General features: G+C 44.1%; 1 protein-coding gene across 4 annotated transcripts; it reads right to left on the minus strand.

Moving 5' to 3' along the window:
* Nucleotides 1–18,995: 18,995 nt before the first annotated feature.
* Nucleotides 18,996–36,390, minus strand: LOC123180731 (pseudo histidine-containing phosphotransfer protein 2). 4 transcript variants are annotated; one of them, XM_044592852.1, is made up of 7 exons: nucleotides 36,037–36,390; nucleotides 35,151–35,246; nucleotides 20,133–20,263; nucleotides 19,922–19,990; nucleotides 19,627–19,698; nucleotides 19,463–19,535; nucleotides 18,996–19,373 (listed from the first exon to the last, which is right to left on the minus strand). In XM_044592852.1, the coding sequence occupies exons 2-7, from the start codon at nucleotides 35,163–35,165 to the stop codon at nucleotides 19,323–19,325; spliced, it is 411 nt and encodes a 136-aa protein (XP_044448787.1). In that variant the 5' UTR covers nucleotides 35,166–35,246; nucleotides 36,037–36,390; the 3' UTR covers nucleotides 18,996–19,322. The 4 variants fall into 4 exon arrangements, with proteins under 4 accessions (XP_044448787.1, XP_044448786.1, XP_044448785.1 ...); XM_044592851.1 differs by having other exon boundaries at nucleotides 35,151–35,249; XM_044592850.1 differs by having other exon boundaries at nucleotides 36,020–36,390.
* Nucleotides 36,391–72,089: the final 35,699 nt, after the last annotated feature.

The following is a 72,089-nucleotide window of genomic DNA, read 5'->3' on the forward strand; positions in this document are numbered from 1 at the left end:
CGACCGCTATCCAGCATGCATCTAGAGTATTAAGTTCATAAGAACAGAGTAACGCATTAAGCAAGATGACATGATGTAGAGGGATAAACTCAAGCAATATGATATAAACCCCATATTTTTATCCTCGATGGCAACAATACAATACGTGCCTTGCTGCCCCTACTGTCACTGGGAAAAGACACCGCAAGATTGAACCCAAAGCTAAGCACTTCTCCCATTGCAAGAAAGATCAATCTAGTAGGCCAAACTAAACCGATAATTCGAAGAGACTTGCAAAGATATCAAATCATGCATATAAGAATTCAGAGAAGAACCAAATAATATTCATAGATAATCTTGTTCATAAACCCACAATTCATCGGATCTCGGCAAACACACCGCAAAAAGTATTACATCGAATAGATCTCCAAGAACATCGAGGAGAACTTTGTATTGAGAATCAAAGAGAGAGAATAAGCCATCTAGCTAATAACTATGGACCCGAAGGTCTGTGGTAAACTACTCATGCTTCATCGGAGAGGCTATGGTGTTGATGTAGAAGCCCTCCATGATCGATTCCCCCTCCGGCAGATCGCCGGAAAAGGCCCCAAGATGGGATCTCACGGGTACAGAAGGTTGCGGCGGTGGAAAAGTGGTTTCGTGGCCCCCCTGATGTTTTTAGGGTATAAGAGTATATATAGGTGGAAGAAGTACGTCGATGGAGCTACAAGGGGCCCACAAGGGTGGGGGCGCGCCTACCCCCTGGGCGCGCCCTCCTGCCTCGTGGCCGCCTCATTGCGTCTCCGACTTCATCTCCAAGACTTCTGGTTTGCTTTTGGTCCAAGAAATATCATCGCGAAGGTTTCAATCCGTTTGGATTCCGTTTGATATTCCTTTTCTGCGAAACACTAAAATAGGCAAAAAAAATAGAATCTGGCACTGGGCCTCCGGTTAATAGGTTAGTCCCAAAAATAATATAAAAGAGCATATTAAAGCCCATTAAACATCCAAAATAGATAATATAATAGCATGGAACAATCAAAAATTATAGATACGTTGGAGACGTATCAAGCATCCCCAAGCTTAATTCCTGATCGTCCTCGAGTAGGTAAATGATAAAAACAGAATTTTTGATGTGGAATGCTACCTATCATAATTATCAATGTAATTCTCTTTATTGTGGCATGAATGTTCAGATCCATAAGATTCAAAACAAAAGTTTAATATTGACATAAAAATAATAATACTTCAAGCATACTAATAAAGCAATCATGTCTTCTCAAAATAACATGAACAAAGAAAGCTATCCCTACAAAATCATATAGTCTGGCTATGCTCTATCTTCATCACACAAAATAGTTAAATCATGCACAACCCCGATGACAAGCCAAGCAATTGTTTCATATTTTTAATATTCTCAAACTTTTTCAATCTTCACGCAATACATGAGTGTGAGCCATGGACATAGCACTATAGGTGGAATAGAATGGTGGTTGTGGAGAAGACAAAAAGGAGAAGATAGTCTCACATCAACTAGGCATATCAACGGGCTATGGAGATGCCCATCAATAGATATCAATGTGAGTGAGTAGGGATTGCCATGCAACCGATGCACTAGAGCTGTAAGTATATGAAAGCTCAACAAAAGAAACTAAGTGGGTGTGCATCCAACTTGCTTGCTCACGAAGATCTAGGGCAATTTGAGGAAGCCCATCATTGGAATATACAAGCCAAGTTCTATAATGAAAAATTTCCCACTAGTATATGAAAGTGACAACATAGGAGACTCTCTATCATGAAGATCATAGTGCTACTTTGAAGCACAAGTGTGGAAAAAAGGATAGTAGCATTGTCCCTTCTCTCTTTTTCTCTCATTTTTTTATTTGGGCCTTTCTCTTTTTTTATGGCCTCTTTTTTTCGTCCGGAGTCTCATCCTGACTTGTGGGGGAATCATAGTCTCCATCATCCTTTCCTCACTGGGACAATGCTCTAATAAAGATCATCACACTTTTATTTACTTACAACCCAAGAATTACAACTCAGTACTTAGAACAAAAATATGACTCTATGTGAATGCCTCCGGCGGTGTACCGGGATGTGCAATGAATCAAGAGTGACATGTATGAAAAATTATGAACGGTGGCTTTGCCACAAATACGATGTCAACTACATGATCATGCAAAGCAATATGGCAATGATGAAGCGTGTCATAATAAACGGAACGGTGGATAGTTGCATGGCAATATATCTCAGAATGGCCATGGAAATGCCATAATAGGTAGGTATGGTGGCTATTTTGAGGAAGGTATGTGGTGGGTGTATGATACTGGCGAAAGTTGCGCGGTATTAGAGAGGCTAGCAATGGTGGAAGGGTGAGAGTGTGTATAATCCATGGGCTCAACATTATTCATAAAGAACTCACATACTTATTGCAAAAATCTATTAGTTATCAAAACGAAGTACTACGCGCATGCTTCTAGGGGGATAGATTGGTAGGAAAAGACCATCGCTCGTCCCCGACCGCCACTCATAAGGAAGACAATCAATAAATAAATCATGCTCGAACTTCATCACATAACGGTTCACCATACGTGCATGATACGGGAATCACAAACTTTAACACAACTATCTCTCAAATTCACAACTACTCAACTAGCAGACTCTAATATCACCATCTTCATATCTCAAAACAATCATAAAGAATCAAACTTCTCATAGTATTCAATGCACTTTTTATGAAAGTTTTTATTATACCCATCTTGGATGCTCATCATATTAGGACTAAACTCATAACCAAAGCAAATTACCATGTTGTTCTAAAAGACTCTCAAAATAATATAAGTGAAGCATGAGAGATCAATAATTTCTATAAAATAAAACAACCACCGTGCTCTAAAAAGATATAAGTGAAGCACTAGAGCAAAATTATCTAGCTCAAAAGATATAAGTGAAGCACATAGAGTATTCTAATAAATTCCGATTCATGCGTGTATCTCCAAAAGGTGTGTACACAAGGATGATTGTGGTAAACTAAAAATCAAAGACTCAAATCATACAAGACGCTCCATGCAAAACACATATCATCTGGTGAATAAAAATATAGCCTCAGGTAAAGTTATCGATAGACGAAGACGAAAGAGGGGATGCCTACCTTGGGGTGCCTTGGGCATCCCCAAGCTTAGGCTCTTGCCACTCCTTATTCCAAAATCCATCAAATCTTTACTCAAAACTTGAAAACTTCACAACAGAAAACTTAAACAGAAAATCTCATGAGCTCCGTTAGTATAATAAAATGATACGACCGCATGTAATTTAAATACCAATATTGTTGTTTCGCCTGAAGTTGGTGTTGTCCGAAAATACACTGCATATACACTGGAGCAACCACGCCTAAGTTCCGAAGATGAACAACCACTTGTAGAAGTTAAGTTAATGCACGATGATGTGTTGCAGTGCATAGGAAAAGAAGAGAGACATGTTCAAATTGAGATGATAATTGCTATTGGGATGGACGTGCATGCATCTGACGGAAATCGGGAAAAAGAATATTATAATTATTTTGGTAAGCCACGTTTTGAAGGGGGGTTCAAGGAGTCTAGGTTTGATCTTGTGTGTTTGCTTGCCAAGGTTACTTGCTCCGTTAGGATTATTAAAACAAGAAGATTATTGATGTTTCTTTTCCTGCCCAGCAAGGAAAAGATCAACGTGAGGATTCTGTTTAGGAAACGATTCAGCTTGAAGGATGTTGGGTGGGGCCCACCGGCACTAGTGCAACGCATGCCTCAAACTGGCAGTTTTTGTTTTCCTATAGATAGATCTAGTCGGTTTATCTTATGCCTAGGTGTTACCTTTTATTTAAAGTACGTACCAAGTGCTTGCTTTCCAAGCTAGTTATGATGTGTGGCTATTATATAAAGCAAATTGAGTCATTTGTAAGGTGGAGGTTATTTTTTTATGAAATAGACACGATGTGTTTTTCAAGGTAGACACCCGTATCAAGTTTTGGAGGGATCTTTAGAAAACCTCTGTGTTGCAATTTCTCTTTGTGGAAATTGTTTTGCGCGTGGGTACCTTTGTCGAGATTGGTTTTCTCGTGCTGGAAATCTCTGTGTTGCGATTTCTCTTCGTGGAAATTGTTTTGCGCGTGAGTACCTTTGTCGAGATTGGTTTTCTCATGCTGGGCCGCAAGGTTCAAACCCTCTACTTTGTGTACATCATGTGCGCGGGCGAGAGGTTGCTGCTACTAAAGGTGGAGTGTCGTGAAAGATCGGGCCGCAACAATAGATCGGATCTCACCACGAGGTTCGGTCCACATCAGGAAATAAACCACCACTTTAAGGTACTGTAATGAACTCATTATTTATTTATATTGGTGTTAAACCTACTGTATTCCAACTTCTCTATGGTTCATACCCCCCAATACTACTCATAGATTCATCAAAATAAGCAAACAACACATGAAAAACAGAATCTGTCAAAACAGAACAGTCTGTAGCAATCTGTATCAAACAAATACTTCAGGAACTCCAAAAGTTCTAAAATAAATTGGTGGACGTGAGGAATTTTTCTATTAATCATATGCAAAAAGAATCAACCTAAAAGCTCTCTCCAGTAAAAAAAATGGCATTTAATCTCATGAGCGCAAAAGTTTCTGTTTTTTACAGCAAGATTGCAAAGACTTCACCCATGTCTTCCCAAAGGTTCTACTTGGCACAAACACTAATTAAAACATAAAACCACATCTAAACAGAGGATAGATGAATTATTTATTACTAAACAGGAACAAAAAGCAAAGAACAAAAATAAAATTGGGTTGCCTCCCAAGAAGCGCTATCGTTTAACGCCCCTAGCTACGCATAAAAATTTCGATGATGCTCACATGAAAGACAAGAATTGAAGCGCAAAGAGAGCATCATGTAGCATGTGAAGAACACATCTAAGTCTAACATACTTCCTATGCATAAGCATCTTATAGTCAAACAAATTATCAAGACAAGCAAAAACTAGCATATGCAAGGAAGAAGAAAGAAACAATAGCAATCTCAACATAAAGAGAGGTAATTTAGTAACATGAAAATTTCTACAACCATATTTTCCTCTCTCATAGTAATTACATGTAGGATCATAAGCAAATTCAACAATATAGCTATCACAAAATATATTCTTAACACGATCCGCATGTATGCAAAGTTGACACTCTTCCAAAATAGTGGGATTAACATTAACTAAAGTCATGACCTCTCCAAACCCACTTTTATCAAAAACTTCATAAGATTGAACATTCTCCAAATATGTGGATCTAAAGTTGACACTCTTCCAAACCCACTTTTAATATTATTGTAAACATTATTATCAATCTCATATTCATCATGGGGCTTGAATAAATTTTCAAGATCATAAGAAGAATCACCCCAATCATGATCATTGCAACAAGTAGTAGACATAGCAAAACTAGCATCCCTAAGCTTAGGGTTTTGCATATTATTAGCACAATTTACATCAAGAGAATTTATAGTAAAATCATTGCAATCATGCTTTTTATTCAAGGAGCTATCGTGAATCTCTTCATAAATTTCTTCATCACAATTTTTAGATTCACGAATTTCAAGCAAAACCTCATAAAGATAATCTAGTGCACTCAAATCACTAGAAATTGGTTCATCATAATTGGATCTCTTAAAAAGATTAGCAAGGGGATGAGGATCCATAAACTTTTAGCAAGCGAAGATGCAAGAAAAAACAAGGCACATGGTAACACAAGATCGAACGGAAGGAGGGCGAAGAAAAGGCAAAGGTTTTCGAAAATCATTTTAGAAGTGGGGGAGAGGAAAACGAGAGGCGAATGGAAAATAATGTAATGCGAGGGAGAAGAGTTTATGATGGGTACTTGGTATGTCTTGACTTGGGCGTAGATCTCCCCGGCAATGGCGCCAGAAATCCTTCTTGCTACCTCTTGAGCATGCGTTGGTTTTCCCTTGAAGAGGAAAGGGTGATGCAGCAAAGTAGCGTAAGTATTTCCCTCGGTTTTTGAGAACCACGGTATCAATCCAGTAGGAGACAACGCTCAAGTCACCTAGTACCTGCACAAACAATCAAGAACCTTGCAACCAACGCGATAAAGGGGTTGTCAATCCCTTCACGGCCACTCGCAAAAGTGAGATCTAATAAAGATAGTAAAGTAAATAATTTTGTTATTTTTGTTGTATAGATTGGAAAGTAAAGATTGCAAAATAAAAAGAACGGCAACAGAAATTGGCAAGTTGATGGGAAACTAATATGATGTAAAATAGACCCGGGGGCCATAGGTTTCACTAGTGGCTTCTCTCAAGCTAGCATGTAATACGGTGGGTGAACAAATTACTGCCGAGCAATTGATAGAAAAAAGTGCATAGTTATGAGAATATCTAGGCAATGATCATGAATATAGGCATCACGTCCGTGTCAAGTAGATCGAAACGATTCTGCATCTACTACTATTACTCCACACATCGATCGCTATCCAGCATGCATCTAGAGTATTAAGTTCATAAGAACAGAGTAACGCATTAAGCAAGATGACATGATGTAGAGGGATAAACTCAAGCAATATGATATAAACCCCATCTTTTTATCCTCGATGGCAACAATACAATATGTGCCTTGCTGCCCCTCCTGTCACTGGGAAAGGACACTGCAAGATTGAACCCAAAGCTAAGCACTTCTCCCATTGCAAGAAAGATCAATCTAGTAGGCCAAACTAAACAGATAATTCGAAGAGACTTGCAAAGATATCAAATCATGCATATAAGAATTCAGAGAAGAACCAAATAATATTCATAGATAATCTTGTTCATAAACCCACAATTCATCGGATCTCGGCAAACACACCGCAAAAAGTATTACATCGAATAGATCTCCAAGAACATCGAGGAGAACTTTGTATTGAGAATCAAAGAGAGAGAAGAAGCCATCTAGCTAATAACTATGGACCCAAAGGTCTGTGGTAAACTACTCACGCTTCATCGGAGAGGCTATTGTGTTGATGTAGAAGCCCTCCGTGATCGATTCCCCCTCCGGCAGATCGCCGGAAAAGGCCCCAAGATGGGATCTCACGGGTACAGAAGGTTGCGGCGGTGGAAAAGTGGTTTTGTGGCTCCACCTGATGTTTTTAAGGTATAAGATTATATATAGGTGGAAGAAGTACGTGGGTGGAGCTACGAGGGGCCCACGAGGGTGGGGGCGCGCCTACCCCCCTGGGCGCACCCTCTTGCCTCGTGGCCGCCTTGTTGCGTCTCTGACTTCATCTCCAAGACTTCTGGTTTGCTTTTGGTCCAAGAAAGATCATCGCAAGGTTTCATTCCGTTTGGATTCCGTTTGATATTCCTTTTCTGCGAAACACTAAAATAGGCAAAAAAACAGAAACTGGCACTGGGCCTTCGGTTAATAGGTTAGTCCCAAAAATAATATAGAAGAGCATATTAAAGCCCATTAAACATCCAAAACAGATAATATAATAGCATGGAACAATCAAAAATTATAGATACGTTGGAGACGTATCATTGCCACTCCCGTGAAGAAGCCCAAAGTTGGACCTAAGCCTGAAACTGAGTGCTTCAACTGCAAAGGGAATGGTCACTAGAAGCGGAACTGCCCCAAAAACTTGGCAGATAAGAATGATGGCAAAGAGAATAGAGGTATAATTGCTATACATGTTATTGATGTGTACTTTACTAGTGTTCATAGTGGCCCTGGGTATTTGACACCGGTTCAGTTGCTAAGATTTGTAACTCAAAACAGGAGTTGCAAAATGAACAGATACTAGTTAAGGGCAAAGTGACGATGTGTGTTGGAAGTGATTCCAAGGTTGATGAGATCACCATCGCACACTCCCTTTACCTTTGGGATTAGTGTTGAACCAGAAATAAATGTTATTTGGTGTTTGCGTTGAGCATGATATGATTGGATCATGTTTATTGCAATACGGTTATTCATTTAAGTCAAAGAATAAATGTTGTTCTATTTACATGAATAAAACCTTCTATGGTCATACACTCAATATAAATGGTTTATTGAATGTCGATCGTAGTGATACACATATTCATAATATTGATGCCAAAAGATGCAAAGTTGATAATGATAGTGCAACATACTTGTGGCACTGCCGTTTAGGTCATATTGGTGTAAAGCGCATGAAGAAACTCCATGCAGATGGGCTTTTGGAATCACTTGATTATGAATCATTTGATACTTGCGAACCATGCCTCATGGGCAAGATGACTAAAACTCCGTTCTCCGGAACAATGGAGCGAGCTAATGACTTATTGGAAATAATACATACCGACGTATGCGGTCCGATGAGTGTTGAAGCTCACGGCGGGTATCGTTATTTTCTGACGGTATCGTTATTTTCTGACCTTCATAGATGATTTGAGTAGATATGGGTATATCTACTTGATGAAACACAAGTCCGAAACATTTAAAAAGTTCAAAGAATTTCAGAGTGAAGTGGAGAATCATCGTAACAAGAAAATAAAGCTTCTACGATCTGATCATGAAAGCGAATGTTTGAGTTACGAGTTTGGCCTTCATTTAAAACAATTTGGAATAGTTTCACAACTCACGCCATCTGGAACACCACAGCGTAACGGTGTGTCCGAACGTCGTAACCGTACTTTATTAGATATGGTGCGGTCTATGATGTTTCTTACCGATTTACCACTGTCGTTTTGGGGTTATGCATTAGAGACAGCTGCATTCACGTTAAATAGGGCACCGTCTAAATCCGTTGAGAAGACACCGTATGAACTGTGGTTTGGCAAGAAACCTAAGCTGTCATTTCTTAAAGTTTGGGGTTATGATGCTTATGTGAAAAAGCTTCATCCTGATAAGCTCGAACCCAAATCAGAGAAGTATGTCTTCATAGGATACCCAAAAGAAATTGTTGGGTACACCTTCTACCACAGATCCGAAGGCAAGATCTTTGTTGCTAAGAATGGATCCTTTCTAGAGAAGGAGTTTCTCTCGAAAGAAGTGAGTGGGAGGAAAGTAGAACTTGATGAGGTAATTGTAGCTTCTCTCAAATTGGAAAGTAGCTCATCACAGAAAACCATTCCCGTGATGCCTACACCAACTAGAGAGGAAACTAATGATTATGATCATGGAACTTCATATCAAGTTACTACCGAACCTCGTAGGTCAACCAGAGCACGTTTCGCACCAGAGTGGTACAGTAATCCTGTTCTGGAAGTCATGTTACTAGACCATGACGAACCTACGAACTATGAAGAAGCTATGATGAGCCCAGATTCCGATAAATGGCTTGAGGCCATGAAATCTGAGATAGGATCCATCTATAAGAACAAAGTGTGGACTTTGGTGGACTTGCCCGATGATCGGCAAGCCATTGAGAATAAATGGATCTTCAAGAGGAAGATGGATGCTCATGGTAGTGTTACTATCTATAAAGCTCGAATTGTCGCAAAAGGTTTTCGACAAATTCAAGGTGTTGACTACAATGAGATTTTCTCACTCGTATCGATGCTTAAGTCTGTCCGAATCATGTTAGCAATTGCCACATTTTTATGAAATCTGGCAAATGGATGTCAAATCTGCATTCCTTAATGGATTTATTAAAGAAGAGTTGTATATGATGCAACCAAAAGGTTTTGTCAATCCTAAAGGTGCTAACAAAGTGTGCAAGCTCCAGCGATCCATCCATGGACTGGTGCAAGCATCTCGGAGTTGGAATATATGTTGTGATGAGTTCATCAAAGCATATAGTTTTATACAGACTTGTGGTGAAGCCTGTATTTACAAGAAAGTGAGTGGGAGCACTACAGCATTTCTGATAAGTATATGTGAATGACATATTATTGATCGGAAATGATGTAGAATTTTCTGGAAAGCATAAAGGAGTGTTTGAAAGAGTTTTTCAAAGAAAGACCTCGGTGAAGCTGCTTACATATTAGGCATCAAGATCTATAGAGATAGATCAAGACGCTTTTTAAGACTTTTGATGAGTACATACCTTGATAAGATTTTGAAGGAGTTCAAAATGGATCAGTCAAAGAAGGAGTTCTTGCCTGAGTTGTAAGGTAGGAAGTTGAGTAAGACTCAAAACCCGACCACGCAGAAGATAGAGAGAGAATGAAAGTCATTCCCTATGCCTCAGCCATAGGTTCTATAAAGTATACATGTTGTATACCAGACCTATTGTGTACCTTGCCATGAGTTTGGCAAGGGGGTACAATAGTGATCCAGGAGTAGATCACTAGACAACGGTCAAAATTATCCTTAGAGGACTAAGGAAATGTTTCTCGGTTATGGAGGTGACAAAGAGTTCATTGTAAAGGGTTATGTCGATGCAAGCTTTGACACTGATCCGGATGACTATAAGCCTCAATCTGGATACATATTGAAAGTCGGAGCAATTAGCTAGAGTAGTACCGTGCAGAGCATTGTAGACATAGAAATTTGCAAAATACATACGGACCTGAATGTGGCAGACCCATTGACTAAACCTCTCTCACAAGCAAAACATGATCACACCTTAGTACTCTTTGGGTGTTAATCACATAGCGATGTGAAGTAGATTATTGAATCTAGTAAACCCTTTGGGTGTTGGTCACATGGCGATGTGAACTATTGGTGTTAAATCACATGGCGATGTGAACTAGATTATTGACTCTAGTGCAAGTGGGAGACTGAAGGAAATATGCCCTAGAGGCAATAATAAAGTTGTTATTTTAAATTTCCTTATATCATGATAAATGTTCATTATTCATGCTAGAATTGTATTAACTGGAAACGTATTAACCGGAAACTTGATACATGTGTGGATATATAGACAAAACACCATGTCCCTAGTAAGCCTCTACTAGACTAGCTCGTTAATCAAAGATGGTTAAGTTTCCTAACCATAGACATGTGTTGTCATTTGATGAACGGGATCACATCATTAGGAGAATGAAGTGATGGACAAGACCCATACGTTAGCTTAGCATATTGATCGTTTAGTTTTATTGCTATTGCTTTCTTCATGTCATATACATATTCCTTTGACTACGAGATTATGCAACTCTCGGATACCGGAGGATACCTTGTGTGCTATCAAACGTCACAACGTAACTGGGTGATTATAAAGATGCTCTACAGGTATCTCTGAAGGTGTTTGTTGGGTTGGCATAGATCGAGATTAGGATTTGTCACTCCGAGTATCGGAGAGGTATCTCTGGGCCCTCTCGGTAATGCACATCATAATAAGCCTTGCAAACAATGTGACTAATGAGTTAGTTGCAGGATGATGCATTACGGAATGAGTAAAGAGACTTTCCGGTAATGAGATTGAACTAGGTATGAAGATACCGATGATCGAATCTCGGGCAAGTAACATACCGATGACAAAGGGAATAACGTATGTTGTCATTATGGTTTGACTGACAAAGATCTTCATAGAATATGTAGGAACCAATATGAGCATCCAGGTTCCGCTATTGGTTATTGACCGGAGAGGTGTCTCGGTCATGTCTACATAGTTCTCGAACCCGTAGGGTCCGCACGCTTAACATTCGATGACGATTTTGTATTATACGAGTTATGTGATTTGGTGACCGAATGTTGTTTGAAGTCCCGGATGAGATCATGGACATGACAAGGAGTCTCGAAATGGTCGAGAGGTAAAGATTCATATATAGGATGATAGTATTTGGACACGGAAGTGTTCCGGGCGTACCGGGTACGTATCGGGGCACCGGAAGGGGTTTCGGGCAACCCCCGGCAAACTATATGGGCCTAATGGGCCAAGAGAGGGACAGACCAGCCCCTAAGGGGCTGGTGCGCCCCCTATAGGCCGAAATAAGGGGGAAAGGAAAGGAGGGAAGGGAGAAGGAAAGGGGAGGATTCGGCCTCCCCCTTTCCTTCCCCTCTCCCCTCTCTTTCCTTCCCCCTCCAGCATTTATGGAAGGGGGGAGGCCGACTTGTAGGAGGCGCCCAAGTAGGATTACTCCTACTTGGGGCGCCCCTTGCTGCCCCTCTCCCTCTCCCACCTATATATATGTGGGGGGCACCGCTAGAACACACAACATTTATTCCTAGCCATGTGCGGCGCCCCCCTCCACAGTTTACGCCTCCGGTCATATTGTCGTAGTGCTTAGGCGAAGCCCTGCGCGGATCACTTCACCATCACCGTCACCACACCGTCGTGCTGACAAAACTCTCCCTCGACACTTTGCTGGATCAAGAGTTCAAGGGACGTCATCGAGCTGAATGTGTGCAGAACTCGAAGGTGCCGGAAGTTCGGTGCTTGATCGGTTGGAACGAGAAGAAGTTCGACTACATCAACCGCGTTGTCAAACGCTTCCGCTTTCGGTCTACAAGGGTACGTGGACACACTCTCCCCCTCTTGTTTCTATGCATCTCCTAGATAGATCTTGCGTGAGCGTAGAATTTTTTTTGAAATTGCATGCTATGTTCGCCAACATGATCAAGATCCTTTTGCAATTTAGCAAGGTCAATGTTGTGTGACTCCTCAAAATCCAAACGAAGACCTCACTCTTCCTCAAGAGCAATGGAAAGATCTATTATCTCATCGGCATAGTCACGACTATGGCCCTCCAAATTGGAGTTCGTGTCCTCATGAGAGTCAATGATATCATTGGCTTCACCAAGTTGTTCCAAGAGAGTAACAAAGCGCTTCTTGGTTTCACCCTTGAGCTTGTTCAAGAACTTGTCAAACTCATTATCATCAACTTTCACCAACTCACTATCATCTATACAATCAAGGAAGGAAGGAGTAGTAGTGATGGTGGTTTTGATGTTGGGGGTTACCTTGTTGATACCTTTGGCCATGAGGCGCTTGGCGATGAGGTTCTCATTGGGGGCGCCAAACAGAGACACCTTGGAAGGGGAAGAGGTGGAAATGGCCAAGGTTTCCATTGCCATTCCTTCACCACTTGTATCTTCATCATCATCGGAGGTGTGCTCTTCATGTGTCACCAACCCCTTTTGAGGTATCTTCTTGGTGAAGTTGTTCTTGTTCGGAAAGGACTTGGCTTTGTCTTTGCGAATGAGCTTGCCACCATTGTCCTCTCTTTTATCATAGGGACAATCCACCACAAAGTGACTCACATTGCCGCAATTGTGGCAAGTCCTCACTCATTGCTTGTTCTTTGAACCACTTGAGTTGTTCTTGGTAAAGTTTGGGCCTTGAGTTCCTCTTGTTGCCCCCAAATTGCCTTGACGCAAGAGCCATGTGCTCGTGGTAAGCATATTTGGTGTCTTCGGGGAAACTCTCCTCTTCTTCTTCCATAATGGTCTTGGCCTTCAAGGCAAGGTTGGGTGAGGCTTTCTTTGACCAGACACGAGCTAGAGCATTGTCGGCGGTCTTGTTCATAATGTTCATGGCAATGAACACGTCCAACACTTCACTTGAAGATAAGGTGTGGAAATCTGGCATTTAACAAATCATGGAGGACATGGCCTTGTTGAATGGCATGATGGCCTTGAGAAACTTGCGCTTGATCCAATTTTCATATGTATCCTTGCTCCCATGATCTTGTAGAGCGACCGCAACAGTTGTCACCCTCCGGTAGAGGTCGTGAGGATCCTCATCTTCCATCATCACAAACTCATCGGCCTCATCAAGAACCACTTCAAATTTGGACCGTTGGATGCTAGAGCTCCCCTTGTACAAAGATATGATGTGTTCCCAACAATCCTTTGCACTGGAGAAGGGAAAAAAGTGAGATAGATCTTTGGGAGGCACCGCGGCTTGGAGGATGAACAATGCGGAGTGATTGTATTGATTGTCCACTTCTTCTCTTGGAGTGAGATTGTTTGAATCATGCGGGTAGAAGCCTTGCTCGATGGTTCTCCAAAGATTCATTGAGTTGTGATTCAAATGAGACTTGATTTAAAAAACCCAATTAGCAAAATCACCTTTTACAAGCTTAGGAGGAGGACCAAGGTTGTTAATATGCGGTGTAGGGAGCGGTCCTCCATAGACCGGGGGAGGGGGAACTGAGGCAAAGGTTCTCATCCTATTCTTGTTTTGAGGGGGAGAGGTTTGAGTACCTTTAGTCACTTCCTTGCCGGAATTGGACTTCGACTCTGATGCGGTGGGATTAAACACAAGCAACGGATTGGGAGAAGTTTTCAACCCCTCAAGTAATTCTTTAAACACGGATTTGACCTCGGTCATCATAGACGTCTTAAGTGAAGCCATAGCTTCATTTAATTCATCCCGAGTGATCGAGTTCAACTCCACGGCCTCGGGCACTTCCTCCTCAATGTCAACCATACTCTTAGGGTGGTGAAACCCTTAATAAAAAGACGAGGCTCTGATACCAATTGAAAGGATCGATATGGTTGACTAGAGGGGGTGAATAGGCAACTACCAATTTTTAACTTTTCTTAACAAATTAGGGTTAGCAACAAATAGGTTGTCTAGATATGCAACTAGGTGAGCAATCTATATGATGCTAGCAACACAAGCAAGCAAAGGATACAACACTAGTAAAGCTTGCACAAAGTAAAGGTAAGAGATAACGACAAGTGGAGACGGTTAAGACAAGGATGTGTTACCGAAGTTACTTCCCTTTGAGAGGAAGTACGTCTTCATTGGAGCGATGTGGAGGCACAATGCTCCCTAAGAAGCCACTAGGGCTACCATATTCTCCTCACGCCCTCACACAATGCGAGATGACATGATTCCACTAGTGGTGCCCTTGAAGGCGACAACCGAACCTTTACAAACAAGGTTGAGGCTCTCAACACAACTGAATTGGAGGCTCCCAACACCACCACGGAGCTTCACCACAATGGAATGTGGCTCCGAGGTGACCTTTTCCGTCTAGGGTGCCGAAACACCCAAGAGTAACAAAATCCACACAAGAAAGTATGGGGGAATCAAATTTCCTTTGGTGGAAGTGTAGATCTAGGTCTCCTCCTTAAATCTCTAGCAAATCAACAAGTATGAGTGGCTAGAAAGAGAGATCGGGCAAGAAAAGCTTGGAGGGCATTAATGGAGGAGAGAGGGAGGCAAGAGTTAGAATGGTAGGTGGAAGAACCACTCTTTATATACGTACCCCTAATTTCCAACCGTTACAGCGGTTTTTACACTGCAGCGGTACAACCGCTCATGATCGGTACAACCGGGATTCACGGGTATGCCGCAGAAGCCCTAGCAAGCGGTACAACCGATGGTAAGAGCGGTAGTACCGGTTACAAAGATTAACCGGACCAACCGCTCTACTGCCGCCCAACTACCGCCTCAAACACAAAGGAGTCACCCTATAGCGGTAGTCGAGCTGTAGTTGCACCGGAACTACCGCCTAGCCCGAGTCAAGGAGGCGGCTAAGTCCCTGGTAGTACCGGTTAACATAGTATAACCGGGACAACCGGGCCACCACCTCCCAAGCATCGCCCCATCGCAGAACCTTGTCCGGTGGTTGGGTAGTACCGAGCCGGTACAACCGCCCGTGAAGCTGTCCAAGGATTCCCAGAGCAGAGGCAGTACAACTACCCGAGGGCAGCGGTATAACCGTTGGGCATGAACCTGGGAGCAGCAACCCCAGGGCATCACCCCTAGGGTGGTGGTTGCGCTGGTTGAACTGGACAGGCGGTACAACCGCCCATACAAGCGGTACAGCCGCTTAGAGGGTAAAACCACTGCTTTGGAAGGAAATGAGGACCTCTCTCTCCTCGAATGGAAGATAGCAGTGGGTGGGCAGGAATGTGTACGTGCATTTATTCACCCGATACCTTCTGATGTTGATTCCCTCTTAATAGTGGTTTTACCCTCGACCAAAGAAATAAGCACATAGAGAACACCGTCTTCGATCTTTTCCGTCTGGAGGGAATGCCTAATCGTCTTGTACCCAACATAGAGTAACTGAAGAACTTGGCACACGATTAGACCACAAGGTGAGTTGTCATCATCACCAAAACACAAAGGCGGGAAATGCCCTAACAACCTCCCCAAAATGGAGTGGTAGAAAGAAAAAATTGTCACATCTTGGAGGTGGCTCGATCATTGAGGTACACAATGCATGTGCCAAAATTCTTGTGGAGTGAGGCTATAATGACAACTACATATCTCATCAATTGTATGCCACTAAAAGTGATTGGGATGAAGACTCCATGTGAAATGTTGCTATGTGAGAACAAGTTTTTGGTTCCACCGAAGGTTTTGGATGCACTTGTTTTGTTAGGGATCACAGACCGTCTGTGGGGAAGCTTGATTCAGGTGCAGTGAAATGCATCTTTATTGGATACCCTTCAAGACAAACAGGTTACAAGTGTTGGGGTCCTAGTGAACGGTGCACATTTGTGAGCATGGACGTGACATTCAGGGAATCTGAGTTGTTCTATGGAGAGAAGATGGACCGCAACTTGTTATTTGACTTTGACTCTCCTATCATGAGTGATGCTAGTCGAGAGGGGGAGAGTGAACCTTTGAGGACAAAGGAAGATGAACCATTGAGGATTGTGGTTAGTTCAATTCCATGTCCTATGGGATATGAAAGATGGAGAAAGCCAAACAAGGAAGAAAATTTCAGAGTGTGTACAAGGAGAACCTGTAAGTGACGAGATATGGAGCAAGCCCAATGACGAAGCAAATTTAAGTGAGTATATGAGAAGAAAATTGCAGTACTTGTAAGGGGAGAAACCACATGTTATTGTTGAAGGTGTAGAATCATCTAATGATAATCTAGGTGCTATAGATGATTCACTAGAGTTACCGATTGCCTTGAGGAAGGAAGCTCGAGATAATGTTGGAAAGCCCCCCGAAAGGTATCGATTTGAGAACGATATAAGTAATTATGTTTCCTATAGATCTCAGTCTCCCGCATACAAAGCGTTTGTTGCATCACTACAATCAGTGGCCATCCCAAAGGTCTGGAAGGCGGAAAAGCAGGATTCTAAGTGGTATGAAGCCATGATGGAGGAACTGAATTCTCTTGACAAGAAAAAGACATGGGAACTTGTACACCTTCCAGCAGGAAAGAAGGTTGTGAGTTGCAAGTGGATCTACATGGTAAAGCAAAATCTATAAGGGAAAATTTAGCGATATAAGGCAAGACTTGTTGCTTGGGGATATAGTCAAACATATGGTATTGACTATGATGACACATTTGCACCAGTGGGAAATGAGTACCGTGAGGACTCTAATTTCTTGTGCAAATAACTTTGGATGGCCTCTCCATCAACTTGATGTTAAGAACGCATTCCTGCATGGTGATCTACAAGAGGAGGTATATATGGAAATTCCACCTGGTTTATCCACTCCTAAAACAACAGGAAAATATGTAGGCTGAGGAAGTCTCTTTATGGTCTGAAGAAATCTCCAAGGGCATGGGTTTGATAGGTTCAGGCATGCTTTTTGTCATATGGGATATAGAAAATGCAATGGAGACCACACTTTACTTTATAGACAGTTGGGGGTGTCTACAATCCTTGCAGTATATGTGGATGATATTATAATCACAGGAGATGATGAGGTGGAGATATCACGATTGAAAGGAAGTTTGAGCAAGGAGTTTGAAGTCAAAGATCTGGGCCAGCTTAGGTACTTTCTTGGCATAGAAATTGCGGGGTCTTCCAAGGGGATAGTTCTATCGCAACAAAAGTATACCTTAGATTTGCTAGATAATACAGGTATGCTCGGGTGACGAGCTGCATCCACACCCATTGATCAAAATCACAAGTTATGTGCTCAATCAGGGGGATCAGTGGACAAGGAGAAGTATCAAAAGCTTGTTGGAAGACTCCTCTACCTATGTCATACGAGACTAGATATCTCATATGCAGTGAGTGTAGTGGGCCGATACATGCATGATCCCAGGAGTGGACGTTTGGCTGTTGTATATTGGATCTTCCAATATCTCAAGGGTAGTCCAGGGAAAGGACTATGGTTCAAGAAGAATGGGCATCTGAATGTAAATGGTTGTAGTGATGTGGATTGGGCTAGTTGCCTTTATGACAGAAGATCGACCTCTGGCTACTGTGCTAAATTTGTTGGAGTGAACTTGGGGTCATGGTGAAGCAAAAAGCAGCAGGTAGTGTCAAGGTCGACAGCTGAAGCAGAGTATAGAGCTATGTCACATGGGCTTAGTGAGATGTTGTGGGTGAGAAACCTCTTATCAGAACTGAAGGTGTTAAGAAAGGACCCTCTAAATGTATGCAATGTTAACAAATCAGTGATTAGTGTCACTAACAACCCAATCCAACATGACAGAACCAAACATGTGGAGATAGATTGTTTCTTCATCACGAAGAAGGTGGATAATGGCACAATCAAAACCAGTCATTAAGCTCAAAAGAACAAGTTGTAGATTGTCTTACCAAAGGATTAGGGGTTAGGAAGTGTGATTCAGCATGTAGCAAGATGGGGATGACCGATATCTATCACCCATCTTGAGGGGGAATGTTGGGTTGTGTTTGTGTGTGTGTTATGGCCCAAAGGGCCCATACCTGTAGCATATATCTATATGTATAGCAGCTGAGTAAGAGGATAGAGATTCTAGAGTTTTCTCCAACCTACTGCCTTCAATTTGATTACTAAAAGTTTATAACTGCTAAAAGTTTCTTTTGTTTCTTTATGTGTATTTTGAATCGGATTTGAAAGATATTATAGACACATATCATGTAAACATTGACAATATTTTTGAGAACTTCCGAGTTTGAAATTCGAGAGTTAGTATCACGGTCTGATGTGAGTGTTGGTATCATTGGATGTGTGCTCCACTTAGTGACAATACCAGGGAATCCACTGCCAACTATTTGACGGAAATGAGCTACTTTTGATTCGTCCAGCGAGCGTTTCGTGCTCTCTCTAATGAATTCTGACAGAACAACATGATGCTAGTACAGCGATATTATTACCAAAATCATGAAAGTATGAAACACAGCGACATCAGGTTTAAGAAAATATGGAGTAAAAGGCTTATGATTCCTAGATTAATGGGTTTACTCCTGAGTTTGAAGGCTAACTGCAATGATTTGTAATCTGAACGAACACATGAGAAGAGACTCCAGTATGGCACAACTCATATTAGTATCATTATATTTGGGGCACAGCTACTCGGAGTTAGATTACATAGGGGTGGTACAACACATGATTCGTGAAAGCAAGCTTGGCGTATTCGTAAAAGAAAGGAGTTAGATTACATCATGGCATTCCCCATAGCAAGGCAGGGGCTGTGTATGCATGAGCAAGCTTCACACAACAAAGAACTAGGCCACCCATGAACAACAAAAGGGCCCAGGTTAAAAGCAAGCAAAAATTATGGATGATAAAAGCTCCCAAGGGAGAGAGGTAGCTGGTCCCTTAGTTCCCTTGGAACTGCATTCCATATGCTATCTTCTTACTTCCTTGAGTTCACGGCATGCTCGCGAGGCCCGACTTGCCGCAGTAACTGTATCATCATTGGCATGCATTAAATACAAGATAAGTAAAATGTTGTTTAACCATGAAAGATTTTCAAGGGAAAGGTGTCAAATGTACCTGAAAATATGACTCCAGCTTCTGCTTCAGAGTGGCATGCTCCCTCTTCATCTTCTGCAGTGACCTGCGGCATCTGATGCACAACCATGGACACACTACAACAGGTGAGATGAGCAAATCGCCTGGCGACAAGAGATGAAAGCAAAGCACGAGTGATGCAATACCCTTCCAGATTCCTGTCATTGCAGTGTGCCTTAAACACCGAGCACTCGTTCTTCATCCTCACTGCTCCAATGCTGCGCCAAACACAAGTCAACTTCAGTGAATCAGAACACATAAGGCAGGCAAAAGGTAAAGCTGTCGGTGATAGCATTTCCATTTGCTAATAATATTCGTTCTCTCACATCACTAAGCACTCTTAAATCATGTATATACTGAATGGATGATTCTGTGGTGATGAGACCCGCAATAAGATTATTCACACCGGGTGTTTTCTGAGCATATTCACAGGTCCTGTACCTGGATCCGCTGCCTTTGAGCTGGTGCACAAGAGAATCTAACCGGTAGAAATCCTGAGGGTACTTCCCACTGCATCAAAAGGAACTGGAAAGTGAATGCACTAAATATGATTCCATTTTTGGTAGATATGATATGTCTTGAAACCATTTGTATGGACTGTTCCAGCCAAAAAAAAGACAGTTATGGCCTGACTTACAGACGTATTGCTTACATTGTTTGTTCTATGTTTGACAACAATCTCGGCGAATCTTTCAGAAACAAAGCCACAACTTCCTCAACGAAATTGGGGCTTGATTCGTCCTGCAGTTCTTCCAGCTGATTGAACTGTTCATCAAGGTAACCCTGCAGGAATAGCCCAAAGTAGATTATTAGGCAAATCAAAGAAGCCTGAAATACAACATATAATAAAATACCATTAGTGTGGTCCACGGCAGAAAAAAAGATTCTCGATTACATGGGTAAATCAAAATAATTATTCAAATATCAAACAAAGTCCCAGCAAGTTGTTATAGGCTTCAACCTAGCTAAGTATAACAAGCACCTTAATATTTGTCAAAAATCAAACTGAGTCAGCTACATCAAGGTGGTTTTAGGTGTCAACCTGGCTTAGGTATAAAGAGCACCCTAATATTTGCCTAGAAGATACTAATGTATCATCAAAATGACCTACCTCTATGATTACTCTGTAAAGTTTGAACACCCCAACCTTTTGTATATTCTCAAAGGAATAGAACGAAGGAAATAAAGAGAGTGATTTTCTATTCTTATGGTCTATTACATCATTGCCCATATATCTAATTTTAAACATCATGATGCATTCAGCAGGCGATGCGTTTGTGGAAAAAAAAAGAGTGCCATAACTATTGTGTGGGAAAATAGTATCCAAGTTGGCATTTGCCCCCATATTGTCCCATTAGACCAGATTACAAAGTGAATGAGTTATGCAGTTGCAATTAAGTAAAATTTTGAAACAGAATGAGTGAAGAATCCATTGAGTCCCGCCACCAGAGAGAAACTCCATATATTTGGAAGAAAAAAATGCAGTAGAAAGTTTTCAGAGCCTCAGTGGATATGTCATGTGGAGATGTCCAAAGGTCATCATTCTATCAGAAGAAAATCACTACGAGAGTAATTCGGCTTACAAGTTATCCAGTCAAAACTTGCAGCTCTTGGGAGAAGAGCTTAACATGTGCAACACAGTAATTGATTATAAACCCAGATTTCAAATGAACAAAGGGGGAGCCAATAAACCTGATCAAAGAAACTTTTCTTCATGAAGGTAATTTGGCGACGCAAATTTGAGTAGTCCATAGTTGGCCTTATATGTCAGTACAAGCACACACAGAGAACTGAGGTGGCTGCAATGAGACATGCAAACCGAAGGAGGCCGTATATATAGAGGGAAACAGAATTTTATTTATGCATGCAAAATCTTTATTCCAATTGATAATGTCCTCCTGTGAATAAAGCATAACAAAAAGACAAAGTACTTTTCTTTTTCATGAAACTGCTGAAATAAAATCCCAACTACAAATTCTGCAAGTTGATCTATGAGTTCTCTTTCATGTGGCTTGTGTGGTTTACACCCTAGACAGGAAAAGGATTTCAGAATATGATGACGCTGCACCGCAGAAATGCGCAGAAGTAAAGTGCCCTAGAACATGTTCCCAAATAAGCAAACCTAGAAATAAGATAAATAAACATTTCTAGATAGGATACAATTATAAATATCCAATTACACTGTTAATTTTTTACAAATAAAGAAACCACGTCTGCCACTGAAATTTACGAAATACCTTTACAAGATATTTGTCAGAGAGCAGGGATCCAGCAATTTGGCTAAATTAAAAGTTAATGAGGGAACGATGAGCGTTTAATGTAAGGAGAACATATTCACTAAATCAAAAAATTCTACCTTTACAAGATATTTACTACTAAAGAGTTTTGGAGGAATTTAAGTGACTATAAATGACATCAACAGCTAAAATTCCCTGCGAATAAGAAACAGAAAGGACATTTATTCTTACATAACAAATAGCTGGGAGTACTAAACTCTGTGCAAACCTTCTAAAGATTGGTTCTTGACAAACTAAAACGTTACACTGTGTTGAAGATTGAAGCTGTTTACTATGTTACACAGAATGAATCTCCAGGGCATAGTTTATGTATCCTGAAAAAACGTATTTCCTACTACAGCTGAATTTTCTTGAAGCATAGAAATTTGTCAGCGTCAATGAGCTTAGAGCTACGACACTCGAATGCTATGGATGATTGGATTGATTGGTACAGGTAGAATAGAAACAGGAACTTCCAACTACAAGAAAAGTGGGTGTGAATCAGACAATGATTGGAGAAACCTTTAAAAAATGTTTTTTTCTGAATGAAAATTGACTGTTACAAAGTCATTAGACGACTGTTACAGCCATTTATCCGAAAGACAGGAATAGTAGGGAACTAAAACATGCACAGACCCAACACATGGGGAAAGAAGGTAATACCCATTTCAACATCGAATGGGTTTTAAAATATGTAATACATACATGTGTATATATCTTGATGTCCAATCACTTAGAGCTGTACACTTCCTACAATTAAATAAGTTTGATTGTAAAAACAACTACAAGCATCTCGGATGCAAGAAAAAGATGTAAGATCATTAAAGCTTGACAGCTCAGATAGATCCATCATCTGATGAATCACAGAAGCTCAACTATCGGCTCCTTTTCTCCACATCTCACATTCCTAAAACAATGTCAGGAAAGGGTAACAGCAAACATTGGACAAAACAGGCATCCTACCAAAAAGGAAGAAGAGAAACAGTGTCATCACCATGCTTTCACACTGAAAGCAAATGGAAAAACTGGACGATAAAAAGGAAGATGCATGGTGGGCAGGAAATTCTCCCTTTATTCCACTTCATACAGAAAAGGATGGATAAACCTTTCCAGTAGCTACACCCATGGTTTTGGGGTTATACGAGTAGTTGTGTATTTGTTTGGTTCCATCCACTACTTTTGATAAGTGCTGAAAAGGAAGAGGAATAATGCATAATTGGAGCGGTGATAATGACTTGTTGGTATCTCTACAGGATAGTGATAAGAGAATCTTAACCTGGAACAGCATATTAAAACGACAGGTATTGGTTTAAATGGTTAGTGTCAGTAAAGTTCTTATCTTCGCGAATCATGACACAAGATGCATAGCAAACAATAGCCGCAGAGAACAAATCTGATCATAGAGCAAGAGGTGGCAGAACCATCACCTCACTGCTCTTAACAGTTGCAAGAATCGTTGCACTGCTTTTCTGCATGTGCACCTTGCAATGCATATTCTAAAACAAGCCTATTGCCAATCACATAAAATTTGAAGCAAGGAGAGATGATGATGCGGAGCATCCTACGGTCATCCCCATGGACCTACCATCGTCTCATCAAGAGCCAAGAGGACCTATGACACGAGCACGAGCTAGAGCTCTCGAGAACGAGGTGACTTCCTTAGTGATATCACATATGATCCACTTGAGACATGGCTACTACCTAAGTCCGATATGCTATGCATGATTAGGTGTCAAGAGGAGCCTCCTGAGGATGCACGCGAAGACGGACAAGCCGCCAAGTTCACGGATGAAGAGAACCAACGGAAACGGGCAAGTTCACCTTCCAGGCCCCGGACATCCGGCCAAGTCCCCGGACATCCGGCCCCTGGAGCAACCACAGCAGCAACAGCCCAGACGCCCAAGCCTACAGGGCCCGGACATCCGGCGTCCAGCCCGGACATCCGGCCCCAGCCCGGAAATCCGGCCAAAAGCCCGGACATCCGGCGCCACGCTACAAAACATCCAGAAGTTTTGCCCTCCAGCCCGGACATCCGGCCCCCCAGCCCGGACATCCGGCCCCTCCTGAAGCCCCGGGCATCCGGCCCGTCGCCCGGACATCCGGCCACCCCTGTCTGCGCACAGTAAGGGCCGAGGCCCGTGTACCCCTTCGACCCCCTAGACTATATATACTCCTTCTCCTCCACCTTTCTAGGGTTAGCATTGGTTTAGCTCATATGTGAGATAGAGCATTGCTCATCCATACGGATCTCCTCGAGAGAGACTGCGGCCCCTCTTCGGAGACGATCCACGTTGGATTCAAGACCCCCTCTTGGGTGGCCCCCATCAAGACCTCCTCACGGAGAAGAACCGGTTACCCTTTGTATCGTCCTTTGTTGATCGTGGATCGTGTATCTCCCTTTGTATTCTTGGATCTAGCGCATGTGTAATCGAATCTTGTTGGTTTGAGTGATTCTCTTGTGGTTCCCCTCGTGTTTCCCCTCGTGTTCTTCGTGTTCTTAATTAGGATCCGCTCCTTTCGTGAAAGATCGGCCATCTAGGGTTCCACCCTACATCATCTTGGTATCATGAGCCACGTTGATCACGATTTCGGAGCCCCCTCTCTTTGTTTTCTAGCTTGATTTTGTTGTTTTTCGTCCTAACCCGAAAATTGCCCCACAAAAATAGCCCCAAATTTTTTTTGTGATGAAGTTTTGTTGGATTTGATCCGCGGATTTCGTGTGTTGCAGGTAGATCTAGCTTTTCCCCGCCTTTTCCCCAATTTCCATCCACAAATTCCTCCGAATTTTTGCCCCGGATTTGACCTCTCCACGCGGTGTTCATCCACGGATCCCGAGCCCGAACATCCGGCCCGACCAGCCCGGACATCCGGCCCCTGACAGCATCAACTCCATCCTCCACTCCGTTTACCGCCTAACTTTCGTCCAATGTTGTTCCGGAGCCCACATACACTTCCGCATACCACCACCATTTCCGCATAGCACCACCATAGCCTTTCCCGCTACCAACTCCGACAATTTTGACCCATTTTGTTTTGAGAATTTGAGTTGTGGTTTCCGTGTCCTATTGTGTTTCGGCTATCTAGGTACGGTTCGGCATCAACATCACCACCGCTCATCTTCGCCAAGGACTACTACGAACGGCTACATTGGTATCACCTTCACCTTCATATCATCTTGGTATAGCGATATCATCATACTCTCTTGCATTTGCATTGATAAACCCATGGCCTTACTTTTGCGTAGCTTACCCATCGAGACTAGCCTTTGAGTATTGCCGGCAACGTGACTTGTGCACATTAGTGTTCATACTTCACATAGCATACATACCATCATTGAGTTGCATATCTTGGTATCATCTCTTGTGTCACAAAAGTTGTCTTCGCATACACAATTGCTATCTTGGTTCGTGAAGCATTGCATGAGAAAAGAGCTCAAACAACAAAGAGCCAAACAAGCTTTTAAGCAAAAGGGAACGATAAGCAAAGAGCTTATAAGCAAGAACCATAGCATCATACAACATTAAGATTGTCATACTCGATCATCTTGGATCAAAGCATAGAAACATCATACATATAGCATACTTGGGATAGAAGTCGTTGCATTTTTGCTTAGTAGGTTGTGCACAAGTTCGTATCCGCCTATTGTGCAATCGTGCTAGCGTCTCTCTAGTGTTGTGCAACAAGAGCATCTTGGTGGATTCCACATTTTGGCTCACCCTTGGTTGCCCAACCCCACTTATCTATTTGCGTGTGTGTTTCCGTGTACCATATCTTGCTATTGGTCTACTTGTTGCATTTGCAAATTTGTGAATCTTTTCCAACATTATTGAGTCTCACTTACAATTGCATCAAATTTTGTGCCACCATCCTAACCAAGCTCCACCATAAGCTTTTACTTGTGTAGGTGTGAGAACCGACAAGAAACGGTACCAATTGTGCTATTCCCTTGATACACATTGGAGTGATCTTTGATCCATTTTCAACATCGGTCAAGGTACATTTGGTATTGGTTCTTCTCTTTCTCCCACTCACATATCTTTGTTTGGAATGATGGATAGGCCAAGTACTTCTACCAATCCACTCTTCTTGGAGCAAGACGACGACATGTCATCCTACGTCACCAAGACTCAACTATTTGGTGCACACCGAGCTTTGCATCAAGAACAACTTGCTTTGGGCGATCGCATCGACAACCTCGCCACCGATCTACGACAATCTGAGCAACGTACAAGAGACTACTTCGACACATCCATGAGTTCCCTCAAAGAAGATATCCGAACCATGATGGTCCGCTCTTCTACAACTTCGTCCTCGTCAAGACGGAGCCGCTCAAGTCGACACTACGACGACACCATCTCCGGTTCAAGTACACCGACATCGAACACTCTTCGTCGTGCCGCGCGTCAAGACCGTCAAGCTAACCGCAATCCTCTACACGACACCGACTCTCAAGAGCATCGACATCGTCACAACCAAGCTGCTTTCGCACAAGCACAAGAACGGCAACGCCAACGACAACAAGAACAAGAGGAGCGAGCGCGACAACATCAAGATGCACAAGACGCCGAGGCGCAACGTCAAGAACGACAACTACGTGAAGCTCAAGCACTTGAGGCGCAACGTGCTCTTCAAGACTCAAGTCGTGCCGTAGCCAATCGAGGCCGACAAGCTCGACTACATCAAGAAGCACTTCGCGACGAAGCTCAAGAAAGGATTTACGAAGCACGTGTGCATCGTCAAGCCCCTCGACAAGATCGACAAGCTCCTCGTCAAGATAGACAAGTTCCTCCTCATGCGAGACAAGAACGTCAAGTCCATCGAGAGCAAGAAGACAATGGACCACCTCCTCGCCAAGAGCATCATGAGGAAGACAACCCTCCTCACCAAGAGCAACATGAGGAAGACAACCCTCCTCGCCAAGAGCGACATGAGATTGCCAATCCTCACCGACATGGGCGTCATCATCCCCGACCCCAACACAATGAAGAGCAACGATATGGCAAGCTAAAGTTCACCATGCCCAAGTTTACCGGAAGCAATGACCCCGAAGAGTACATATCATGGGCATTGAAGGTTGACAAAATCTTCCGCTTGCACAACTACGAAGAAGAGAAGAAGATCGCAATGGCATCCCTCGAATTCCAAGACTACGTCCTCATTTGGTGGGAACAAGTCATTGAGCGCCATGCGGCAAGAGGTGAACCACCCATCACCACTTGGGCACAAATGAAGGATGTCATGAGAGCACGATTCGTGCCAAACTACTACAACCGCGACCTCTTCAAGAAACTCCAACAACTCAAGCAAGGAACCAAGAGCGTTGAAGAGTACTACAAGGAAATGGAGATTGCCATGATACGAGCCAATGTCAAAGAAGATGATGAGCAAACTATGGCACGTTTCTTGAATGGACTCAATCACCCTATCAAGAAGATTGCCGACTTCCAACCATACTCGAACCTCATCGAGCTAGTGCATCAAGCTACCAAAGCGGAACGGCAAGTACAAGACGACTTCAAGTATGCCAAGTTCTCATCCAAGTCCTATGGCCTCTCCAACAATCAAGCTTCGACGACTCCCACCACGAGCAATGGCGACAAGTCAAGTTACAAGAAAGCTTCGACAAGCTCAAGTCGTCCTCCTACTACAAGCAACTTCAAGCCGAAAGCTTCATCATCATCTACTCCAACCGATGAGACCATCAAGACAAGTTCCATCAAATGTTTCACATGCGGAGGCCGAGGCCACAAGTCCTTCGAGTGCACAAACAAGCGCACCATGATCCTCAACGACGACGGCACCTACGACTCCATGAGTGAAGGAGAAATGGAAGCTCTTGAGCAAGTGGCCATGCACCGACAAGTGAACAATGAAGAAGAAGATGATCACATCTTTTGTGACGAAGACTCAAGTCCCGCTCTTGTTGTCTCCAAGGTCTTGACTCTTCAACATCAACAAGACGAAGATCAAAGATGCCATATCTTCCACACAAAGGCCGGCATCAATGGACGGTCCGTCAAGGTCATCATCGATGGAGGGAGTTGCCATAACTTGGCAAGTGAAGAACTATGCTCCAAACTCCAATTGGTCAAGATGAAGCACCCGCACCCCTACAAGGTTCAATGGCTAAGCGACACCGGCACCATACAAGTCGAGCAGAGAGTACAAGTCTCTTTCAAGATCGGCGCCTATGAAGACACTTTGGAGTGTGATGTCCTTCCGATGACCGTGTGCCACCTCCTTCTTGGACGGCCATGGCAATTTGACCGAGGTGTCATTCACAATGGGCGTACAAATCACTATAGCTTCAAGATGAAAGGGAAAGAGTTTGTGCTACGTCCTATGTCTCCAAGCCAAGTGCTCGCCGACAAGCAAAACACCCATCGTGGAGAGAATAGTGAGAGAGTGAACCACCAAAAAGAGAGTGAGCGCCACAAGCCCAAATTGAGTGCCTCCACGATGAGCGACAAGAAAAACTTAGTCCTATTTGCCACCAAACGTGAGATGAGAGAAGTGTGTGAGAACCCATCAAGTGTCCTACACTATGTCCTATTGTGCAAGGATGAGGCACCAAAAACTAACAACTCTCACGATCTACCTTTGGTGTTATCTTCTTTATTGCAGGAATTCCAAGATGTTTTCCCCGATGAGCTACCTCCGGGTCTACCTCCACTACGAGGCATTGAGCACCGAATTGATCTCATCCCCGGAGCGCCGCTTCCAAACAAAGCGCCCTACCGCGTCAACCCCGAAGAAACCAAAGAAATTCAAAGGCAAGTAAAGCATCTCATAGACCATGGACATGTGCGTGAAAGTTTGAGTCCTTGTGCCGTACCGGTCATTCTTGTGCCAAAACGAGACGGTAGCTTTCGCATGTGTTCCGATTGTAGACCTATCAATGCTATCACCGTTCGTTATAGGTATCCCATTCCACGCCTTGATGATATGCTTGATGAACTTTGCGGTGCCACTATCTTTTCCAAAATTGATCTTAAAAGTGGTTACTATCAAATCCGCATACAAGAGGGTGATGAATGGAAAACCGCTTTCAAAACAAAGTTTGGTCTATATGAGTGGTTAGTCATGCCTATGGGTTTATCGGAAGCACCCGGTACTTTCATGCGTCTTATGCATTACGTGTTTCGCCCTTACATTGGTGAATTTGTTGTTGTCTACTTTGATGATATCCTTGTGTTTAGCAAATCTCTCAAAGAGCATGTCACCCACCTTCGCACCGTGCTACAAACTCTTCGAAAAGAGCAACTTTATGCTAATATGGAAAAATGCCTATTTGGTGTTGATAAGCTTGTTTTCTTGGGTTTCGTAGTATCTTCTAAGGGTGTTCATGTTGATGAATCTAAGATCAATGCTATTAAAACTTGGCCCCAACCAACCAATTTGCAACAAGTGCGTAGTTTTCTTGGTTTAGCCGGTTTCTATCGCAGATTTGTGAAGGATTTTAGCACCATTGCTTCACCTTTGCATGCTTTGAGTAAGAAAAATGCACCGTTTGTTTGGGGAACATCTCAAGATATCGCTTTCAATGAGCTTAAGAATTTGCTTACTCATGCTCCCGTGCTTGCATTACCCAACTTTGACAAACCTTTCGAAATTCATTGCGATGCTAGTGGTAATGGCATAGGAGGTGTGTTAACGCAAGAGAAGCGCCCAATTGCTTATTTTAGTGAGAAACTCTCCGGAGCGCAACTCAATTACCCTATCTATGACAAAGAGCTATATGCTTTGGTGCGAGTTTTGCATGAATGGGAACATTACCTACGCCCTCATGAGTTCATCATCCATACCGACCATGAAACGCTTAAATACCTTAAGGGTCAAACTAAGTTGAACAAGCGTCATGCTAAATGGAGTGAGTTCATTGAGTCGTTTCCTTATGTCATCAAGTATATTAAAGGTAAGGAAAATGTTGTGGCGGATGCACTTTCCCGTATATGCATGCTTGTTAATCAACTTGAGTTAAATGTCATTGGCTTTGAGCATATAAAAGACTTGTATGAGCATGATCCTACATTTTCTATTCCTTATGCCAAGTGTTTGACGCATACTTCTTGGGATCGATACTACATCAAAGATGGATATCTTATGAGAGCTAACAAACTTTGCATCCCCGAGTCCTCTCTTCGCTTGTTGCTTTTGCAGGAATCTCATGGAGGCGGACTCATGGGACACTTTGGACGCGACAAGACATTTGCTACGCTCTCCAAGAACTACTTTTGGCCCAAGATGTTCCGCGACGTCAATCGCTTCACCAACCGATGCTCTACATGTCGCAAAGCTAAGTCCAAAGCTCAATCTCATGGCCTCTATATGCCACTTCCAATTCCATATCACCCATGGGAAGACATTAGCATGGACTTTGTGCTTGGTTTGCCTAGAACTCGAAATGGCAAGGATTCCGTTTTTGTTGTTGTGGACCGATTCTCCAAAATGGCACATTTCATTCCTTGCAACAAGATAGACGATGCTTCACATGTTGCAAATTTGTTTTGTAGGGAAATCTTGCGCCTTCATGGAGTGCCAAAGACGATTGTCTCGGACCGCGACGTCAAGTTCTTGAGTTACTTTTGGAAGACATTGTGCGCCAAGCTCGGAATCAAGCTTTTGTTCTCTTCGGCATACCATCCACAAACCGACGGCCAAACGGAGGTGACCAACCGCACGCTCTCCACTCTACTACGCGTGTTGATAAAGAAGAACATCAAGGAGTGGGAGGAGTGCCTACCCATCGCCGAGTACGCCTACAATCGTGCAAGACATTCGACTACCGGCAAGTCCCCCTTCGAGGTCGTCTATGGCTTCAACCCATTGTCTCCATTGGACATTCTACCTCTACCGCTACAAGAGCGCACAAACATGGACGCGAGTGCCCGAGTCAACTTCCTCAAGAAGATGCACGAAGATACAAGAAACACCATCGAGCGCCAAGTACAACGACTCGCGACCAAGCTCAACGTCAACAAGCAACCCATGATGTTCAATGTTGGAGATCTTGTGTGGCTACACCTTCGCAAGGATCGCTTCCCCAAGGAACGCAAGTCCAAGCTACTACCCCGAGCGGATGGACCCTTCAAGGTGCTTGCACGCTACAACAACAACGCATACAAGATCGACATCCCACGCGACAAGTACTCCGTGAGCGACATCTTCAACATCAAAGATCTATCCCCGTACCATGGTGATGAGGATTTCGATCCGAGGTCGGATCTTTCCCAAGGGAGGGGAGATGATGCGGAGCATCCTACGGTCATCCCCATGGACCTACCATTGTCTCATCAAGAGCCAAGAGGACCTATGACACGAGCACGAGCTAGAGCTCTCGAGAACGAGGTGACTTCCTTCCTTAGTGATATCACATATGATCCACTCGAGACATGGCTACTACCTAAGTCCGATATGCTATGCATGATTAGGTGTCAAGAGGAGCCTCCCGAGGATGCACGTGAAGACGGACAAGCCGCCAAGTTCACGGATGAAGAGAACCAACGGAAACGGGCAAGTTCACCTTCCAGGCCCCGGACATCCGGCCAAGTCCCCGGACATCCGGCCCCTGGAGCAACCACAGCAGCAGCAGCCCAGACGCCCAAGCCTACAGGGCCCGGACATCCGGCGTCCAGCCCGGACATCCGGCCCTAGCCCGGACATCCGGCGCCACGCTACAGAACATCCAGAAGTTTTGCCCTCCAGCCCGGACATCCGGCCCCCCAGCCCGGACATCCGGCCCCTCCTGAAGCCCCGGACATCCGGCCCGTCGCCCGGACATCCGGCCACCCCTGTCTGCGCACAATAAGGGCCGAGGCCCGTGTACCCCTTCGACCCCCTAGACTATATATACTCCTCCTCCATCTTTCTAGGGTTAGCATTGGTTTAGCTCATATGTGAGATAGAGCATTGCTCATCCATACGGATCTCCTCCTCGAGAGAGACTGCGGCCCCTCTTCGGAGACGATCCACGTTGGATTCAAGACCCCCTCTTGGGTGGCCCCCATCAAGACCTCCTCACGGAGAAGAACCGGTTACCCTTTGTATCGTCCTTTGTTGACCGTGGATCGTGTATCTCCCTTTGTATTCTTGGATCTAGCGCATGTGTAATCGAATCTTGTTGGTTTGAGTGATTCTCTTGTGGTTCCCCTCGTGTTCTTCGTGTTCTTAATTGGGATCCGCTCCTTTCGTGAAAGATCGGCCATCTAGGGTTCCACCCTACATCAGATGACACCTATGAGAAGAAGGGCACTAATCAAAGCTTACATATAAAGCCAGAATTGGTGCAGGGTCATATTTCACATTTGTATTCTGCAGGATTGGATCCTGCACTAGAGAATTCTGTTAAGAGTAACAAAATAAAAATCAACCAAGGAGCTTTTACACAGAGATGAAAAATTGTTCCAACTTCCAATGCATCTGTTCAGGCCCGTCGAATGGCAGATGTGATATATGCCAATATTGGCAACTGCTCAAGAGCTCATCTTAGATCAGGACCATTTGATTTTGTATGGAACCCTTTTTGTATTCATTGTTACCTGGCTGATTACACTCTTTGGGTGTGAGGTTTACACAACCGTATTGTCTTGGTGAACCCTCTTCTTTTGGGGTTCCCAAAAAGCTGAAGAGGTGAACAGTGAAAAACAACCCTAGCCCCCGCGTCGTCCCCCGCGGGTGACACGGGTGGCGGCGCCACCTCTCCCTCTCACTCCTCTGTCCTCTCTCTCCCCTGCCGCCGGCGGCGGCCGGAGCCGCCGGGGCAAAGCCCCTCGCGGTGGCTGGCGGCGGGGCATCTCTCCCCCTCGTGCACAAACGGCCGGAGCGGGGCGGCTGGATCGGGCAGGGGCGCCAAGTTCGCGCGAGCTTGGCAGCGCGGCGACCAGCCCGCATCCCGGCGGCACGCGCTCGTGGTGGTGGCGCTGAGGCGGGGATGGCTGGTGGTGGCGCGGCAGCTGCGTGGGCCTGTGCCGCGGATCTGGTGCAGGCGCGGCATGGTGGTGGCCCCGTGGCGGCTGGTCACGTGGGTGCGTGCCCGGCGGCTCCGACGCTTGGAGCTCGCCGGGAGGCGCGGGTTGGGCAGTGGCCCGGCGTGGCTGCTGCTCCGGCCATGGGTGGCTCCACGGCAGCTTGGCAGGTCGGCTGCGGCGGCGACTGGCATGTTCCGGCGTCAGCTCGTCCGCAGGCGGTTTGTGTCGGCCTTCGATCCCTCTCCTGGTTGTCCGGGCGCTACATTCGTAGAAGGGTTGGCCCTCTCCCAGCTGCGGTCCATCGCTCGTCTCGCACCCGGTGCTGCAGGGACCGAGCTTGTCTCGCGCCCGGCAGCAGGACCGGCTCATCTTGTGCCCGGCAGCAGGACCGAGTCGTCTCGCGCCCGGTGCTGCAGGACGGGTCCATGGAGGCCAGTTTTGGCCGGCCTTTTGGGTCTCGGCACTAATGGCCGCCCAGGGGTGCCAAAGGCGGGGCCTTTCCGCTCGTCTCTTTGATTGCGGTAGTGGCGGGTCTCGGGTGAGGTGGTGTCAAGGTCTTGGATGCCGGGGCGGCGGCCCTGGTGGTGGTAGCGTGGTGCTCATGGGCAGAGCCCATGGCTCAGTCCAGCCCGGTGGCCATGGCCGTGTGGGCGGCGTGGTAGCCGGGGTGTGGCATTCGGTGGCGGTGAGTGTTGGCCAGGGTGAAAACCTATTCTATCTTCGGACGAACCGGCGGCGGCGAAGCTCGTTCCCTTCTTGAAGGCGTCGTCGCGGCTCTCATTGCCCGTCTTGTTGCTCCAGGGGAAACTCTGATCTTCGGATCGGGCGGTGGCGGCGCTCCAGTGTTGTAACCTTCCTGAAGGCGCCGCCTTGGAGCCCACAGTTCGTCGTATGCGGCTTCATCTCTTGGCGCTGGCGTGTTCACGGTTGAAGCCCCCGGTTGCTCTTGTAGTGCTAGGGGTGGTGTTGTTGCACCCAGCGCCTATGTATCCTGCCTTGGGTGTGTGCGTGTGTTGTGGTGGCGTGCGTTTGTACCGGGTTGTTGTTGATCGTTGCTCTATATATAAAGCGGGGCGAAAGCCTTTTTCGGTAACCCTCTTCTTTTCACCGAGTGTGGTGGCAAATGTGACATATCTCTTCTATAGATAGGAGAATATTAACTACTGAGAAAATCAAACCAACTCATTCCTTATCATTCATAAATTTGTCTCTCTGGCCAATTTACTTATTTTCTAAGAACACGATTAAATTGTGCTGCTTTTACTAGTAGAAAGTTTTCTGAACATTTATTAACAATTTTTTCATTATGTGTTGTCTTACGGACCGGTTTTAAATTTTCTATGCAGGTAAGATACTAATGAATTTTCAAGCTTTAAAGACAATATACCCATCTAACTTTTATAATCAAAATTATTTGCCTGCTACACGGAAATATAGCAAGAAAGGAAGATGCATATGCACATGCTACAGGCAAAACATATTCTGATTTCTGAGATTATTAAAGGTAAGAGATATTGTGGGTGACATATATGCCTCTACTTCTCCATGACAAAGGGCACAAACTAGGATGTGATTAACTCTGAAGGGTGTGCCGCCAATCAGGTCAGCTGTTCACTAACCCAGCTGGCCGAGTTTAGATTGACGCAGCCACGTAGGCATCCTCCGTTGATAGAATAAATATCCGGTGAAATCTCCACGGAAACCATGAGGTGAAGTTATAATAGTTTCTCAACAGAAAATGCCATATGTATGGGAGACGATATTGTACAAACTTGTAAAATTTCAACATCAAACTGAACTGCATTTGGAAAATATGAAAAAGATAAACAGCGACAGCAATAGAAATTATCAGTTAAAAATAAGTATTCATTCTGAATTTGAATTTTACATATCACCCAAATGCTACTGAGCTCAATCTTCAAATCTTAGAAGTTTATAGGGCATTACCTCCCCTACATATGATATTTTCTGGACAGCAAAAAACTTACCATAAATCAATGTAATATAAGGTTTGTCTGGCTACTGGAGGCCAATGAGGTGATGACTTAGTGGAACTAGAATGTTGGCGATATAAGTGCAGTGGTGCTGCTGAAAGAATATATTTGTAACTTTTTTCCAGTGCGGGACAACATCAGCGAAGGCCCTGAATTTAGATTCATCATGTTTCCATGTTTCCCTGAACTTGGCTTCTGCGAGATTTAAAGCTGGTAGCTGATTAAAAAATTATGGTTCACCAAGATAAGTGTAAACATAAGCTGCTCCTTGACACCTAGTGATGGTATTATTTCTGGCAAGTCCCAGAACAGAGGGATCAGGGATCATAGAACAGAACCCACTTTACAAGACACAAATCAAAATGCACTAATAATCAGTAGGAAGAGCTTGCCGTGTCAAAAATCAGCAGCAAGACAACCATGAATACCTTACCATTTCAGGAACCATGTCAGGCCAGCTCAACTGTCACTCCGTTCTGATTTTTTGTCTCCTGAGTCCTGACAGAGAACGTTGACCATGGCTGACCACCTGCTGTCGTCAACACAGTAAAGTTGTGAGGTACTGGCCTGGAATATATCCAGATTGAACTTATCAGAAATTGGAATTAACTTCTAGTGCTCTTAAGTGATTTCATTTGGGCTGGTTATTTATGATATCTGAGCACAAGTGATTTCATTTGGGCTTTCGTTGGTTTGGGTACTCTTGGAAAACACAATTTTATTACTAAACAACACAATCATTCTAATAAGTATTATAATCACTCAAATCATTTAACCAAGTACCACAATCATTGAAACAAGGAACAAAAGATAATGAAAACCATTGATCTGGGAGCAATTGGCAAAGGTTGGCACTACATTTCATTGCTATATCGAGGATATATAGTCACCACGCAAACATAAATCATACTCCCTCAATTTCTAAATATAAGTCTTATTAGAGATAAAATTTCAATACGAACTACATACGGATGTATATAGATCTATTTTAGAGTGTAGATTCACTCATTTTGCTCCGTATGTAGTCTATATTGGAATCTCTAAAAGGACTTATATTTAGGAACGGAGGGACTAGTTTCCACAGATGAGATCGACACAGCCGGTGAGGCAGTGACTCAGATTTACATCACCTATGTATCTATTGGTGAAACACATGCTTATATTTTTCTAAGCCTGCCAATCTATATGGTGAACTTCTGGTATATCGCCCATTTCCTATCTAAGGCTACTAATCTGTATGGTGACCTCATTGTATATCCTGCATCTATAGTGAAAACTGAAAAGGAGCATCTATATGGTGACCTCATGGTATATCCTACACAGAGTGAGCTGCGGCCGGCGGAGGACGATGTGACGCTGCTGCTGCTAGGCTGGCCGCCATGGCGCCATGGCCCCTCTTTCCCCCTTAGAAACAGGACCTTGCTCGAGGCTGGCCGCCATGGCCCGAGCTCAGACACGCCTGCGCAACGCGAGACCCGTGCCACATGCGCCTCCTGGCCGGGCCCCGTGCGTGCGCCGCCCCGCCCTGACGGCGCGCTCGTCGTGCTCCACATCCAGCCGCCGGCGGGCTCAACCCCAGGCCCGGCGCTGCACCACATCCGGCCGCCAGCTTGCTGCGTCTTCTTCTGCCCTTTGGTTAGCTGAATTTCTGACCAAATCCGAACGTTTTCGAAAAATTCTGAAATTTTCTAGGTGTTTGTGTTTTTTTATCTAACTGTAGGTGTTTGTGTTAGTGTAGTAAGCATGCATGATAATTTTCATGTGAAACGGAGCTGTGATGTTTCGTCGACAAAAAAACAAAATTAAGATGTCATTTTAGGGTAACTTTTGGTGTTTAATTTGTTTTTTGCACAAACCAAAATGTTTAACTTTTTGCCTCAAATTTTGCAAGTAGCATTTGGATGTGACTAAGAACATAAAAAAATTGTTTTGATTTTTTTCATTTCAAAAAAAAGGGCCCGAGAGATGTGCTTCCAGGAGCCAAATTGACTTTCCGAACAATTGATGCATACACAGACCGTTACTTTTTTCTAAAAAAAAAATTAAAGCAAGCAGCTAATATATTGGCTGAAATTGCGATAGGAAGTAGTACAATATAAGGTGCGTTTGACTTTGCATGTTCTTTGATGCGTGATTTTTATCATTAACATATACAAAAATACATGGACTAAACATGTATCAACGATACTATCGTATTTGTCCGGCAAAACAATTCCGTTTCATATGTCTATAATAATTTTGTCATGCAATAAATGAAAATTATAGTCAAAGTTATACGACAAAGGCCAAAATCAAGGTGTGTCTTATATTTTGAAAAGGAGAAACTATTGTTTTATTCATAGCAGTCTAGCCTTATTCAGGAATCATGGCTACCATCGATCATACACAGTCACAGGGATCAAGGTGTTTCGGTACCGAATCAATTTGAACAACGATCTGATTGTTCATAGCAAGGCGTTGCATGTTGTGCCTACTGATAAAGAAAGAGTATATTAATAAAGGAAATGTTAAATCAAACCTAGATACCGTAATCTGTATGCAGGTATGTAGGGCACCTACAACCGGACCCATACGCGCCATAAACGTCCGGGCGGGTTGCTTGCTCAGTGCTGGACGACTTTTGGCCACCCAACCAGGCTCCCAGAGCCAGTCCAAAGGTCCGGACTGAACAGCACTCCTCATACCCGGTCCATATATGCGGCGGATATGGAGACGTCTGGATGCGCCCGCCACGTCTGACTGGTGGATAGGGCCCACATGGGGAAACTGAGAGACTGCTGGTTCGATGGGCGCCTCCTCCGCTTCACGTCGCGTGGCGTCGCTCCAGCATGCCGCCCGAGGAAGGAGGACGGTTATTTAAGCCGGACAGCGGCAACCAAACCCTATGTGCCCCCATTCCCCATTTCTTCTTTCCCATGCCGCCACTTCCAATCCGCCCGCCGCACCATACCGAGGCGTCGGATCACCGCCTACGCCATGCTCACTCCGAAGAGCCGTCTGCAGCTGCTAGAGGAGATTAGGGTGAGGCAAGATGCTCATGTCGTTGTGGGCCTTCCTTCGGATTGGCCCGAGCTGGAGGAGCAAGCGGAGGAGGAAGAGGCAGAGCCGACTGCGGGTTATGCCATGGCGGACGCGCACGCGGAGTAAGAGGCTGCCCAAGCAATGAAAATGGCGGAGCAGGCCGCCATCTTGGAGTCCATCCAGAGTGAGGCCTATGTCGAGGCCAACATGCAGTTCATCCGGCAAGAATAGGCGGCGATGAAGGTGTTGTTCGCCAAACTAGACGCGTAGGCAGAGGGGAGGAGGACCGGAGCCTCTGCGGGCGCAAGAGCTGCCGCACTTGCCCGTCTACCCGACGCCGGCACGGAGATCTTCGACATCTCCGACAATGAGTAGCTTTAGCTATGTACGTAGTATGTAGTTTTTTATCTGCATGACTAGTATGGATTTGATGCTCCGAAGTTTGAGGTTTATAATTGTGCCAGACGTTTTGGTGTGTTGTCTGGTCAGTGTCCGCAGGCGTGTGGGGACGGATTTTGGTCTGTGGTTGTAGATGCTCTAAAGCTTTGCTTCATCGCAGTTAGTATGTGTATGCAGACTAAAGTGAATTAGCGTAGAAAAATAATGAGCGAAGTCCTAGAGCAACAATGGATTTTTATAGCTATTTATATAAATTTAATATGTTGTTCCTTATGTGAGTGGTGATACGTATGCAATTGTGGAGTTAAAAGAGAAGAAGGGCAAAAAATTCAATATATGTGTAGGCATATTTGTTTCAATATGTATGCAATTGTCGTGCCCAATATAAGATAGTTTTTTGAGCAGTTTGGTGCCCTATTTATAGGGGTGCCCAATATAAGATAGTTTTTTGAGCAGTTTGGTGCCCTATTTATAGGGCTGCTGTTTGAGAGAGAAAACCAGATGATGTAAAATGCATTTTTTGATGCCTAATAACAATTTTTTGGTGCACTATTATAGGGCTGTTGTTGAAGGTGCTCTTATGAACACTTGCAAGCTGAGGAAAAGGGAATGCGACTTTATGGAGGAAGTTTTTTGAGTGGTTAGACTTAAAAAGTATATTATTAGTCCCGGTTCTCTATTTGGTATGTGACAGAATTTACATGTGGGAAGTTTTGCCGATAAATGATATATTTTATTGGCTTAAAATGGAGCAACAAGAGGACACATACACAATAACCACACACGTGACATCTGCATAGTTAGGATGCACACAACCAACACCAACCCATACACACACAAAAACACGCGAGCAGATAGTAAAGTCATGTGTGACCAAAGCTATGCGTAGGTGAGGAAAAAAAAGTAAAGTGACTAGATCCACGATCGCCAAACTACAACAATGATCATATCACACCAGGCATCTCATGACACCACATGGACGACGAGCTTCTTCAATAGCAAGGCTTTCAAGAAGGGATCGATGCTCAAGCGTTGCCATCACTGGATCCAACCACCCAAAGCCAGAATCTGGGTTTTCACCCTAAAGAACTAGTCTGAACATATCCGAGCAATGCCTTCAACAAGGTAATGACATAAAAGCATAGTCATTGGGAGGTATAACCAACATGGGTCAGACCTAGGCTTTCACACCGAAACTCAAGATTGATGCCATTTATGTGTATTCGCCATCACTTCTTCGCGATCCCAGCAGGTGCATGCGAAGTGTGTTGGGGAACGTAGCATGCAATTTCAAAAAAATTCCTACGCCCACGCAAGATCTATCTAGGAGATGCATAGCAACAAGAGGGGGAGAGTGTGTCCACGTACCCTCGTAGACCGAAAGCAGAAGCGTTTGACAACGCAGTTGATTTAGTCGAATTTCTTCTCGTTTCGACCGATCAAGCACCGAACGTACGGCACCTCTGAGTTCTGCACTCGTTCAGCTCGATGACGTCCCTCGAACTCTTGATCCAGCAAAGTGTCGAGGGAGAGTTCCGTCAGCACGACGGCGTGGTGACGGTGATGGTGAAGTGATCCGCACAGGGCTTCGCCTAAGCACTACGTGAATATGACCGGAGGCGTAAACTGTGGAGGGGGGCGCCGCACACGGCTAACAACTGTTGATGTGTCTTCCAGGTGCCTCCCCCCTCATATATATAGGTGGGAGGGAGAGGGGGCAGCCAAGGGGGCGCCCAAGTAGGAGAAATCCTACTTGGGGCCCTAATCCTATTCGCCCCCTTACCATAATTCCCGAAGGGGGGAGGAAGGAGGAGGGAGGAGAAAAGGAAGGGGGAGGCCGAATCCCTCCCCTTCCTTTCTCTCTTCTCCGCTTTCCTTCCCCCTATTTCGGCCCACATGGGGCGCACCAGCCCCCTAGGGGCTGGTCTGTCCCCTTCTTGGCCCATTAGGCCCATGTAGTTGCCGGGGGGATGCCCGAAACCCCTTCCGGTGATCCGATATGTACCCGGTACCCCCAGAACGCTTCCGGTGTCCGAATATCATCGTCCTATATATGAATCTTTACCTCTCAGCCATTTTGAGACTCCTCGTCATGTCTGTGATCTCATACGGGACTCCGAACAATATTCGGTCACCAAATCACATAACTCATATAATACAAAATCGTCATCGAACGTTAAGCGTGCGGACCCTACGGGTTCGAGAACTATGTAGACATGGTAGTTGTTCACTTGAACTACGTCGGTGTTTCCCCCAAGAGGAGAGGATGATGTAGTACAGCAACGGTGAGAATTTCCCTCAGTTATGAAACCAAGGTATCGAACCAGTAGGAGAACCAAGCAATCACAACGTAAGTAGCACCTGCACATAAATAACAACACCTCGCAACCCGACGTGTTAAAGGGGTTGTCAATCCCTTCCGGGGTACGGCGCCTCAAGATAGGCAAATGGACATGAGGTAAATTGTAATAGATTGAAATAATAGATCGCAAATAAATAAAAGTGTAGCAAGATATTTTTGTATTTTTAGTTTAATAGATCTGAATAAAAATGCAAAGGAAAAGTAGATCGCAAGGCAAATATATGAGAAATAAGACCCGGGGGTCATAGGTTTCACCAGTGGCTTCTCTCGAGAAAAATAGCAAACGGTGGGTAAACAAATTACTGTTTGGCAATTGATAGAACTTCAAATAATCATGACGATATCCAGGCAATGATCATTACATAGGCATCACGTCCAAGATTAGTAGACCGACTCCTGCCCGCATCTACTACTATTACTCCACACATCGACCGCTATCCAGCATGCATCTAGTGTATTAAGTTCATGGAAAAATTGAGTAATGCAATAAGAATGATGACATGATGTAGACAAGAACCGTTTATCTATATGGCGGTAGATATAGATCTCGTCTTTTTATCCTTAGTGGCAATGATACATACGTGTCGGTTCCCCTTCTGTCACTGGGATCAAGCACCGTAAGATCAAACCCACTACCGGACACTGAGGGAGTCCTGGACTAAGGGATCCTCGGGCGTCCGACCTGTTAGACATTGGCCGAACTGATGGGCTGTGAAGATACGAAGACCGAAGACTCTCTCCCGTGTCCGGATGGGACTCTCCTTGGCATGGAAGGCAAACTTGGCGTCCAAATATGAAGATTCCTTTCTCTGTAACCGACTTTGTACAACCCTAGTCCCCTCCGGTGTCTATATAAACCAGAGGGCTTAGTCCGTAGAGGACGGGTAATCATAGTCATAATCATACAGGCTAGACTTCTAGGGTTTTATCCATTACGATCTCGTGGTAGATCAAATCTTGTAACACTCATATTCATCAAGATCAATCAAGCAGGAAGTAGGGTATTACCTCCATAGAGAGGGCCCGAACCTGGGTAAACATTGTGTCCCCTGTCTCCTGTTACCATCAACCTTAGACGCACAGTTCGGGACCCCCTACTCGAGATCCGCCGGTTTTGACACCGACATTGGTGCTTTCATGAATATCATCGTCCTATATATGAATCTTTACCTCTCGACCATTTCGAGACTCCTCGTCATGTCTGTGATCTCATACGGGACTCCGAACAACATTCGGTCACCAAATCACATAACTCATATAATACAAAATCGTCATCGAACGTTAAGCGTGCGGACCCTACGGGTTCGAGAACTATGTAGACATGGTAGTTGTTCACTTGAACTACGTTGGTGTTTCCCCCAAGAGGAGAGGATGATGTAGTACAGCAACGGTGAGAATTTCCCTCAGTTATGAAACCAAGGTATCGAACTAGTAGGAGAACCAAGCAATCACAACGTAAGTAGCACCTGCACACAAATAACAACACCTCGCAACCCGACGTGTTAAAGGGGTTGTCAATCCCTTCCGGGGTACGGCGCCTCAAGATAGGCAAATGGACATGAGGTAAATTGTAATAGATTGAAATAATAGATCGCAAATAAATAAAAGTGTAGCAAGATATTTTTGTATTTTTAGTTTAATAGATCTGAATAAAAATGCAAAGGAAAAGTAGATCGCAAGGCAAATATATGAGAAATAAGACCCGGGGGTCATAGGTTTCACCAGTGGCTTCTCTCGAGAAAAATAGCAAATGGTGGGTAAACAAATTACTGTTTGGCAATGGATAGAACTTCAAATAATCATGACGATATCCAGGCAATGATCATTACATAGGCATCACGTCCAAGATTAGTAGACCGACTCCTGCCCGCATCTACTACTATTACTCCACACATCGACCGCTATCCAGCATGCATCTAGTGTATTAAGTTCATGGAAAAATTGAGTAATGCAATAAGAATGATGACATGATGTAGACAAGAACCGTTTATCTATATGGCGGTAGATATAGATCTCGTCTTTTTATCCTTAGTGGCAACGATACATACGTGTCGGTTCCCCTTCTGTCACTGGGATCAAGCACCGTAAGATCAAACCCACTACCGGGCACTGAGGGAGTCCTAGATTAAGGGGTCCTCGGGCGTCCACTGTGCCGTCCTCAAAAGGTTTGATGGATCCTTCGATCATCAATAACGATGTTGTCCAAGGGGAAGTCTTCCTCCCCGGACAAATCTTCGTATTCGGCGGCTTCGCACTGCGGGCCAACTCGCTTGGCCATCTGGAGCAGATCGAAAGCTACGCCCCTGGCCATCAGGTCAAATTTGGAAGATTGAACTACGTCGCGGATATCCATGGAGACTTGATCTTCGACGGATTCGAGACCACGGTAGCCTCTCCCTGCCACCACGATGAACATGACGTAAATCTGTCATCGGAACACACCCAGGAAATAGCGCCTGTAACTGCTCTGGCCTTAGATCCGGAGCAGATCGCGCCATTCGAGGACGAGAAGCTCAACCCCGCCACGGAAGCCGCAGACTCAACGACGTTGGAGCCGCACACAGACTTAACTTCAAGTGACGTCTGTGTCACCGGAACCATGGACTCGTCTCCGGCTACAGGTTCCGAACCTTGTGCGTCCGCGTACGTCGAGCTTGATCGGTCATCGATCGTCGATTTCAGCTCTGCGGACATCTTCCGGCACTCGCCCTTGGGCGACGTGCTGAACTCATTAAAAAATCTATCCTTGGCGGGGGACTGACAGCCGAATTATATCCGGTTCGAACTAGAGGTTGATTACGGAGAATTTCGTTTCCCACCCACTGCCCACTTCATAGCCATCGTCGAGGACTTAACCGACACACTCGATTATGGCTCCGAAGACATCGACGATATGGATGATGATGCCGGAGAAGAAGAGGCCCAAAATCCGCCGTTTACCGGACATTGGACCGCCACTTCCTCATACGACGTATACATGGTGGATGCACCAAAAGAGAATAGCGGCGATGACAAGGAAGATCCAGTTGAGGATAAACCTCCTGAGATACAACCAAAGCACCGGTGTCAGCGACGCCGCTCTAAATCACGCCGCAGCAAAGACAGCAACACCGGCACAGGGGAAGATAACACTACGGACGGTGTCGAAGACAATGAAGACCCCGTTGAGCCAACTTCCGAACAGGACGAACGGGAAGACGGGCAAGTTAGCCCTGATGAACAGGCCATACACGAAGACTCGGAGGATAGTAACTATCTTCCGCTCTTCGAGGAGGAGGTGAGCCTCGACAACGAGGATTTTATGGTGCCTGAGGAACCTCTTAGCAGGAGCGTTTTAAGCGCCGGCTAATAGCCACTGCAAGGAGCCTGAAAAAGAAACATCAGCAGCTTCAAGCTGATCAAGATCTGCTCAACGATAAATGGACTGATGTCCTGGTAGCCGAGGAATACGGCCTCAAGCGCCCAGCCAAAAGTTACCCGAAGCGTAAATTACTACCTCAGTACAATGATGAGGCGCTGGAGCCTGTACCGTCATCGCGCAATGTGGCTGACCGACCACCATGTGGTCGGGATAAAGCGGCAACTCAAGCCGAACACCAGCCCGCCCCGCCTCATCGTAAAGGCAGAGATAAAACAGCTCGTGGTCATACATATGACCTTCGGCAGAAATTGGACAATAGAGCAGGACATACTAGATCGATCTACGGATCGCGAGGACGTGCCCCGACACGTGACGACGGCTATCTATTCGGACGTGGCAAGCCTAGTCATGCCCGGACCGAAAACCGCAGACAGACTCCATCGGAGCTACGTCGCGATGTGGCCCGATATAGAGGCACCGCACACCCCCTTTGCTTCACGGACGAGGTGATGGATCACGAATTCCCAGAAGGGTTTAAACCCGTAAACATCGAATCATATGATGGGACAACAGACCCCGCGGTATGGATCGAGGATTTTCTTCTCCATATTCATATGGCCCGTGGTGATGATCTCCACGCCATCAAATATCTCCCACTAAAACTCATAGGACCAGCTCGGTACTGGTTGAACAGTCTGCCCGAAAACTCCATTGGCAGCTGGGAAGACTTGGAAGAAGCCTTCCTTAACAACTTCCAAAGAACATATGTCCGACCTTCGGATGCAGATGACTTAAGTCATATAGTCCAACAGCCCGGAGAGTCAGCTAGGAAATTCTGGACTAGGTTCTTAACTAAAAAGAACCAGATCGTCGACTGTCCGGATGCCGAAGCCCTAGCGGCCTTTAAGCATAGCATCCGCGACGAATGGCTCGCCCGCCATCTCGGGCAGGAAAAGCCGAAGTCCATGGCAACCCTTACGGCACTTATGACCCGCTTCTGTGCGGGCGAAGATAGTTGGCTAGCCCATTGCAATAATAATGCAAGCGAACCTGGCACCTCCGAAGCCAAGGATAGCAACGGCAAGCCCCGACGCAACATACATAAGTGTCGAAATAATGGCAACAATACCGATGACACGATGGTCAACACCGGATTCAGTGGCTCCAAGTCTGGTTAGCGGAAGAAGCCATACAATAAGAACAATTCGGGCTCATCTAGCCTGGACCACATACTCGATCGTCCGTGCCAGATCCATGGCACCCCAGAAAAAACAGCCAACCACACCAACAGAGATTGTTGGGTTTTCAAACAGGCTGGCAAGTTAAATGCCGAGAATAAGGAGAAGGGGTCGCAAAGCGAGGACGATGACGAGGAGCCTCGGCCACCGAACACAGGGGAACAGAAGAAGTTTCCCCTCAGGAAAAAAGGTGAACATGATATACGCTACCCACATCCCCAAGAGGGAACGCAAGCGCGCACTCAGGGACGTCTATGCGATGGAGCCAGTCGCCCCAAAATTCAATCCATGGTCTTCCTGTCCGATCACCTTTGATCGCAGAGACCATCCGACCAGTATCCGTCATGGCGGGTCATCCGCACTGGTCCTCGATCCAATCATCGATGGATTCCACCTAACGCGGGTCCTAATGGACGGAGGTAGCAGCCTGAACCTGCTTTATCAGGACACAGCGCGCAAAATGGGCATTAATCCCTCAAGGATCAAGCCCACCAAAACTACCTTTAAAGGAGTCATACCAAGTGTAGAGGCTCGGTGTACGGGCTCAATCACACTAGAGGTTGTCTTCGGATCTCCGGACAACTTCTGAAGCGAAGAGTTGATCTTCGATATCGTCCCGTTTCGCAGCGGCTATCATGCACTGCTGGGACGAACTGCATTTGCGCGCTTCAACGCGGTGCCACACTACACTTATCTTAAGCTCAAGATGCCCGGACCACACGGCGTCATAACAGTCAATGGAAATACGGAACGCTCCCTCCGTACAAAGGAGCACACCGCTGCGTTAGTAGTAGAAGTACAGAGCGGCCTTCTCAAACAGAACTTTAATTCGTCGGCCGAACTCCCGGACACTGTCAAACGAGTCCGGACTACTCTGCAGCAGAACAGCGCAGCTCGTCAAGAGCTCGATTAGCAATTTGGCCTCCGTCCCAGTCCCAACAAAGTGGCGGCATTTGCACCATGCGTACATAACTACGCACTCAAAATACCATGGGCATAGACGGAGGCATAACTAGCTTGTGATCCACACTACGGCTCGACCGCCCCCGGACACACATACTTTCAATTTTTCCTTTATATCCTTCCAGGTTTCTTTTCTGCAGGCTTCTTCCGACGACCAGATCATTGGTCCTCTCGACAGGACGGATACACCAAGACGGCAAGAAGCACTGGCGTACAAGGGAATTTTTAGGTGGTCTCTTTAATGATCACTCCACCTGTTTTCAGGGCCCGCGGGCAGCTCTCCCTTGGTAGTGGCATGTTAAACAGCCCGGTTGCTTATTGCACCACCTGTACGAATACGCTTTGACGTATTAATCAAACTATAATGGAAACAGTTTGCAGCCCAACTTCTGCGGCACTAGCTTCTCAAAGTTGCACACGTACACTTTGGTACGCTGTAATCTGCCAGGGGCTTCATCGCGACCCATAATACGGCAACAAAGTCCGAACACTTTTTACAATGTAGTTCGGCACCCCGAATTTAGCATTATATGCATTGGCTCCGAATCATGTCTTTGGTCAATAGTTGGGTTGCCCGGCTCCTGTGCTTACTACCTTACGTTCCGCTATATCGGCTAGGGTAGTAAAGGGAGAACTACTGCGATTGTGTCCTGGTTTATCCGGATGAGCACCTCAGTAGAGAAAGCCGAAAACTGAATGTCATGATGCGGCGAGAGCCGGTCAGCTCTTCGGAGGTTTCAAATCTTTAGCGATTTTTTCCACGTTATGCGAGGGATCTGTTCTTACCCGATCAGGTGTTTATAGTACCCTAGTTCGGATACTAGGGGCTGCTGATACGCCTCCAACGTATCTATAATTTTTGATTGTTCCATGCTATTATATATTCTATTTTGGATGTTTAATGGGCTTATTTATACACTTTTATATTATTTTGGGGACTAACCTATTAACCGGAGGCCCAGCCCAAATTGCTGTTTTTTTGCCTATTTCAGTGTTTCGCAGAAAAAGAATATCAAACGGAGTCCAAACGGAATGAAACCTTCGGGAACGTGATTTTTGGAACAAACGTGATCCAGAGTACTTGGAGTGGACGTCAAGCAACAGACGAGGAGGCCACGAGGTAGGGGGGCGCGCCCTCCACCCTCGTGGGCCCCTCATGGCTCCACCAACCTACTTCTTCCTCCTATATATACCTACGTACCCCCAAACCATCAGAAGCGACCACGAAAACCTAATTCCACCGCCGCAACCTTCTGTACCCGTGAGATCCCATCTTGGGGCCTTTTCCGGCGTCCTGCCGGAGGGGGCATTGATCACGGAGGGCTTCTACATCAACACCATAGCCTCTCCGATGATGTGTGAGTAGTTACCTCAGACCTTCGGGTCCATAGTTATTAGCTAGATGGCTTCTTCTCTCTCTTTGGATCTCAATACAAAGTTCTCCTCGATTCTCTTGGAGATCTATTCGATGTAATCTTCTTTTGCGGTGTGTTTGTCGAGATCCAATGAATTGTGGGTTTATGATCAAGATTATCTATGAACAATATTTGAATCTTCTCTGAATTCTTTTATGTATGATTGGTTATCTTTGCAAGTCTCTTTGAATTATCAGTTTGGTTTGGCCTACTAGATTGATCTTTCTTACAATGGGGGAAGTGCTTAGCTTTGGGTTCAATCTTGCGGTGTCCTTTCCCAGTGACAGCAGGGCAGCAAGGCACGTATTGTATTGTTGCCATCGAGGATAAAAGATGGGGTTTATATCATATTGCATGAGTTTATCCCTCTACATCATGTCATCTTTCTTAAAGCGTTACTCTGTTCTTATGAACTTAAAACTCTAGATGCATTCTAGACAGCGGTCGATGTGTGGAGTAATAGTAGTAGATGCAGAATCGTTTCGGCCTACTTGTCACGGACGTGATGCCTATATACATGATCATACCTAGATATTCTCATAACTATGCTCAATTCTATCAATTGCTCGACAGTAATTCGTTCACCCACCGTAATACTTATGCTATCTTGAGAGAAGCCACTAGTGAAACCTATGGCCCCCGGGTCTATTTTCCATCATATTAATCTCTCGTTATTTCCATCACTGTTTACTTGCTTTCTTTACTTTTACTTTTTATCATAAAAATACCAAAAATATTATCTTATCATCTCTATCAGATCTCACTCTCGTAAGTGACCCTGAAGGGATTGACAACCCCTTTATCGCGTTGGTTGCGAGGTTCTTATTTGTTTGTGTAGGTGCAAGGGACTTGAGCGTGACCTCCTACTGGATTGATACCTTGGTTCTCAAAAATTGAGGGAAATAATTATGCTACTTTACTGCATCACCCTTTCCTCTTCAAGGGAAAACCAACGCAGTGCTCAAGAGGTAGCAAGAAGGATTTCTGGCGCCGTTGCCGGGGAGATCTATGCACAAGTCAAGACATACCAAGTAGCCATCACAAACTCTTATCCCTCGCATTACATTATTTGCCATTTGCCTCTCGTTTTCCTCTCCCCCACTTCACCCTTGCCGTTTTATTCGCCCTCTCTTTTCCGTTCGCCTCCCTCTTTCACTTGTTCCTCGCATTTTCTGCTGTTATGTCTGAAATTGGGGAAATTATTGTCGATGTGGACAATAATAATAACCTGGAAAATTCTGATGCTCCTGCTGAAGAACCCCCTATCTTACATACAAAAAAATTCCGAATCGGTAGTGGTAATATTATTGGAAAAGGGGTTATTCAAGATTTCTTTACTTGTGCCGGTGCTTTGCCTTCTATGGGTAGTTCTATTCTCCATAGAACTAGTAGTCTTGCGGACGCTATCACCATGCTTATAGTTGAACTTGAAAGGCAATTTATGCACATGCATCCTTGCATACAAAGGATTTTCCTAGAATTTTCTAATATTGAGCATTCTTCTGTGAAGCGCGCCGCTACTATCTTTTTGGCACATGAATTCAGATTTATAATAAAAGAGGCCAAAGAAATCTTTGTGCACTATAGGGTGGACGCTGGCCGTCCTCCCATAGAGGCAATCCTCTTTGATCAAGAGGAAATAATGCGTTTTCAATCTTTAGACTATGTTGCTTTTAATGAAAACCTTAGAAAAAAGGTTCCTACCAAAGTTCTAGTTGATAGAATTTCCGAACTTAATAATGATTTTGCTATTCGAAATAATGAGCTAGGATATTCTCTCGAGTATAGGCTCAGGAAGTTCTGCCAAAAGAATGCTTATAATGATGAATTGGTTGTGCAATATGAAGGGCCGAAGGAGGAACCTATACCTCCCAAAATTGATCTTGGGGGCTTTTGTCCCATTAAATTTAGCCCTTTTGATTACTTTTGCTTGCCTCAAAGAAAACTTGCTGCTGAATGTACAGAATATGAAATGATTTTTCGTGATCTATCCTATTATTATGGCAATACCTAGATCTATCCGTGTTTTTATGCCTAGCTAGGGGCGTTAAACAATAGCGCTTGTTGGGAGGCAACCCAATTTTATTTTTAGTTTTTTTCTTTTTGCTTCTGTTTAGGAATAAATCTTTGATCTAGCCCCTGGTTAGATTTGTTTTTGTGTTTTAATTAGTGTTTGTGCCAAGTTAAACCTATAGGATCTTCTTGGATGATAGTTATTTGATCTTGCTGAAAATTCCAGAAACTTTCTGTTCACAAAAACAATTGTTAAAAATCACCAAAACGTGATAAAATACTGATTCCAATTGCAGAAGATCACTAAAAATATTGTCTAGGTCGTCCTATTTTGGTAGAATTTTTGGAGTTCCAGAAGTTTGCGTTAGTTACAGATTACTACAAAATGTTCTGTTTTTGACAGATTCTGTTTTTCGTGTGTTGTTTGCTTATTTTGATGAATCTATGGCTAATAAACTAGTTTATAAACCATAGAGAAGTTGGAATACAGTAGGTTTAGCACCAATATAAATAAAGAATGAGTTAAATACATTACCTTGAAGTGGTGTTTTGTTTTCTTTCGCTAACGGAGCTCACGAGATTTTCTATTAAGTTTTGTGTTGTGAAGTTTTCAAGTTTTGGGTAAAAGATTTGATGGATTATGGAACAAGGAGTGGCAAGAGCCTAAGCTTGGGGATTCCCAAGGCACCCCAAGGTAAATCCTAGGACACCAAAAAGCCAAAGCTTGGGGATGCCCCGGAAGGCATCCCCTCTTTCGTCCTCACCATCGGTAATTTACTTGGAGCTATATTTTTATTCACCACATGATATGTGTTTCGCTTGGAGCGTCTTGTATGATTTGAGTCTTTGTTTGTTAGTTTGCCACAATCATCCTTTCTGTACACACCTTTTGAGAGAGACACACATGATTCGGAATTTGTTAGAATACTCTATGTGCTTCACTTATATCTTTTGAGCTATATAGTTTTTGCTCTAGTGCTTCACTTATACTTTTTAGAGCACGGCGGTGGTTGTATTTTTTAGAAATCGTTGATCTCTCATGCCTCACTTATATTATTTTGAGAGTCTTAAACAGCATGGTAATTTGCTTTAATTGTGAAATTAATCTTCTATATTGAGTTCATTGAATATCATGAGAAGTTAGATACTTGATAAGTGTTTTGAGATATAAAGGTGGTAATATTAGAGTGTGCTAGTTGAGTAATTGTGAAATTGAAAAATACTAGTGTTAAAGTTGGCAAGTCCCGTAGCATGCACGTATGGTAAAAGTTGTGTTACAATCTTGACACATAGGTGTTCTTTTATTGCTTTCCTTATGAGTGGCGGTCGGGGACGAGCGATGGTCTTTTCCTACCAATCTATCCCTCTAGGGGCATGCGTAGTAGTACTTTGCTTCGAGGGCTAATAAACTTTTGCAATAAGTATATGATTTCTTTATGACTAATGTGAGTCCATGGATTATACGCACTCCCAACCTTCCACAATTTTCTAGCCTCTACGGTACCGCGCATTGCCCTTTCTCACCTTGAGAGTTGGTGCAAACTTCGCCGGTGCATCCAAACCCCGTGATATGATACGCTCTATCACACATAAGCCTCCTTATATCTTCCTCAAAACAGCCACCATACCTACCTATCATGGCATTTCCATAGCCATTCCGAGATATATTGCCATGCAACTTTCCACCGTTCTGTTTATTATGACACGCTTCATCATTGTCATATTGCTTTGCATGATCATGTAGTTGACATCGTATTTTGTGGCAAAGCCACTATTCATAATTTTTTCATACATGTCACTCTTGATTCATCGCATATCCCGGTACACCGCCGGAGGCATTCACATAGAGTCATATTTTGTTCTAAGTATTGAGTTGTAAATAATAAAAGTGTGATGATCATCATTATTAGAGCATTGTCCCATGTGAGGAAAGGATGATGGAGACTATGATTCCCCCACAAGTCGGGATGAGATTCCGGACTAAAAAAAAGAGGCCAAAGAAAAAAAAAAGAGAAGGCCCAAAAAAAGAGAGAAAAAGAGAGAAGGGGCAATGCTACTATCCTTTTTCCACACTTGTGCTTCAAAGTAGCACCGTGATCTTCATGATAGAGAGTCTCCTATGTTGTCACTTTCATATACTAGTGGGAATTTTTCATTATAGAACTTGGCTTGTATATTCCAATGATGGGCTTCCTCAAAATACCCTAGGTCTTCGTGAGCAAGCAAGTTGGATGCACACCCACTTAGTTTCTTTTGTTGAGCTTTCATATATTTATAGCTCTAGTGCATCCGTTGCATGGCAATCCCTACTCCTCTCATTGACATCAATTGATGGGCATCTCCATAGCCTATTGATCAGCTGCATCAATGTGAGACTTTCTACCGTTTTGTCTTCTCTCATAACCCCCATCATTATACTTTACTCCACCCATAGTGCTATATCCATGGCTTGCGCTCATGTATTGCGTAAGAGTTGAAAAGGCTGAAGCGCGTTAAAAGTATGAACCAATTGCTCGGCTTGTCATCGGGGTTATGCATGATGAGAATGTTTATGTGACAATATTGAAACATAGCCTAACTATATGATTTTGTAGGGATAAGCTTTCTTTGGCTATGTTATTTTGATAAGACATAATTGCTTGGTTAGCATGTTTGAAGTATTATTGTTTTTATGTCAACATTAAACTTTTATCTTGAATCTTTCGGATCTAAATATTCATGCCACAATAAAAAGATTTACATTGAGAATTATGCTAAGAAGCATTCCACATCAAAAATTCTGTTTTTATCATTTACCTACTCGAGGACGAGCAGGAATTAAGCTTGGGGATGCTTGATACGTCTCCAACGTATCTATAATTTTTTATTGTTCCATGCTATTATATATTCTGTTTTGGATGTTTAATGGGCTTATTTATACACTTTTATATTATTTTGGGGACTAACCTATTAACCGGAGGCCCAGCCCAAATTGCTGTTTTTTTGCCTATTTCAGTGTTTCGCAGAAAAAGAATATCAAACGGAGTCCAAACGGAATGAAACCTTCGGGAACGTGATTTTTGGAACAAACGTGATCCAGAGGACTTGGAGTGGACGTCAAGCAACAGACGAGGAGGCCACGAGGTAGGAGGGGCGCGCCTACCCCCCCCAGGCGCGCCCTCCACCCTCGTGGGCCCCTCGTGGCTCCACCGACCTACTTCTTCCTCCTATATATACCTACGTACCCCCAAACCATCAGAAGCGACCACGAAAACCTAATTCCACCGCCGCAACCTTCTGTACCCATGAGATCCCATCTTGGGGCCTTTTCCGGCGTCCTGCCGGAGGGGGCATTGATCACGGAGGGCTTCTACATCAACACCATAGCCTCTCCGATGATGTGTGAGTAGTTTACCTCAGACCTTCGGGTCCATAGTTATTAGCTAGATGGCTTCTTCTCTCTCTTTGGATCTCAATACAAAGTTCTCCTCGATTCTCTTGGAGATCTATTTGATGTAATCTTCTTTTGCGGTGTGTTTGTCGAGATCCGATGAATTGTGGGTTTATGATCAAGATTATCTATGAACAATATTTGAATCTTCTCTGAATTCTTTTATGTATGATTGGTTATCTTTGCAAGTCTCTTCGAATTATCAGTTTGGTTTGGCCTACTAGATTGATCTTTCTTGCAATGGGAGAAGTGCTTAGCTTTGGGTTCAATCTTGCGGTGTCCTTTCCCAGTGACAGCAGGGGCAGCAAGGCACGTATTGTATTGTTGCCATCGAGGATAAAAAGATGGGGTTTATATCATATTGCATGAGTTTATCCCTCTACATCATGTCATCTTGCTTAAAGCGTTACTCTGTTCTTATGAACTTAATACTCTAGATGCATGCTGGATAGCGGTCGATGTGTGGAGTAATAGTAGTAGATGCAGAATCGTTTCGGTCTACTTGTCACGGACGTGATGCCTATATACATGATCATACCTAGATATTCTCATAACTATGCTCAATTCTATCAATTGCTCGACAGTAATTTGTTCACCCACCGTAATACTTATGCTATCTTGAGAGAAGCCACTAGTGAAACCTATGGCCCCCGGGTCTATTTTCCATCATATTAATCTCCCGTTATTTCCATTACTGTTTACTTGCTTTCTTTACTTTTACTTTTTATCATAAAAATACCAAAAATATTATCTTATCATCTCTATCAGATCTCACTCTCGTAAGTGACCGTGAAGGGATTGACAGCCCCTTTATCGTGTTGGTTGCGAGGTTCTTATTTGTTTGTGTAGGTGCAAGGGACTTGAGCGTGACCTCCTACTGGATTGATACCTTGGTTCTCAAAAACTGAGGGAAATACTTACGCTACTTTACTGCATCACCCTTTCCTCTTCAAGGGAAAACCAACGCAGTGCTCAAGAGGTAGCAGCTGCGCCTAAATTTTCATTGTCAAACTCCTATGGCTAAGTGAGGGTGATAAAGCCACATAGTCTGATTGCCTGGTTCGTTGCGCTAAACACCTCCTTCAAGGACCAAACAATTGGATCAAGAGTGTTTAGATTACATCCCGAACACCCCCGTACTACCTACGTGGGGGCTGAAGCTGACAACTGGCCAACTCTCAAAATTTCATAAACACGGCCGCACAGGAGGTAAAATATTAAACAGGCATTATATTACATAGCCGAACTTGTTTCATAATACAGGGCAAGACAATATGAATATATTCATTCAAAGATTACATCCTTCGCACATTGCTCTGCCACAATGCGGGGTCCCTCGAGGACATCGCTAAAATATCGCTCCGGCGTGCGGTGCTCCTTGCCCGCGGGCGGTCCCTCGGTTGCGACCGTGACGGTGTTCATCTTCGCCCACTGCATCTTGACACGGGCGAAGGCCATCCGCGCACCTTCAATACAGATCGATCGCTTGGTGGCGTCAAGCCGAGGGCAGGCATTGACTAGCCGCTTCACGAGCCCGAAGTAGCTGCTGGGTATAGCTTCGGCAGGCCACAACCGGATTATCAGATCCTTCATGGCTAGTTCGGCCACCCTATGCAGCTCGACCAGCTGTTTTAGCTGGTCGCTAAAAGGCACTGGATGTTCTGGCGCAAGGTATTGCGACCAGAACAGCTTCTCCGTTGAGCTCCCCTCTTCGGCTCTTATGAATTCCGCAGCGTCAGAAACACTGCGCGGCAGATCCGCAAACGCCCCTGGAGAACTCCAAATCTGGGTCAGTAAGAGGTATCTCTTCTTCACATACTTGCTTTGCATAATAAAAGCCTCACCAGCGGCAATTTTGTTGGCCTGTTGGATCTCCTGGAGGGCGCCCTGGGCTTCAACCCGGGCCGCTTCCGCGTTTTGGCGAGCCTTGGCGAGTTTGGTCTTTTGAGCTGAAACACCGCGCTCCAAGATCTCGCATTTCTTCACGGCATCCTGGAGCTCTTGCTGGACCTCATCAATCCTGGCCTCGTGCTTCTCACGAGCAGCTTGTTCCTTGGCCTCGGCCAGCGCCTTCTTAAGGACCTCGACCTCGGTCGCCGCTCCTACAAATATCATGGCACTTTGGTCAGCACACGTCATTTATTCTTTTCGAATATACAGCAGGCCACCACATACCTTGCTTGTCCTCCAGCTGCCTCTTTACAAGGCCGAGCTCTTCCTTGGCCCGCTCCAGACTCTGCTTTAGTCCGGAGACCTCTGCAGCATGAGAGGTTGCGGCCAGCAACGACGCCTGCTTATTCATATAAGACATCTTTTAGTTAGTTTCCTACGAAAATAAATTGATCCTCTGTCCGGCTTTTCTTTCCGAACACCGGATAGTGTCTCAGAGGCTACTGTCTATACTAGGACTTTTTACTTTGCGTTGCTTACCTCAAAGCCCGTCAGCAGGCTGCCGCAGGCTTCGGTCAGTCCGCTCTTGACGGATTGAACCCTCTCAATCACCGTACCCATAAGGACACGGTGTTCCTCCACAATGGAAGCGCCTCGTAGCGCTTCCAGCAGATTATCCGGTGCCTCTGGTTGGACAGAGGTCACCGGCGGGATAGGCACACCTCCTTCTCTCGAAGGAGGCTGTTCGCCGGATTCCGGAGCCGTATAGGTCTCCGGAACTGTCTTCGACTGGGGGCCGAACTGAACATGGCCCCCATCGCCAGTCTCCATGGGGATCTGCTCCCCCATGTGTCCGGCGGCCGAGGTTTCGCCCTCTGGCGCCACCCTGACAGCCTCCTAAACCTCTCCCTGGCCTAGGAAGGTCCTTTGGGACAACACCTTGTCATCTCCCTTGGCCTTGGGAGAGTGAGCGGCCAGGGGTGACTCACTGGCCATCGCCTTTGAATCCAATGAACCTCCTGATGAGGATCGCAGGGAGCTGTCGTGGGCCGGACTGCAATAGCGTAATTAAACATGTTAATACCATGAAGAGGAGAGGCCGGATACATGGACGTATACGGGTCTTTAGTACTTACGATGCGGCCAGGGGCTTGCTTCGGGGGGGGGGGGGTCACTCTGGGCTGCTGTCGACGTCCCACGCGGGGTTATCCGCGAGGGGGCCCTTCCCCCTCTTGGGCACCTCCGCCTCCAGATTTGTGGAGGTTGCCCTCTTCTTCCTTCCCCCATCAGGGGGAGAGCTGCTTCCTTCCTCCTCCTCGTCGTCGTCTTCGGCGGCAGAGGAGTGAGTCTTGTCTTCGGACGACACGTCCGAAGCTCCCTTGCGGCGGGGGCCACTCCAGACCCCCTTGGCCTTCTTGGCCTTCTTCTATGGCGCCTAATAGGGCGCCGGGACCAGCATCTTCGCCAGGAGCGGGATAACTAGTTCCTCGGGCAGCGGAGCCGGACACCGAATCCGCTCCGCCTTCTTCGTCCAGTCCTGAAAAATAAATGATGAAGTTTAAATATCTTCCTTGATCAAACAAGTAGAGGATGCACCTTGAGATGTGAAGGACTCACCGCACTGGCAGGATGGGCCAGATCGTGCCCACGGTCCGAGTCTATGTCCGGCGGCGTCTCATTGCCCTTAAAGAGCACCTTCCAGATATCTTCGTGTGTGGTTCCGTAGAACCGTAGCAAGGTCTGGTGCTTGGCCGGATCGAACTCCCATAAATGGCAAGTATGGCTCTAGCATGGAAGTATCCAGCGAACTAGCATCACCTGGATCACGTTGACGAGCTTGATGTTCTTGTCCACCATGCTCTGGATGCGTGTTTGCAGCGCCAGCAGCTCGTCCGACGAAGACCAATTCAGGCCCTTCTCTAGCCGCATTGGAGCTTTGGACTTGAATTCGGGAGCCGCGGCCCAGGTGGCATCGCGGGGCTCTGTGATATAGAACCAGAGTTTCTGCCACTCTTTGACAGTCCACAAAAGTACCCTTGGGCCATGTGACATTGGGCAACTTGCTCACCATGGCGCCTCCGCACTCCGCGTGTTGGTCGTCCACCACCTTCGGCTTCACGTTGAAGATCTTGAGCCACAGTACGAAGTGGGAAGGAATGCGGAGGAAGACCTCGCACACGACAATAAATGCCGAGATGTTGAGGAAGGAGTTTGGGGCTAGATCATGGAAATCTAGCCCATAATAGAACATGAGTCCGCGGACGAAAGGGTGGAGAGGAAACCCTAACCCGCGGACGAAATGGGGGATGAACACCACCCTCTCAATGGGCTTCGGGGTGGGGACGACTTGCCCCTTTGCCGGAAGCCGGTGGGCGATTTCTTTCGCCAGATACCCGGCCTCCCAAAGCACAGCGATGTCCTTCTCCTTAACGGAGGAGGCCATCCACTTGCCTTGTGCTCCAGATCCGGACATGGTTGAGTGCTTTCTTGAGGCGGAAAGGATAAGGACTTGGGCGCTGGAGCTCGAGAGTGGAAGGGCAGAGAAAGAGAGAAGGCGTGGGTGAAGAAAGGAAATCCTTATCTCCTTATAAAGGCAGTGAATATCAAGCGCCTCCCCACTCGCCTTAAAACTCGCCTATTCCCAAGGGCTGTGCAAACGGCACGGTTGGATTACCCACGACCGTATTGATGAGAAATCCCGCAATAAGGGGACACGATCTCTGTTTTGACAAGACATGCCAATGAAAACCACATCTCGAAACATGGAACGGCAGATGAAAACGGTTCGAAATAATGACCGGGCAGACGTGATGTCACCTTACAAAAAGTTGTCAGCGGATGGGACTCGTGAAACATTATACTCTCTGCGGTTGTGTGTGGTACTTGTGTTGCAGATCTAGACACGTTCTTTGTGTCTGAAGACTATCTTGGAGTATTCGGGAAAGGGAACCCGCCTTGCAATGCCGAAGACAATCTGCGCGCCGGACACCTCGTCATTGAAGCCTGGTTCAGGGGCTACTGAGGGAGTCCTGGACTAAGGGGTCCTCGGGCGTCCGACCTGTTAGACATGGGCCGGACTGATGGGCTGTGAAGATACGAAGACCGAAGACTCTCTCCCGTGTCCGGATGGGACTCTCCTTGGCGTGGAAGGCAAGCTTGGCGTCCAAATATGAAGATTCCTTTCTCTGTAACCGACTTTGTACAACCCTAGTCCCCTCCAGTGTCTATATAAACCGGAGGGCTTAGTCCGTAGAGGACGGGTAATCATAGTCATAATCATATAGGCTAGACTTCTAGGGTTTTAGCCATTACGATCTCGTGCTAGATCAACTCTTGTAACACTCATATTCATCAAGATCAATCAAGCAGGAAGTAGGGTATTACCTCCATAGAGAGGGCCCAAACCTGGGTAAACATTGTGTCCCCTATCTCCTGTTACCATCAACCTTAGACGCAAAGTTCAGGACCCCCTACCCGAGATCCGCCGGTTTTGACATCGACATGCACCTCTTCCCATTGCAAGATAAAAAGATCAAGTTGGCCAAACAAAACCCAAATATCGGAGAATAAATACGAGGCTATAAGAGATCATGCATATAAGATATCAAAGAAACTCAAATAACTTTCATGGATATAAAAATATATAATTGATCATAAACTCAAAGTTCATCAGATCCCAACAAACACACCGCAAAAGAGTTACATCATATGGATCTCCAAGAGACCATTGTATTGAGAATCAGCGAGAGAGAGAGAAAGCCATCGTGCTACTAACTATGGACCCGAAGGTCTACAAAGAACTACTCACGCATCATCGGAGAGGCACCAATGGAGGTGGTGAACCCCTCCGTGATGGTGTCTAGATTGGATCTGGTGGTTCTGGACTCTGCGGTGGCTGGATGAATATTTCGTCGACTCCCCTAGGGTTTCTGGAATATTTGGGTATTTATAGAGCAAAGAGGCGGTCCGGGGGGTGCCCGAGGTGGGCACAACCCACTAGGGCGCACCTGGGCCTCCTGGCGCGCCCTGGTGTATTGTTCCCCCCTCGGGGCACTTCCCAGGTGCAACCAGGGCCCATTGCCTTCCTTCTGACCCATAAAAAATCACAAAAATAGTTTCGGGGCATTTGGACTCCGTTTGATATTGATTTCCTACGATGTAAAAAACATGCAGAAAACAGCAACTCGCACTTGGCACTATGTCAATAGGTTAGTACCAAAAAATGATATAAAATGACTACAAAATGATTATAAAACATCCAAGATTGGTAATAAAACAACATGGAACAATAAAAAATTATAGATACGTTGGAGACGTATCAAGACATGACCGAGACACCTCTTCGGTCAATAACCAACAGCGGAACCTGGATGCTCATATTGGTTCCCACATATTCTACGAAGATCTTTATCGGTCGTACCGTAATGACAACATACATTATTCCCTTCGTCATCGGTATGTTACTTGCCCGAGATTCGATCGTCGGTATCTACATACCTAGTTCAATCTCGTTACCGGCAAGTTTCTTTACTCGTTCCGTAATACTGAAGGAAATATGCCCTAGAGGCAATAATAAAGTTGTTATTTATATTTCCTTATATCATGATAAATGTTTATTATTCATGCTAGAATTGTGTTAACCGGAAACTTAGTACATGTGTGAATACATAGACAAACAGAGTGTCCCTAGTATGCCTCTTCTTAACTAGCTCGTTAATCAAAGATGGTTAAGTTTCCTGACCATAGACATGTGTTGTCATTTGATGAACGGGATCACATCATTAGAGAATGATGTGATGGACAAGATCCATCCGTTAGCTTAGCATAATGATCGCTAAGTTTTATTGCTATTGCTTTCTTCATGACTTATACATATGCCTTTGACTATGAGATTATGCAACTCCCGAATACCGGAGGAACACCTTATGTGCTATCAAACGCCACAACGTAACTGGGTGATTATAAAGATGCTCTACAGGTGTTTTCGAAGGTGTTTGTTGGGTTGGCATAGATCGAGATTAGGATTTGTCACTCCTTGTATCAGAGAGGTATCTCTGGGCCCTCTCGGTAATGCACATCATTATAAGCCTTGCAAGCAATATGACTAATGAGTTAGTTACGGGATGATGCATTACGGAACGAGTAAAGAGACTTGCCGGTAACGAGATTGAACTAGGTATGATGATATCGACGATCGAATCTCAGGCACGTAACATACCGATGACAAAGGGAATGACGTATGTTGTTATGCGGTTTGACCGATAAAGATCTTAGTAGAATATGTAGGAACCAATATGAGCATCCAGGTTCCGCTACTGGTTATTGACCAGAGATGTGTCTCGGTCATGTCTACATAGTTCTCGAACCCGTAGGGTTCGCACGCTTAATGTTCGATGATGATTTGTATTATGAGTTATGTGTTTTGGTGACCGAAGTTTGTTCGGAGCCCCGGATGATATCACAGACATGACGAGGAGTCTCGAATTGGTCGAGAGGTAAAGATTGATATATTGGAAGGTTATATACGGACACCGGAATGGTTCCGAAGAAGTTCGGAGATTTCTGAGAGTACCGGGAGGTTACCGGAACCCCCCGGGAAAGTTAATGGGCCTCATGGGCCATAGTGGAGACGGAGAGGCAGGCCATGGGAGGTGGCGCGCGCCTCCCCCCTGCCCAATCCGAATTGGACATGGGGTGGGGGCCCAACCCCCCTTTCCTTCTCCCTTTCCCCTCTCCGTTGGAAGGTGATAACCCACAAGTATAGGGGATCGCAACAATTTTCGAGGGTAAGTATTTAACCCAAATTTATATATTCGACACAAGGGGAGCCAAAGAATATTTGAAGGTATTAGCAGCTGAGTTGTCAATTCAACCATACCTGGAGATTAATTATCTGCAGCAAAGTGATCAGTAGCAAAGTAGTTTGGTAGTTTTGATAGTAGTGACAGCAGCAACGGTAACAGTAACAGTGATAGCAGTAATTTGTAGCAAGTGTAACAGTGACGATAGCAGTAGTAACTTAGCAGAAACAATATAAAATAAATTCGTAGGCACTGGATCAGTGACTTGTTGGATGATATTCATCATGTGACAGTTATAACCTAGGGCGATACGGCACTAGCTCCAGTTCATCAATATAATGTAGGCATGTATTCCGTAAATAGTCATACATGCTTTATTAAAAGAACTTGCATGACAGCTTTTGTCCTACCCTCCCGTGACAGTGGGGTCCATACTGGAAACTAAGGGATATTAAGGCCTCCTTTTAATAGAGAACCGGAACAAAGCATTAACACATAGTGAATACATGAACTCCTCAAACTACGGTCATCACCGGGAGTGGGCCCGGTTGTTGTCACTCCGGGGTTGCCGGATCATAACACGTAGTAGGTGACTATAACTTGCAAGATCAGATCTAAAACATGGATATAATGATGAATTCATAAACGGTTCAGATCTGAGTTCATGGCACCCGGCCCAAAGTGATAAGCATTAAGCATAGCAAAGTCATAGCAACATCAATCTAAGAACATAGTGGATACTAGGGATCAGGCCCTAACAAAACTAACTCGATTACATGATGAATCTCATCCAACAACTCACCGACCAGCGAGCCTACGAAGGAATTACTCACTCCCGATGGGGAGCATCATGGAATTGGCGATGGAGATTGGTTGGTGATGACGAAGAACGAAGATCCCCCTCTCCGGAGCACCAAATGGACTCCAGATCTGCCCTCCCGAGGAAGAACAGGGCTTGGCGGCGGCTCCATCTCGTGGTCGCGATAATTATTTTTCCCTAATTTTTTTCTGGATAAATGTGAATTTATAGTATCGGGGGGGGGGTCGTCAGTGGGGCCACCAGGTGGGTACAGCCCACTTGGGCGCGCCAGGAGAGGGGGGCGCGCCCTGGTGGGTTGTGCCCAACCAGGGGCCCTTCTCTGGTGGTTGTTGGCTCCAAAAATTCTTATTATTGATATAAAAAATCCTCGCAAAGTTTTGTTCCATTCCGAGAACTTTTATTTCTGCACAAAAACAACACCATGGTAGTTCTGCTGAAAACAGCGTCAGTGCAGGGTTAGTTTCATTCAAATCATGCAAATTAGAGTCCAAAACAAGAGGAAAAGCGTGAGAAAAAGTAGATACGTTGGAGACGTATCAACTCCCCCAAGCTTAAACCTTTGCTTGTCCTCAAGCAATTCAGTTGATAAACTGAAAGTGAGAAAGAAAAACTTTTATGAACTCTCTTGCTCTTGTTTGCATAGATAAGCTTAAACAACACCCAGGTTTTCAACCAACATTATAACTAACCATGTCAATAATAACATTTAAAGATTATAATGATTCATATCAATGACATAATCAGCTAGCAAGCAATAATAAGATATCTCAAATAGCAACATGTTGTCAAAACAACCATGATATAATATGACAATAATGGTATCTCGCTAGCCCTTTCTGAGACCGCAAAACATAAATGCAGAGCACCTCCGAAGTTCAAGCAGCGACTAAACATTGTAATTTATGGTAGAAAAGATCCAGTCATGATGCACCCAACATTAGCTATACACATTGCATAAATCATGACCGATGTGCTCTACTCAGTTTCTAACGCTTGTTTATAGAAGGTGGTGACACAACATAAAAGTAAATCGAAAGTCCCTTCGCAAAGGGAAGCAGGGATTTGCAGAGGTGCTAGAGCTCAATTTTTAAAACAGAGATAAATGATATTTTGAGACATGGACCCTTCTCATTCATTTCACGACCATCAGTTATCAACATCTTCCATGCTAAGCACGCTAGTGGCGGTTCCCAAGCGGTAAAAGTAAAGGTTTACTCCCCCTCCACCAGCAATCACACTCCATGGCTTGTCCGAAACAACGGGTGCCATCCATACCAACATCAGTCCCGGGGGAGTTTTGTTTAATTATTTGCATTTTTGAGTTCGGGACTGGGATCCCTATTACCGCACATTTCCTCGTGCGATGGTGAGTGAATAAACTCTTGACCTGAGGATAACATGCTTAGCACGGAAGATATCAACCACCTCCTGTCGTTCCATGAACGATCCAGGCACACAAAACGGATAATTTTTTTAGAAGTTTTTAGAGGTGGCACATGCAAATTTACTTAGGATGGCAGGGTAATACCGTATATAGGTAGGTATGGTGGACTCATCTGGAATAACTTTGGGTTCAAGGTTTATGATGTACACGCAGAATTCCCACTTAGTACAGGCGAAGGCTAGCAATTTAAGATTGGGAAGCAGCCAGCTAGAGAGCAACAACGATCATGACCAGGCATTATGCATAAGTAACATTGGGCACTAGCATGAGTAGGATATGAACACCATGAACACAAATATTATAGAGGCTATGTTGGTTTTGATTCAACTACATGCATGAACATTTACCAAGTCAAGCCACTCGAACATTCAGAGGAGGATACCATATTATCATACTACATCACAATCATTTTAATGCTATGTTGATCTCCAAGATAAATCATTATCAACTCCCAGCTACTTATGCATGGCATGAGAAACTATAATCTCTAATTGTCATTGCAAACATGTTTAATCATAATGGGCTGAATCATGTGCACTAGGTTAAACATATTTACACAACAAGAACAAGTCGAGTTCATACCAGTTTCTCTTTGCCACGGCCAGCTCATCGAATATCGTCATTATTGCCTTTCACTTGCACGACCGAATGATAAGAAAATAATAATAGTGCAAGAGTGCCATGGACTAAGCTGGAATCTGCAAACATTTTATTCAACAGGAGAAGACAAGGTAAAATAGGCTCTTCATTAGTTCAACAGTTATTCATACGAGAGCCACTCAACATTTTCATCGTGTTCTTCTCCTCGGTACAACTCGAATAAAAAGAAAAGAAATTCAGAGAAACAAGCTGAAATATTTTTGGAGTTTTTGGTTTTCTTCAACAAGCAAATAAAAAGCAAAAACGAGAAAAACTCTTTACACGGGAAAGCTCCCAACAAGCAGAAGAAGAACAAGGAAACCTTTTTGGATTTTCTTTTTAGTGCTACTACTAAGCATGCATAGAAAGTAAATTACTACAACTATTTTTTTTTGTTTTTCCTAAAGTTTTTCAAACACACAAGAAGAAAGCAAGAAAAATAAATCTAAGCATGGATGATACAAAGAAAGAGGGTGAACATCGACAAATGGAATGATATGTGAACATGAATATATTGTCGGTGAGAAACACGTACTCCCCCAAGCTTAGGCTTTTGGCCTAAGTTGGTAATCGATCAGTAGCCTGGAGGGTAGTAGGGATCCTGAGGAGCGGGCATCCACACATCCCACTGCGGAGGTGCCTGTGCAGCCTCGGCAGCAGCCTGAGCGTACCGGTAGGAGAGGATGTCTGCAGGCATATTCCGATATCCGCCCCTGGCAACAGAATCAAACAGAGCAGGTGCAGGCAAGGGCATAACATCACGAGTGTCAACGCTATAGACCAAGTTATAAGGAATGGCAATGTTAGGACTATCATGTGGAAGAAAGTGATGGTAATGCATGGCTGCCTTGTCGAGGTAAACCTTGGTCGGAGGATAATCAAGAGCGCGTATCTCAACCTTGAAGTGAGCCGCCAAATGAGTGGCAAAAATCCCACCATGTATTTTCCCTTGAGATTTATTAAGATGGAGGCGACGAGCCACAATAGCTCCCAAGCTATAAGTGTCGTCGCCCTCTATTGCGTGACGTAAAACAACAAGGTCTGGTGAACTAAGTGCATCCACCTTTTCCCTAGCAAGCAAGCATTTGGTAATAAAAAGTGCAAAGTAACGAACAAGAAAATGTAAGCCACCGGCAGTGATGGCTGAAACTCTCCTCTCATCACCCACTGTCAAAGTGCGACAGAAATCCTCAAACTCAGCCGGCCTAGGCTCAGCCAAGCTCCAATCAGACTGGATCATGCATATGTCACAAAATTCAGTAAGTGGTATCTGATGGTTTTCAGCATATAAATCAAAGCTCACTTCAGGGGGATTATTTCTAGGCAAGAATGTAAAGCTTTGAACAAAGACATTTGTGAGGATTTGGTGTTGGTCACACTCATCTGCGATGAAGGCGGTGAGACCGGCGTTGGCAATGAATTGCATGAACTCCTCATGAATTCCAGCTTCTTGTAGGAACGGGATGTGCGGCCATTCGCACGGTCGTACCTCCGCCAACCTCCGATGGTGGAGATCATTGTCAGAAGACTCCCCAATAACACACTTGGAGTTCTTCCTAGAGCCAAATTTCCTGAAGATATTCATGTCTGCGTACAATTTTTCCTATGAACAAAATTCTGAATTTTTGGTTCACAAATTTTTTCCAACAAAACTAATAGCAACTACTCATAGGGATACATAGAGGCCATAGCAAGCATTCAAACTACATAGAACACTAAGAATTGAACATGCAAGCACATCTACAGCAGCACCAAGAGTAGCTATTTATTCAAAGTATAAACACTAAAACAAAAACTAATTGGACAAGTGCTGGAGTCACATACCAAGCAACAAATCCTCGAAACAGTTTCAGAAACGGAGCTTCGACCAAAGAGATCAAAATCTGCAGTTTCGGGAGTAAGAACACGAGAGAGAGAGAGCTAGAGTGATTTTTTTCTGGAGGTATGTGACCGTGTGGGAGGAAGAAGTAAGTGAGGGGCCCCACGTGAGGACCACAACCCCCCAGGGCGCGCCAGGGGGTGCTGGCACGCCCTGGTGGGTTGTGCCCACTAGTGAACCCCCCTCTAGTTATTCTTGCACCAAAAATTCTTAAATATTCAGAAAAAATTCGTATAAATTTTCAAGGCATTCTGAGAACTTTTATTTTTGGGTCATTTTTTTATTGCATGGGAAATTCAGAAAACAGACAAAACATGGCATTTTATTTTATTTAACTAATAAAAGTAGAGAATAAAAAGTAGGGACAGAAAGTAGTGCTTACTAAATTCATCAACTTCATAACATTCAAAAATGATTTATTAATAAGGTTGATCAGGTCTTATTAACAACCACTTTCGATTAGCATGAAACCGAAGAACTTTCGTAAATCACTAAGTTACCTCAATGGGGATATGAATGTCCCCAACAATAAGCATTTCATATTTCTTTTTGACAGTGGGTAGAGGTATTGAAAACTTCCAATAGTGATTGTCGGAGAATTTTCAATAACATTAATACCATTCACTTGGAATTGTTTCTTCAGAAAGTGCACTGTATGCTCATTACCATTGATACGAAAAGTGACCTTGCTTTTATTGCAATCAATAACAGCCCTTGCAGTATTCAAGAAGGGTCTACCAAGGATAATCGACATGTTGTCGTCCTCGGGCATCTCAAGTATAACAAAGTCAGTCAAAATAGTAACATTAGCAACAACAACGGGCACATCCTCACAGATACCGATAGGTATGGCAGTTGACTTGTCAGCCATTTGCAGAGATAATTCAGTAGGTGTGAGTTTATTGAAATCACGTCTTTTATATAAAGAGAAAGGCATAACACTAACACCAGCTCCTAAATCACACAAAGCAGATTTCACATAATTCCTTTTGATAGAGCAAGGTATAGTTGGTATTCCCGGATCTCCAAGTTTTTTAGGTACTACATCTTTGAAAGTATAATTAGCAAGCATAGTGGAGATTTCAGCTTTCGGTATTTTTCTCTTATTAGTGATGATGTCTTTCATATACTTTGCATAAGGAGGCATTTTCAAGATAGCAGTCAAGCGAGTACGCAAAAAGACTGGCCTCAGCATTTGAGCAAAGTGTTCAAATTCTTCATCATCATTCTTTTTAGTTGACTTGGGTGGAAAAGGCATAGGTTTTTGAACCCACGGTTCTCTTTCTTTACCGTGTTTTCTAGCAACAAAGTCTCTTTTATCATATCTTTTATTCTTAGGTTGTGGGTTATCAAGATCAACAGGTGGTTCTGTCTCAACATCATTATCTAGTTCTTTATCATTATTTGGTTGAGTGTCTTCATGAACCTCATCATTATCTTTTTCATTATCACTAGGTGAGTGTTCATTACCAGACTGAGTTTTAGCATCAGAGATAGAAGTTTCATTTTCATTATCAGGAGGTTTTTCTATTTCAGGTTCACTAGAAGTGTGCAAAGTCCTATCATTTTTATTTTTCCTTTTAGAAGGACTAGGTGCACTAGTGTTATTTCTTTGTGAATCTTGTTTAATTCTTTTTGGGTGTCCCTCAGGATAAAGTGGTTCCTGAGTCATTTTACCTCCTCTAGTTGCAACCCTAACAGCAAAGTCATGCATATTATGATTCATTTCATCAAGTAATTCTCTTTGTGATTTAGCAACTTGTTCTAATTGAGTTTGAACCACAGAAGCATGTTTTCCAACACCTCTAACATCATTTGAAATTCTAAATAACAAGTCACTCAAGCGAGCAATCATATCAGAATTATATTTCAATTGTTTCATAACATTTGCATTGAAGTGATGTTGTTTTCTAATGTAGTTTTCAAATAAAGGCATTGACTAGGATGCATATTATGAGGATTATCATTTTCATTAAACTTCATAAGAGAATTTACCTCTACCATCGTATCTACTTTTCCAAACACTTTTGCCCTTGTTTTGGACTCTAACTTGCATGATTTGAATGGAACTAACCCGGACTGATGTTGTTTTCAGCAGAATTGCCATGGTGTTATTTTTGTGCAGAAATAAAAGCTCTCGGAATGACCTGAAACTTCACGGAGAATATTTTTGGAATAAATAAAAAATACTGGCGAAAGAATCAACGCCAGGGGGCCCACACCTTGTCCACGAGGGTGGGGGCGCGCCCCCTGCCTCGTGGGCCCCCTGAGGCTCCACCGACCTCAACTCCAACTCTATATATTCACGTTCGGGGAGAAAAAATACAGAGAGAAGGATTCATCGCGTTTTATGATACGGAGCCGCCGCCAAGCCCTAATCTCTCTCGGGAGGGCTGATCTGGAGTCCGTTCGGGGCTCCAGAGAGGGGAATTTGTCGCCGTCGTCATCATCAACCTTCCTCCATCACCAATTTCATGATGCTCACCGCCGTGCGTGAGTAATTCCATCGTAGGCTTACTAGACGGTGATGGGTTGGATGAGATTTATCATGTAATCGATTTAGTTTTGTTAGGGTTTGATCCCTAGTATCCATTATGTTCTGAGATTGATGTTGCTATGACTTTGTTATGCTTAATGCTTGTCACTAGGGCCCGAGTGCCATGAATTCAGATCTGAACCTATTATGTTTTCATGAATATATACGAGTTCTTGATCCTATCTTGCAAGTCAATAGTCACCTACTATGTGTTATGATCCGGCAACCTCGAAGTGACAATAATCGGGACCACTCCCGGTGATGACCGTAGTTTGAGGAGTTCATGTATTCACTAAGTGTTAATGCTTTGGTCCGGTAGTCTATTGAAAGGAGGCCTTAATATCCCTTAGTTTCCAATAGGACTCCGCTGCCACGGGAGGGTAGGACAAAAGACGTCATGCAAGTTCTTTTCCATAAGCACGTATGACTATATTCGGAATACATGCCTACATTACATCGATGAACTGGAGCTAGTTCTGTGTCACCCTATGTTATAACTGTGGCATGAGGAATCGCATCCGACATAATTATCCATCACTGGTCCAATGCCTACGAGCTTTTCACATATTGATCTTTGCTTAGTTACTTTTCCGTTGCCATTGTTACAATTACTACAAAACTGTTACTGTTACCTTTGCCACCGTTACCGTTACTTCCATACTACTTTGCTACTAAATACTTTGCTGCAGATATTAAGTTTTCCAGGTGTGGTTGAATTGACAACTCAACTACTAATACTTGAGAATATTCTTTGGCTCCCCTTGTGTCGAATCAATAAATTTGGGTTGAATACTCTACCCTCGAAAACTGTTGCAATCCCCTATACTTGTGGGTTATCAAGACTATTTTCTGGCGCCGTTGCCGAGGAGCATAGCTCTATTCTTTGAGTCACTTGGCATTTATATCTGCTGATCACTATGAGGAACTTGAAAGATGAAAAAACCAAGATTTATCCCTCAACTACGAGGGGAGGTAAAAATATGCCATCTAGCTCTACACTTGATTCACCTTCTGTTATGAGTAAACTTGCGACACCTACTCCTGCTATTGATTCTGGTATGTCGCATGTTATTGATGATGCCACTTCTGCTTTGCATGATGCTTATGATGAAACTACTTCTATGCTAAATGATATTGTGCCATTAGGTGAATTTCTTGATGAACAACTTGCTAGGGTTAGAGAGAATGAAATTATTGAAACTGATAATATTGATGAAAGTGATGATGAAGATTCTCCCCCTAGATATGAATTGCATGATGTACCTGAGGGTTATGTTATGGACGAAGAAACTACTAGAGAATTTTTTGCTTGCAAAGATAGATATGATCTTAAGAAACTGTTACTAAGCTGAAAGAAAAATCTTTGAATGCTAGAATGAAATATGACCCTGCTTTTGCTACTTAACCTATCTGTATTTCTGATAAGGATTATGATTTCTCTGTCGATCCTGAGTTGATTACTTTGGTTGAATCTAATCCTTTTTATGGCTATGAATCTGAAACTGTTGTGGCACATCTTACTAAATTAAATGATATAACCACCCTATTCACTCATGAGGAAAAAAATTATTACTACTATATCCTTAAGTTATTTCCGTTCTCATTAAAGGGTGATGCTAAAATGTGGTTTAATTCTCTTACTCCTGGTTGTGTGCGTAGTCCCCAGGATATGATTTATTACTTCTCTGCTAAATATTTCCCCGCTCATAAGAAACAAGCTGCCTTAAGGGAAATATATATTTTTGTGCAAATTGAAGAAGAGAGTCTCCAACAAGCTTGGAGGAGGCTTCTCCGATTACTTAATGCTTTGCCTGAGCATCCTCTCAAGAAAAATGAAATACTTGATATCTTTTATAATGGACTAACTGATGCTTCCAGAGACCACCTGGATAGTTGTGTTGGTTGTGTTTTCAGGGAAAGAACTGTTGATCAAGCTGAATTGCTATTGCATAATATGTTGAGTAATTGTAATAATTGAGCACTTCTTGAACCAACTCCGAAGAAAAGGGGTATTCTATTTCTCAGCCCCGAAGATATGCAAGAGGCAAAGAAATCTATGAAAGAAAAGGGTATTAAAGCTGAACATGTCAATAATTTACCACCTATTGAAGAAATACATGGTCTTGATAACCCGGCACAGGTAGTAAAGGTAAATTCTCTCTATAGATTTGATGAAGGTGATATTCCTCGTTATAAGTCTGCTAGCCAATGCTTAGATGAGTTTGATAATTTTATTGTTAAACAAGAAAACTTCAATGCTTATGTTGGTAGACAATTGAAACGTAATGCTTATATGATTGAACACTTGAGTGATTATATGTCTAGAGTTAAAGGTGAACTTAAACTTATTAGTAAACATGCTTCTATGGTTACCACTCAAGTAGAACAAGTGCTTAAAGCTCAGAATGATTTGCTCAATGAGTTAAATAATAGGAAAAATGATAATGTTGTTAGAGTTGTGACTAGAGGGGGTAGAATGACTCAGGAACCTTTGTATCCTGAGGGCCACCCTAAGAGAATTGAGCAAGATTCTCAGAGAACTAATGTTGATGCACCTAGTCCTTCTAAGAAGAAGAAAAGAAAAATGATAGGACTTTGCATGCTTCTAGTGAACCTGTTGTTGACACACCTGAGAATCCCAATGATATTTCTATTTCTGATGCTGAAACACAATCTGGTAATGAACATGAACCTAGTGATAATGTTAATGATGATGTTCATAATGATGCTCAACCTAGTAATGACAATGATGTAGAGATTGAACCTGCTGTTGATCTTGATAACCCACAATCAAAGAATCAACGTTATGAAAAGAGAGACTTTGTTGCTAGGAAGCACGGTAAAGAAAGAGAACCATGGGTTCAGAAACCCATGCCTTTTCCTCCTAAACCATCCAAGAAAAAGGATGATGAGGATTTTGAGCGCTTTGCTGAAATGATTAGACCTATCTTCTTGCGTATGCGTTTGACTGATATGCTTAAAATGAATCCTTATTTTAAGTATATGAAAGATATTGTTACAAATAAAAAAATATACAGGAAGCTGAAATTTCCACCATGCTTGCTAATTATACTTTTAAGGGTGGAATACCAAAGAAACTAGGAGATCCAGGAGTACCAACTATACCATGCTCCATTAAAAGAAACTATGTTAAAACTGCTTTATGTGATCTTGGAGCCGGTGTTAGTGTTATGCCTCTCTCTTTATATCATAGACTTGATTTGAATAAGTCGACACCTACTGAAATATCTTTGCAAATGGCCGATAAATCAACTGCTATACCAGTCGATATTTGTGAGGCTGTGCCTGTTGTGGTTGCAAACGTTACTATTTTAACGGACTTTGTTATTCTTGATATTCCCGAGGACGATAGTATGTCTATTATTCTTGGTAGACCCTTTTTGAATACTGCAGGGGCTGTTATTGATTGCAACAAAGGCAATGTCACTTTTCATGTTAATGGTAATGAGCATACGGTACACTTTCCGAGGAAACAACCTCGACTCCACAGTATCAATTCTATTGGAAAACTTCAACGATTACTATTGGAGGTTTTGAATTTCCTCTTCCTACTGTCAAGAAGAAATATGATATTCTTATTATTGGGGACGTGCATATCCCCGTTAAGGTAACCTAGTGTTATTCGAAAATTCTCCGGTTTCATGCGATTCAGAAAGAGTTTGTTAACAAGACCTGATCAACCTTGTTAGTGGATTCCTTTTGATGAGCATGAGATGGATGAAGTTAGAAAGCACAACTCTCTGTACCCTCCTTTTACTTTCTGTTATATAGATTAAATAAAGCAAAATTAGTATTTTCTGTCTGTTTTTTGAATTACCCTTGCAATAAAAAAATACCCCGAAAATAAAAGTTCTCCAAATGTCCTGAAAATGAAATATGATTTTTGTAGAATATTTAAGAATATCTAGCACTAAGAACACACCAGGGGGACCCACCACCTGGCCACGTGGGTCCTGGGCGCGCCCACCCCCTGGGGCGTGCCCCCTGCCTCGTGGGCCCCCACGTGGACCCCCTCCACTTATTCCTGCACCCACTCACTTCGTCTTCCTCCAGAAAAAATCCCCCCATAGCTCAAACCCGTGTTCTAGCTCATCTTGCTGCCATTTTCGATCTCCTTTCTCAAAGCTCCATTCACAAAAC

Source organism: Triticum aestivum, chromosome 1D, assembly GCF_018294505.1.
Source record: "Triticum aestivum cultivar Chinese Spring chromosome 1D, IWGSC CS RefSeq v2.1, whole genome shotgun sequence".
Lineage (NCBI taxonomy): Eukaryota > Viridiplantae > Streptophyta > Magnoliopsida > Poales > Poaceae > Triticum > Triticum aestivum.

Coding starts and splice junctions, on each gene's coding strand:
- LOC123180731 (XM_044592849.1), bottom strand. CDS start 21,232: ATGGACTACTCAAATTTGCGTCGCCAAATTACCTTCATGAAGAAAAGT. Junction 19,991..20,132: donor TCAAACATAGAACAAACAAT/GTAAGCAATACG, acceptor CTTTTGATGCAG/TGGGAAGTACCCTCAGGATT. Junction 19,699..19,921: donor CTCAAAGGCAGCGGATCCAG/GTACAGGACCTG, acceptor TGTTTGGCGCAG/CATTGGAGCAGTGAGGATGA.